This window comes from Neopsephotus bourkii, unplaced genomic scaffold, assembly GCF_033783945.1.
Source record: "Neopsephotus bourkii isolate Nb327-2 ecotype Australia unplaced genomic scaffold, CSIRO-AGI_Nbou_v1 NB_233, whole genome shotgun sequence".
In the NCBI taxonomy this organism is placed as follows: domain Eukaryota; kingdom Metazoa; phylum Chordata; class Aves; order Psittaciformes; family Psittacidae; genus Neopsephotus; species Neopsephotus bourkii.
Genome location: NW_026900743.1, coordinates 1,127,887 through 1,199,975, shown reverse-complemented (window position 1 = coordinate 1,199,975; position 72,089 = coordinate 1,127,887). Strand labels below are relative to the sequence as shown.

Here is a 72,089-nt window from a genome sequence, read left to right as displayed (position 1 = left end):
CCGCTCGGCATTTTCTCCCTCTGTCCTGCTAAGAAGGGGGAGTGATAAGAGTGGTTTGTTGGGAACCTGATGGCCAGCTAAGGTCAACGCACCACAAACAGGCAGTCAGGCCTGATACTTATTCCACAGTTTGGGGTGTAAGAAATTACAGATGGATTTATTATTATTATTTTTAAGAAAGAAGGTAAAATGGTGATAAATCTCAAAAGCAATTGTCAACAAAGACTTGTTTCCATATAACTATTCTTAGGAATACAGATGCAGACCTGTCACTTCCCAGGAAACACCTAGTCAAGAAGCCATTTTCTGTACTGGATGGCTGGGAGGAACAGCCCTTATGGAAGGCTGCATTGAAATGCTTAGGGCTTGCAAATGGAAGGGCTGGATATTCTGATTCTGTCTCACAGCCTGTGTTCTGTATCTTACATTTAATAGTGGTTGGAGAGGAGAATGTGGTTTTATGAATAGCCAGATTTGCAGTATGAATATTGTCCCAGAGGAAGAAAAGCTGTATCTCCTGCTTAATAAGTGCTCTAAGCTGTAGATGGTTATAGAACGTGATCTGCAAGTTCCAGATCCCATGTGTTAAAGGAAATGCAGAAATAGAGATTACGTTCCCTTTCTCTGGGTAAATATTATGCTTTTCTCAGTGCATCTAATGGTAAATTTAACACCATTTTCTGTAGGATATTATATACAGTGAAATATTTGCAGCATTATTTCAATGGAAAATAATACTAAAATATCACGAATAATAAATACAAATCTCAGTGTACCTCATATACATCTACAAGCAGAAGAAAGAGCTGTCTTTTTGAACATCCTTCTACTGCTTTTCAGTTTCTCTGAATGCTTCATCTGGCTGAACTTGGCCCTTTTTAGGCTCTTTATGCTATGATTATTTTTCCTTTAACTACTGTATTTTTTCCAAGCTTAACAATTGTCTTTATATAATTTAAACGCTGATAAACCTTTTCCTTTTGTACATATTTGATGTGTCAGTTTTCCCCTCAGGGCTGAAATACAGGGCTCTATGCAAGGTAGTCCTTTTGTTCAGTTAATCATCTACTTGCCTTTCCATACAGGACTCTACCCCACTTTCAACATCAGTATTTCAAAAGTCCTTTTCACCACTTTATTTTTGTTCCAATTCTGGTTGATTATCAGACTTACTGAATAGCTATAGTCAATGGCTTTGCAGTCAAAAAGTTCAATTACTCTAGTCACTGTCATGAATCTAGATAATTTGCAAAGATCTCACTTCCCAGTTAATTCACTTCCTTTTCAGCAGAACTCTCCCAAGTTCTGTGTACATATACCAGCTGTGATTTGCATGAATACCACATCTCCAGCGGGTTTGGGGGAAAAAGAAGTAAGAAAAAGGGCATTATATATGGCCCTTATTGAAAGAGTATTTCTGATTTATTACATATTCCATATTTGAATCTTGTTACATCTGTGCTAATTCAATTAAAAGTTGAAATTATGATTTTTGTTTATTTTCACAATACCATTTTTCTTATTCCAGGTTTTGCGTGGTTGTAAAGAAAGTAAGATTGCAGTCCTCTATTCAGAGAATTTTTTAACCATTTGGGTCAACTTTTTCTGTAATTCCCAGTGCAAAAAGCGTAGTTTGAGACCAAAGGGAGACATGGTTTGACAAGATGTAATTTGGAGTACAATGGAGAAAAAAAAGAGGAGAAAAAATGGGAAATAAGTTACCCCTTCCTGTGGGTAAGAGAAAGTAATGAAAAAACCCCAAACAACTGTGATTCGTAAGAACATTGGAATCATACTTTCTCCTAGAGCTATTCCTCAGTGGTACAGTTAACATGAAAACAATACCTGACTTTGCAAACTTGCCAGATGGAACTGTTGTAAAGCAAGGTTCTTCCTGCACTAATCGTGGTAATTTTATTAAGTTTTCCAATACAGTGTTTATTTAGTCCACCCTCACTTTCAGATATTCCTCCCCATCTCCTAAGCCTTTCTTTCATTTTGAAAACATTTATGGACTTTGCTTTGGAGGTTCTCAAAAACATCTACCAATAAATCAAAATTAATTTACTGGTTTGTATGCAGATACTTAGGAACTGTATGGCCAACTGCTCGTGTTTAGAATGTATAGCACACAATAAAATGTCTAATTGTGCAGCTGAATGCCTTGAATCCATGTCCAAAACTGTGTTTTCACATTCATAAAATAAGAACTGTGAGATGACATCACTCAGCTGGAGTTTTGGAAAGGTATATCTACATTAACAACTGTCAGGAGTGGAGACAATATAAGGTTATTGAAGACTAATTCAGAAGTTATTAAGAAGTAGTTTAAGGGGCATATGCAATCCAATGTGTCTGAGATTGAAGCATAATCCACAGAAAATATAGGAAATGTTTTAAATGTGTACATAAATTAATATATTCCTTGTTCAACCTGTATTTTTAAAACATATATTTTGAAACAGATATCCCATACTTGAAAACCCACAATAATGAGACTAGAACATGAAGTGCTTTTATTACTGATAAAAATTAAACCCCCAAGAATGGCAAAACAAATAAAGATAAAATTAATAACTCTTTAGCCTGTACTGACAGGCTAAAGAAGCAAAATTATAATTTTGAGTGGCCATTTCTCAACAGTCCAAGAGTAAACAGATATTTCAAATGATTTTCTTTAGATTATTTGTCCACCATACATTTTTTCTTTTAGATACTACAGCTATCGTATTACTATTTAAATATTTTTATCTGTCCCTGTTTGCTTGTGTTACAGTCAGAATTAAGGATTTTCATATTTTAAAATGACAGAAACTGTCTGGATACATATTTAGCCAGTAAACATCTTGCAATAATATATATTTAAAGTGTAAGATTTACCAGATCTTTTGCTATTCAGTCAGAATTAATTGATCTGTTCAGGGCACAATTAGCTGTCTTTCCAGATCTGTTGTTGCCTTTTGTACCAACTGTTCTGCAGAAGGCAGCTTACGCACAATATAAGGATTAGGAGAAGAGCTAGTGAAAGGAGCCAACAGAAACTTACAATACAATGAGGCATTGAGAAAAGGCTTTTTGCTGATCAGTAAAGAAGAATAGAGTTATGTGAAGTAAAAGATTTTAGACAGCCTAAAGAAAACAGTAAGAATGACAGTAAGAAACCAGGTCTTATTCAATGTTTTTGTTACACACATGCATAACAGGGCATGACATTAAGCATTTGCAGACTAATAATTTAGCCTTTTTGAATGATAGTGATTTTATCTGCAGTCTGAAAAGTTCTTAGTTTAGTAAAATTATAGAAAGTAAACATGTTTTTCTGTGTTCCCAGTAATTCTTTTAAAGGAAAACTACTATTAGCTGTTAATTTGCAATTAGTAGCTAATAAATTACGAGTTTTCTTCCCTGATGACATTAATTTTTTCAGTGAAATACTTACCCTTTGGGATTCAGACTTTTTTCTAGTAATGAGCAGTTTTCTCCCTGCAACTTTTCAACCTTCTCATTGTAAAATCTGACTCCTATTAGAACCAGTTTTTTAGCTCTGCAGATTATTCTTCAATTAAAGCTTCCTGTCGAGTACACTAGATTCCTTCAGGAGGGAAATGTTAAAAGTCAGTGAATTATGGAGCATCATAAAGCACACAAAAACCTAAAAGTTGTTCCTAAAGGCTAATAAATTAAAATACTTTCTTGTATAATAATTGGTTGTGATTTTAGTTGAATACTCTGTAAAGCAATACCGCAGTATAGTCCTCCTGATCATTGTGAAAGGCTGTAAGCAGCAATGAAGGAAAAGAAATGCCAAGAAGGATTTAGACTGAAGGAGGGAAGGAAAATAAAATTTATTTTGGACAAATTCAGTGTAATATATCCATGGGAAGATAATCCAAAGACATAGATAGTCAATAAATGAGAGATTTCTAGTAGTCAGGCATGCTGGAAGAGATCCAGAGATCAGATGGATCACAAATTAGATATGAGGTTGTAATATAATATGAAAAAAAAATAAATGTATTTTTGTCTGCAAAAGGCATTGGAGCAACAAAGTAAGTTTGCAGGCTTTACCATATCACACATCTATGTTGCTGCTGATTTCTCTGAGATGAGGATCAACTTATTTAAGAGCCTAGTCCACATTAAATTCTCTGAAATCAGTCCATACAATGATTTCTGAGATCTGTGAATGACTTTTTACCGTTATGGGCCCCTTCTCAGCAGAAAGGTATGATATGCTGCACATAAATTGAAGATAAGCTCCCATGCAGAATTACAGAGGCACTAAAAATGTATGTCTATGACTACATAAATAGAGCTGTTTAATTACAAAAATGACAATCAAGAGAAGAAGAATAAATTTTGATTATAAAGAGGAAAAATAGGTTTAAAGTTTGACTGCAATGTACAGCTATCAAGTGGAATAACCTTCTTACAAGGACATCTTGTGGCCCATGCACACTGAAACTTTGAATTAACAAAACAGAAAACTCATTAGGGAAAATGAGTGTAAACTGGCAGGAAAGTGGCCATGTCACAATTTCACTATTAGCACACTCACTGTTCTGAATTTCCATCCTCCTTCCGCCAGCAGGACTTTTAAGTGTCCTGATGGCAAGCAGGGATTCACTTGTGGAGATCAAGTGCAAATATGTTCTTGTGTGACTACCAAAACTGCACCTATTGCAGTCTGCTGAAGCTGCAAATTGCATCTCCTGCTATGAATTTGCAATCTCCAGGAGTGCAGCCAAAGCAGGAAATCATTAGTCTACATTCTAAACAACAGAGTGAAACACCTGAAGGAAAAGCTTTTTGCACTGTTCATTTTTCCCCTTTAAAACAAACTGTGTGCTAACTGGAAATGCCTCCATTACAGCTTTGGGTAAGAAGGGCTCTACATGGTGAGGAAGGGAGATGGTGAAAAAACACAGCTTCACATGTTTTGCCAATATTTACCTCCTCAAAACAGCTGTTAATTTCTGAACTCCTTTTCCTTTTTGCTGGCATGTCTAAAAGAGTTAACGTTAATGATGTTAAAACTTTTAACCAATCAATGCAAGGTAAACTCAGTTTAGTATATTTTAGAAATGGCAGTTCAGTCAATTTTCCTTTCCTTTTCCAGTGCCTCACTTCCAAATTTCCTTTAATCTGCTGAGAAACAAAATTATACTTGAATAGAACTGGCCCATGCAGAATCAGATTTAGTAACTTCAGTGTTAGTAGCTTGGACTAGGTTCAGGGTGTCTGACTTGAAGGAACAACCTGCTGCAGGCACCTTATTAATGGAAGTTGTTGGGGTTTTTTGTTTGGTTGTTTTTTTTAAGATAGGACACCAGACTCTGCATCTGGAGACATGGGGGCTATTTCTGTCTGAGCAACTGATTTGCTGTGTGTCTTTGGGAGTTGAAGAGTAGTGGTGAGAAATGCACACACTTAATAACAAGCTTGCTTCTTTCTGCATTTCAAATGACATCTTTTAGCAAGAGAAGAAATTCCAGTCTTCATTCCATCTTTCACACTTATAAAACATGTATCTGCTTGAAATGACTTAAATTATATTTAAAATTCAAGCCCTCAACACAATTCAAACTTCACATTTTAAAAGTATTTTGACTTTGGTATGAAGGTTTCAGCATGTTTTAAAAATGAATTTGGTCTCCTGATTATCGTTTTGCAACTATGTGGTCTATATGACCTGTGCACAGTTGGACTGATAACCCACCTCGATGTGAAGGCAACTCCCCCAGCCCAGTGGTGCTCAGATCAGATCAGCCAATTGTGTGTAGGAATGCCAGTCAATTTGGTCCTCTCTGCTCTTCCATTATGCAGAGTTTTCACAGAAAACTTTTTACAGCAGACAGTCCTGCCTGTAAAATAGAAACAGAAGCCTTGCCTTCAAGTGAACAGTGAGAAACAACTCGTTTTATTTTAAACCACCTGTGCATTTGCTCTCACCAGTTGGAATTCTTATTATGAAGTCAAACTATAGCCTTAGGCAGGTTATATAAAGTTATATATAAAGTACAGGACTACCAAATCATCTAAAGACACTTGTACAGCCTCCTTTCTAGAAGGTTTTTTTTTCTTTTTATATACACGATAATAGACGTAATAATGATTACTTGCTTTATACACAAAATCAAATGCTTAATAAGCTGAACAAGTTTCATCTAGATTTCTCCAATTGCCAACTTCAGTTTATTTTTTATTTACTAGCCTCCCTATGGAAAACAATACACAGCATTTCTAAAATCGCAATAAACCACAGGAAAATCTGCTTCCCTGTATTGTTTTTCAAAAATTTACTAGTAATGGCTTCTCAGTTTGTAGTGACTATGAAACATATATTCCAGAAAAGCAACAAGGAAAATATGGAGCTTAGTTTTCAGGTATATTAACTCCAGTATGCTGTCTCTCTTCATGTAGAGTTTAACATCGTCATCATCATCAAACACCTTTTGAATGGTAAATCTCAAGTGCTTATCATAAGAAATCAATCTGTTTGCCCTCATTTTGCAGCTAGGGGAGCAGAGGATATGAATTGAGATCTTTCAAAAAGTCAATATTAGAGCTAGGAACCATAGCCAGAGTCATAGTCTTTTTGAATCTTATTAACACATACACACTCTTTTGCAGGGACTTTCCATACTGAAGTTTCTTATTCAGAGGCATCCTGTGCTAGAAAAATAACAACAAAACCAAAGAAACAAACAAGCAAAATGGATAAAAAACATCTTCTGGGAAAGTAAGAGCTTGGATATACAATACAGTATTTGCCAAAATATTGTGAAATTCACAGCAGAAAACATGGGAATACAGGATATGGTTCATACATCCCAAGACATGGCTTCATGACAGCCAGCATGGCTTCACTAAGGGGAAATCCTGCCTGAGCAATTTGGTGGCCTTCTATGATGGGGCTACAGAACTGATAGACAGGGGTAGAGCAGTTGTTGTCATCTGCCTGGACTTGTGCAAAGCGTTTGACACTGTCCCACACAACATCCTTGTCTCTAAATTGGAGAGACATCAATTTGATAGGTGGACCACTCGGTGGATAAAGAACTGGCTGGATGGCCGCACAGAAAGAGTTGTGATCAATGGCTCAATGTCCAGCTGGAAACCAGTAATGACTGGTGTCCCTCAGGGATTGGTGTTTGGACCGGTCTTGTTCAAGATCTTTGCCACTGACACGGACAGTGGGATTGAGTGTGCCCTCAGCAAGATTGCCGATGACACCAAGCTGTGTGGTTTGGTTGATACGCTGGAGGGAAGGAATGCCATTCAGAGGGACCTTGACACTCTTGTGAGGTGGGCTGGTGCCAACCTCATGAAGTATAACCATGGCAAGTGCAAGGTCCTACACCTGGGTCAGAGCAATCACAGGCACAGCTACAGGTTGGGCAGAGAAGAGATTCAGAGCAGCCCTGCGGAGAAGGCCTTGGGGGCATTGGTCGATGAGAAAATGAACATGAGCCAGCAGTGTGCGTTTGCAGCCCAGAAAGCCAACCTGCATCCTGGGCTACATCAAAAGAAGCGTGAGCAGGAGGTCGAAAGAAGTGATCCTGCCCCTCTACTCTGCTCTGGTGAGACCTCACTTGGAGTATTGTGTGCAGTTCTGGTGTCCTCAACATAAAAAGACATGGAACTGTTGGAACAGGTGCAGAGGAGGGCCATGAGGCTGATCGGGGGGCTGGAGCACCTCCCATATGAAGATAGGCTGAGAAAGTTGGGGCTGTTCATCCTGGAGAAGAGAAGGCTGCGTGGAAACCTCATAGCAGCCTTCGAGTATCTGAAGGGGGCCTATAAGGATTCTGGGGATGGACTCTTCATTAGCGATTGTAGTGATAGGTAACGGGTTCAAATTTAAATAGGGGAAGTTTAGATTAGATATAAGGAAGAAGTTATTTTCTGTGAGGGTGGTGAGGCACTGGAATGGGTTGCCCGGGAAGTTGTGAATGCTCCATCCCTGATGGTGTTCAAGGCCAGGTTGGACAGAGTCTTGGGTGTTCATGTTTTAGTGTGAGGTGTCCCTGCCGATGGCAGGGGAGTTGGAACTAGGCGATCTTACGGTCCTTTCCAACCCTAACTATTCTATGATTCTATGGTAAATGGAAGGATATTCCAGACTGCTAGAAAAGTGTGCAGTATACACAGGAATAGACCTATCACATATGGATTTTTATAAATGTCAAGATTAAGAACTTGAGTGGGGTATGGATAAGAAAAAAATCCCAGGATCTTATATTTCCTGCTACAAAGGTTTTATTCTAATCTCGAAAGAAATGCGATTTGCTATAAAAAAATTCAGGAAGGAAATTAAAACCATTCTTTCCCAAATAACTATGTGGGAAGAAAAAAAAAACCAAGGAATAACTAAAAGGATTAAGGATAGGCTGTCTTTCAATGACCATTTTAGGTATGCACTGAATAGAGACAAGACATCTCTACTAGCATCTTTACACACAATTGTAACTGAGAAAATATTCCACTCAGGGACTGACTGATCTAGCTACAAATAAGAATCCCATGATTGTTGATTATTTTTATTCAGTTATTATGGCAAGGAAATTGGTTAACCAAAACCTAAAATAAGACAGTGCTTTGTAAATTATTTTAAAGAAGTAAATGAGAGGTACAATAGAAGATCATGACTGAGAAATACTGAATGATTACTTTAAAATCTAGAAATTAAAGGAAAAATTCATGATACTAATTAAAGTTTCATTAGATTTCCATTATAAGAAATAAAAGAAAAACCCTCTTTATTTCTCTAGAGACATCTTTAGCAATATGAAATGAAGAAAAAAGGCTTGGTACCAAATCATTTGTGTCTCTTTCCCTTACAAGCATATACTCAATGAATTGGATTGCATTTTATAAGGTAGAAGGACATTAACTAAATCACAGCAGATACTTAACTATTCATAGTTCCCCCTTAACAACAAAAGAGAGGGCTGATGGGCTTGGGCACATGAATTTCTGTGCCAGTGAAGACTGTAATCTTCTATACACTAACTAGAATGTTTATATTGAAAACTTGAAATTAAGAATTAAGAGATAAACTTTCAGATTATACTTTTAATTTCTTCTGAGTCAGTTCTTCTGGTTCACACCACTATATGTGATTTCAGACCCTGATAAAGAAAAAAAATCTTTTGCCCTCCACACTTGAGGAACTTCTTAAGTGATGAGAACAGTGTGTTTGCTTCAATATTTAGAAAATATGTCGTTCAGGCAGAGCACTGGCACTTTTTGACCCAAAATAAAATGTCTGCAATAAGCTTTTGGCAAGACTTATTTTTCCTATTTCATTACACATATTTTGTTTATACACCTACAGCCCATAAACTGCTGGTATACAAACTGAAAGTAGCTCGTCACTACTTATCTCACTAAGACTGACCTGGTTAATTATCAAAATTTAGATTAATAATCAGAGAAACAGGAAAAATAATAATTTAAATGAATTCAGCTTTGCATTTTTGAAGAAAAAAGTACTGCATACTTTAAGTCTTACAACTCTCAGATCTGCAGAGGGGTTTTTTGTGTGTGAATTTTTAGCAATCCTTGAAGATGTGACTGAACTGATCTTAAATAAAATGCAGGGCTCTCATTACAGTGCAAAATTAATAGCAAAACTGGCATGGTTCAGAATATACAAGTGCTTTACAGGCCTTATTTTCAAAAATGCCTAATTTTCAAAAAAGGCTTGGATCTCAGATTGGCTTTTCAGATATTAATTAAACAAAAAGTCTCAGGATATGGAAGCAAGAATTTCTAGTTTCAAAGCTCTTATCTGGAAAGAAATTTCCTGTTGGTGGATATGGTGACATGCTTTTAGATGCAAAGACTATTTTGCTTATACAATAGCACTAAAGGCTAGGTAGGTTTGGATTAGGATTTAATACACGAATGTTTAATTTTTAATACGTGTGGGTTTGAATGTTATGAAAAACAGGATTAAAATACATAGAAATGTACCATAAAAAGGGTATAAAAATTAAATATTAACTAAATAAATTTGATTTTTTTCTTATGAGCATAATAGGCTTAAACTCTGTTCTCACAGTTAGTTTTGTGACATTTCAAGTCCTCTGTACTTCATGATGAAATACACTAACTTTCATGGTGTTCTGTAAAAGAAGAACTTGCTTTCCTTCAGTAAAATGAAAAATAAAACTGTTCAATATAAATATATTATTGCAGTATTTTATATCTCCTCTTTTTGATTTTCTTGTCCATCAGCTTTTATTTATATGCTATGGTGAAACACCAGAACATATGAACGACCATGAAAGGTTATATACATCTCCGAATGCAGCTAGCTCAAAATGCTTGAGAGAAATTCAAAGTAGGTCTGAGGTAATCTGTAGAATAACTTCTATTCTCTTTGAACTGGAAGAATTACATTCCGAGTTAAAACATGAAGGAGACAATAGATACTGCTTTAAAAAATGCTAAAAAACATTAAGTAGTCTTCATTAGCAGATATTTCATGCTTTTTTTTTTTTGTTAAGTGATTAATTTTCATTAACAAAGTATTTTATGGCTTTGCTAATAGTATATGAAGAAGTGTTTGCTTTTTCAAATTCAGATTCTTTCAGTTCAAAGCTGAGTGTCTTTATTCTTAGATTATACCAGAAAAAACCCACAGGTTTTCAATTTAACATTGCTATTAATGTCATCTGCATCTAAACCAAGTTGTTATTTTATGATGATTCTTTCTGCTATTCATCTTCTTTTAAATGCAACTCTTCCAATTTTTCTAATCTTTAAAACTGATTTTTTACTTTGTTCTCATCATGCTTGTCACATCCTCTTTTAAAGTATACTTTTGTTATGGGTAGCATCCTGGAAAGGGATATTGATTTAAATAAACGTTACATTGTCCATTCTGTAATCATTCAAGTTGTTGTAACATACTGCAACGTGACATGTTTCTTTATATGATTGCAGTATCTAGCTTATACTGACCTCTGTTAAGAAACCTGTAGGATGGCTAGTGTTCCATTGGTTAATTTAGGTATGGTTAATTCAGAAAGCTGCATTGTGCACTGCATTTTTTCAAGTACTTCCCTCCAGCATGATCAGCAATGATTAATTTTGCTGTCATGCATTCATCCAGTTCACCTTTTCCCTCTGAAATTCTTCATGAGCCTGCTTATACCTGAATAATAGTTTTTTTCTTGCATATTTCAGATTTCAGTTTCATTGCCCACCCTTCCAGTTCACCAGTAAGAGTAAGTAAAACCATAATGAGAATGTTCAGTCAATCATTTTATAAATTTCTCCATAATGAAGGTAGCTCATATTATCCTACGCTTCCTTTGTTTTTTCTTTTAGGTGCTTTTTGATCCTGCCTTGTCTGCAGATAGGAAACTATTTAGTTTCCTTTCCTGAGGAAACAGAACTTCTAAAAGTGTAAATAAATTTTGTTGTATTACTTTTTTATTTTATCGACCATTTTATCATGTGACTAATGAAGGAAACTGAAAATAGGACAACTTCTATATTGTGAAATTTCTCATTTCTTCTTGTTATGTTTTTAATGATCCACTTCAGACAAGATTTTAAAACTAGACAAAAATTTAATGATCTCCAGTTTCATTTCTTTATATATGTGAGGTACTGCTTTTTTCCTCCTGCATTTGTGTGGAATAGTGAATAGTTATAGGGGAAAATCAGGGGGCTTGCAGTTTTGAGTTTTCTTACATCTTGTTTGTTATGCATGAAGCTACAGGAAAATTTCTGTAGCATGAAGGGCTTTAGTAACATCACATTGTTATATATCAGAAAACATCAGGTTTCACAGTAACCTTAAAAAATTTCTTGAGTGCAAATTAACGCAAAAAGTCATTTAACTTCTCAGCAGTATTCTTATCTTCCCTCACTGCTTTGTGGGGATTTAGAAGATTTGTTGGTTCTATTGCAGTTGTCTTCTTCCAAATGTATTTTCATGGCTTCTGGGTATTGATTTTAAAGCACTTTCTTTTTTTTTTTTTTTTTTTTTTTCTGCAATACCCATTTTTATCCTTTAAATTTCCCTCTTACTTCATTGCCATAATGTCTTTGGTTATCACCTTAGCTAGGGTCAGTCTTCTTAAATTCAGAGGATTTGCACAATTGAACCAAATTATTTCTAACCAGTCTTTTTCTCTGCACTTCAATATATCTCTTTTTGGCTTGCCATCTTCACCTGTGATGTCAAGTGACAATATTACCAGAAGACCCTAGTGACTGAGAGTCGGTGAAAGGAATGAAAAGTTTGAAGTATTTATGTCAGTATGGAGGTTTCTTGTCTTGACCAAACACAGTTAATTTTGTACTACACTGCCTAATGTTCCACTATACCTATGCCCATCTGATTCACAGCAACTTAGTACTGTGAGCAAAGTCTGGCTAACTAAGTGATGAATTCCTTTAAATAGTTAATATTTATCTAGCCAATGTTTGAAAATATTTACCCAGATGCTAACTCTAAAAGATTGCCAGTATTTTAGGAAAATTTGTCTACAAAATTGATTTTTAGGTTAAACAACATTATGCTTCTTATGAGATATTTCATAGAATCATAGTTTTGAGTTGGATCTAACTTTAAAGATTATCTAGTTCCAAACCCCCTGCCATGAACAGGGGCACCTTCCACTGAATTGAGGAAGGCAAACTGTGACAGATTGCTCAAAGCTTCATCCAGCCTAGTCTTGAACACTTCCAGGGATGGGGCATACACAGCTTCTCTGGGTAACCTGTTGCTATACACCATTATCTATTATTGTTAATAATCTTAAATGTCAGTCCAATTTAATTTTTTGAAGGCAGAAGATAAACTTAATTTTTAAGGTTGTATTGCATTCAACACTGTCTATCACTGATAAGTTCACAAGTAACAAATGTGAACATAACAAATTAGCATGAAAGTTTTATGTGGTTTCTGAGCAACAGTTGAGAGAATTAGTAGCCTAACAGGAAGTAGAAATAAGCTTCAGAAAAAGGATCTCCATGATGTAGGGCTCCTCTATTCTTAATGTCTCCAAACTATTATAATTAAAGAAAATCCTTCTCTACACATCATTTGCTGAAAAATCAAAATCAGAATAAAATGTCTTTTTCACCAGTTAAAGTTCATATGTCCATTGCCAATTAATACAGCTATTTTATTTCATTTTCTATGCCTCTCTACAATTTACATATTATTATTATCTGTAAAATCCCTGGTTTTAAGACAGCTGTCTTAGGTATAGTCTGAGACCAGTAAGTTAAGTAATCAAAAATTTTAAGATGAAAAGTTGCCATTTTTTAAACTTATTTTCTCCCAAAATTACAGAACAATTTTTTTTTTATTTTCTTTTTTGTTCTGAAGTTGGAATATGCTGTGAATTTACTGTAAAAGACTTAAGGAAATGTCTAGATACTGCAAGAATGAGTCAAGCTTATTCCTCAAGAATAATCAGATTATCATACTTCTCAGTTTTATGAGGTTTTGAAACAAACCTTAATCTGATTTTTCTTTTGGTGGTGTCCAATATCAACGGGAAAAGAATGAAGTAGATCAGATGAAGCTGTATCAAGACCAGCCAAAAAAAATCACGTGGTCCCAATTTAGTAAACTATATATATCTTTTGAAACTGTTCAAGTTAGAAACCACATTATATGCCTTTTGAAACCGTTCAATTTAGAAACTATACTTCAAATACTCTTGGTTTAACAAGATGGCTAAATTCATACTCATTAAAAGTTCTGCAGCACTTTTGGTAACCATTCTGGATCTTAAGTGTTTGCACTGTTTACAGCACTGGTCTGGTTCTCATTTTTTTCTTCACCTTCTTCTCTGCTATTGCATTCTGTGTAAAACCTTAATTTAATTCTTGATGCCCTCATTTCAACACCTAGAAAAGGAGCTGTTTGATATGAAGCAGTATTTAACTATGTAAGTTTCTCTGACACTATCTATAACCTGTTAATTTGCATTTAGTGAAGGGCTGACTATTTACAGAGACCTCAGATAGCATGCCTTGGAAACCCAGGAGAGAATATCTCTTTAAAGGGTGCAGCTGTGTACTGTGACAGTCCTGGAGGAGCCATTTCATAATGGCTTCCCTAATGACTACTTTCTTTTTGTTATTGAGGATTCTTAACTTTGTTGTTTGTTTATGTCTTGGTTTCTAAGTGTTAGTGATCATTACTATAACAGCTTGTTTATGATACTGAGAGCTCTAGAAATTCCTACATAAATATCAGCCTTATTTTTCCTTTCTGGTGTTAAGTGGGCTGGAAACAGCAAAGGAGTATTCTCTACCTTAGTATTTTACTTGTTATCAAAACCCAGAAGGTGAAGGAGTTAATTATTGGGAAAATATATTTAAAAATCATTTAAGAAGTTCTGACTGAAAAAAAGACTCAATTTAAGTTTAATATTAATATTATAATTGTTTCTTTGTCCAAAGTAGTTGCTATGTACTCAAGTGTTCTTGATCTGTCTGGGTACTCTTAAAGGAGATTATTTACAACCTGACAAAATAATAAACAAAAGCACCTAAGAAAATACAAGTATCAGCTCTTGGAATTCCATTCAAGAATTCCAACCGGGTAGGGACATTTCCTTCCTACTCAATAACTGCTTGCTCTTTACAAGGTTCCTATGATAAGCTCCCACATGTGATTTTATTTAATCAGAAGCTTTTTGAATGCCCAGTGTAGCCTTCCTCTGAAGGAAATCAGTAAGGTTACCAGTTTCCCATGACTTTGCCTGCCAGCAACTACTTTTACAACAGCTTGAATCTTCTAGGGCAAGTGTATGTAGTCAGTGTGTGTGTCGTTGAAGTTCACTTGTCAAATTATCAGAATACTTTAATTTTAAGAAGAAAAGGATCGTGGCTTTCACTGAGATGACCGAATTTTTTTTTTTCCCCATCAGTTGGTATTCAGTCTTTGTCTTCAGCACACTTGTTCAGACAGCTACATTTTGTTCTGTAATTGCAATATAAAGCAAACAAATACAGTCAAACAGGGTTATATGTCATTAACTGAGAGCCTGTAAAATATGGTTGAGTGTCACAAACACTGTTCAACATGTCCAGGGACTCTTTGTTTAGATCTACCCTATGGCAAATACACGTCTTCTCATATATCAATGTCAGCTAAAATTCATACTGCATATTGATCTTATTTATTAAAGGTGACTTGAAGTGAAAAAGTGGAAAAGAAGTAATAGAAGTAGAGGTATTAAGAAAAATCATGTTTGTCACTGCTGACCAGAGAGACAACATTTAAGATATGATTTTAAAAGTATTTTTTCTCTTAAATTGCTTTTCTGAATTTGTCATCTAACAGGTAACTGTGACCCTCCTCCTATGATCTTTCTGTAGCAGAATTTGATGCTCTGACTGAAGTTTGACCCAAAATCTGAAGGGTTTTACCTTCGTGTTGTGTAGACAATGTATGATACTTCATAGAAACCTTATGCCTTCCTTAGGTGTCTTTCACAGAAGTGTCCTAAAATTTTTTTGCAAATGTAATGAGCTATATTTTAGTGACTAACTCCTTTGACCAGTTATGGAGCTGACAGAGAGATGCAGAAGGCTGGATGCATAGCTTCAGAACGATTCCATGTCAGAATTCGGAAAAGAACCAGGAACCCTGGGTTTAAAATGCAAGTTTAATATTAATCCTGGGGCTGTCCCACTTTAGAAAACCATGGATAGACAGACTGTTTTAACAGCAGACATGCCTGCCCTTATTTTCTTTTATGTTCCCATCACATATACAACTATCCAGGTTGCCAATTAAGTATCAAGAAGTGGCCATTACTTAGAAAAAAATAAATCTCATTTTCACCTTTTACTCATAAATATAAATACTTCTCTAAGAGGGTTAAAGTACTAAGCTGTGACTTTCTTTATGCTGAAAATATTGAGCAGCAAACTATGGGGGTGATTCTGAAGGGTACTTGAACGGCTGTCTATGTCTGCTGTACTATGCAAGGGAAGGTTTTATAAATCAGTATTAAATGCTTTGTTGTTAGTATGTGGGAACAATAACTGTAATAGCCATAACTGAGTCCTTATAATCTTCCAAGTGACTACAACATTAATTAATCTGTGTAATATTCATATGAAGTAGACCTTATCCTTCTTTTAAGCAAAGAAACTGTTGCAGGAGCTCAGAAAGGTTAATAGCTGAATGTCCACTGACTTCAGAAATTTTGCTCACAGTGTGTGTTTCTAAATGCCTGGTTCCTGATTTGCTGTGGTACTAATGGTCTGTAACTCAGATCAAAGTCAGTGGGAAGTCAGTTACAATGTGTGAAAATGAGGTTGCAGGAATATAAAGCTGAGCACAGAAACGCTCCTGGATGGGAGGAAACTAGGCAATCAGATGTTAAAATGACATAACCAAAACCGAAAGGGAAGTTCAGAGGCATACAAAAGATTCAAGAATTGAGGATCTCCTGTTTGCAGTCCTTAGCTATTGTCTTACACTGCTCTATTACTAATTCTAAAACTAGATAACATTATGCAATCAATATTTGGCAGCCCTGGATGGTGTTTTCTGGTTGTGGTACCTTTTTATTATCAAGAGTTTGGGCTTGCAAAAAAGTGAAATCAAAACATGAAAACACAGAGTCATTTGCCAGAGATATCTGCATGCTTATACAACACAACGGTGTAAATTAAGTTCCCTACTTACTGGTTTGCAACATATAATAACAAATGCTGGTGGATGAAAATGCAAATACTTATAAAAGCCTAATGTTTCTGGTAATGTCCTTAATGTCCTTTTTGTTAATATTTTAGTAATACAAGAGCGATTTTCAAAAATATATATGTTAAATGGCAAAGGAAGCCCAAACAGCTCTTCTAAAATAATCCTCTGTGCATTATACTTCCAGTTAAGCAACTTATTGTCTGCAATGCAAGTGGGAAGAAATACAGCGGTTAATAGAATGCTCATAACAGCAGGCAGTTAGCATTCCCAGGAACTATCCTATACATGCTGGGGAGTTCATTTGGTTTAATTTATAGAGAAAATACCATCCTTTGGATTTCAAGCAGAGAAATGGCAAATGAACTGCCTGAAATTAATAAGGGCAGTGTATATGGTTGCTCAGAGAAAATTTTTAATCATGCCTCATTGGTATCAGGGCTGGAAGAGAGAACTAGAAATCTGTGACAGATTTGAATAGATTAAAGAATGAAAGTAAAACACGTTTATGATCACAGATGTCTGAATCGGGTACTAATTTTTTTCCCTGAAATACAGGAACCAAACTGAGTGAAAATTTAGGTTGTTACTTTTATGGAAAGTCCTGGCTTCTGAGGCCACAGAACAACATGATATGTGCACTATGGCACTGCTGAAAGATCAAGCATAAGCCAGAGCTCAGGGCAGCTTCAGATGACACAAGTAGACGTATTTTTTTTAAGTTCTTATGCTTGGAAATTGCAAGTATTTCCCACAGGATTATCTCCTGTTATTTTTCTCTCATTGTCTGGCATGAAGAAAAATGGAATCCTATTACATCTGTTGGCTAACTTACCTCTTCTCATCACTGTATTTGAATACTCTCAAAAGTAGGTTTCAAGCCTAAAAACTCTGCGGAAGTATAAGCAAAGGATCTGGCTTTCTTTCCTGCCTTACATTGTATTAATGAGGGTGTAACTCAGCTGGCTTCAGTGCAGTGTCTCCTGATTTATAACAGTGTCACTTGCATCAGGATTGTGCCCCCAGTCTCCATGTTGTAAAATCAGAATAGTCTGCTAAGTGTTTTAGTGGCAAGACAGGTCACTGAGGTTGTAATTATCTCTAACTGACACTTCACAAGCTGTAACATTCTTTATGTGCTGCTGAATGGCAACTCAGAAGGGTATGAATATCTTTTCTATCAAGCAGAAGAGTGGAAAAAAAAAAAAACCAAAGAACATATTTTAATTCTTGTCCTTTGAGCTGATCTTTCACACAGCTCAGTACAAATGGGAACAAGTGTACCAACACCTATGGGAAATGACTTTTGGAAAGTTATTTTTTATCTGTATAAGTGATAACTCATTATATTTTACCCTAACATAAAAGCTCTATAGCTACCAGCACACCCCAACATACTGCCTCTTAACAAATAAATTCATGTTCCATCTTCTTCCTGCAATGAACTGCCAAGTAACAAATGATACATCTTCTCCCTGACAGTACAAGAATGGCTGTGTCAATATTTACAGAAAAGACATGTTTCTCTATGAACATGAAATTCGCTTCAGATGCTTCTTCCAAAGTTGTTAAAAGAACATATTTAAAGGATTATACTGTTCCATTGGCACCTGAACAGTACAGGCTTTTCATATCATGTTCTAGTGCCTCTTCTGAGAAATCAGAAATTTTATTTTCATTTCATCAATCATAGCTTTGGGATATCTCTAGGTACAAAATATTTGCTTTTGTATTTACTCTAAATATGCTGTCCAGTGGAAAAAAACATTCTGTAAGTAATTTCAAGTAAAGAAAAATCTCAGTTATGCATAGACAATGAATTGTTGATTCAACTATTAAAGGCACTTTTCTCAAAAGTTTGTGATAAACATTAAATACTAAGGCTCAGTTCTTCAAAAAGAGATACTTGCCTGCCATTAAGTGGAAGGAGACCTCAGTTTCAAAGAGCAATATATATCATAGCTCAGATGACAAACCGTTTCAGCCATTACTTTGGAAATAGGCATTTTACTGTTTAAATATCACTGCAGCAATGTCCAGCTTGTGATTTTGCAAATAAACCATCTTTCTAATTTTTCTGAATAAGAAATATTTTAAATAAAGTATTTGCTGTTTTTATATAGGCAGCAAAAAAGCAATTCATACAAATAAAAGAATGCAGAAGATGTCATGTAGAATTTTCCAGTACACTTGATCTCTGATTTTAGGAAGAAAAATGTTCTATGTACACAACCATAGTTACCTCTTCAGTGATAGTGTAATAGACATTCACTGAAATGCATGGCTCATCTATTGTACAGGTAAACTGGAGTTCTTTCTAGGTTCCAGGTTTTAGTGCTTATTTTTGTTAACAACAAATATCTCTTGCTAATTTGGACATTTTTTTTCAAAAGGATACTAATACTTTCAGCTCTCATTGAGTTACATATTTTAATTGTCAAATTCTGAAGTGATCTTGACTGTTGAAATATTTAATCTGAAGTTTTAAATACACTTTTCTATACAACTATTTTATTTTTTTAGTGATGCTTAAATAGTTTTTTTAGTGATGCTTAAAGTGATGTTTTTAAATACACTTTTCTATACAACTATTTTAGTTTTAGTGATGCTTAAAAACAGCTTACAATGAAAATCAGCTTTCTTAGATGACATAATGATGAGGCATTTCACCATTCAGTAAATTTGCAGGAAAAACAGACTGTCACATGTACTGTTCAGAATTAAACCCATGCACAAAGAGAATTTCAAGAAGGAGGAGGACTATGTGCCACTGTGTGGAGCCATAAGCATTTGTGGCTTATTTCATATGTTGTCTTCAATGAATTGGAAGTATTACTATATAATGCCCCTTGTTAGGGGGTATTTTGAACTTTGTACTGTACACATTTTCTCACAATTTTTATTAAATTGTGAATTTGTTGTAGAATTTTGGGGGATCTTTTATTAAAAATTATTTTGTAATTTGGGCTAATGTTTTTAACTTCATCATATCAACACATAAAATGTGTTAAGATTTATTTCATTAAAACATTCAGTTAAAGCAGTAAGAAAATTTTCTGAATCACAAAAGAATTTGTCTACTTTAAAGAATGTTATTGAAATTATTTTCTTTTTGAAAATACTTCATTAATTTTTGTGTAATTTAATTATTTACATCACAAAAAAGACCTGAAATTAAGTTCTTAAAGTTTGGATTTTCTATATACTTCATTGTTTCTTCACCTTGTAATTTTGTCAGATAATGGAGTGTGTGTGATTCTTGCCACTATAAGACTGGGGTGCTGTACAATATACATAAATTTGTACCCATTCAGTATAATATAAATAAATGGTAGAATGTTCAATCTGCCTAAATTTCATTCTAAATCTCAGACCATACAGAAAGTGGTTCCTGCTTTGTCTTTGACAAGCTAAATGCATGTTGGATGCAAGTGTATCAGAAGAACAGCACATAACCACTGATTAGTCTTCAAGCAGAAAATCAGCTTGAAGAAAAGAGAGATCACATTTCAGTTTTCCTCTGTGGAAGATGTGTTGAGCTGATATGCATTGACTGTTGTGTGTGTATTCTCAGCTACTTTGATTGTTAAAGCATACACCCTTCCAATAAAAAATCAAGAAATGATTAAGTGAGTGAAAGAGAAGGAACAGCATAAGCCATGGGAACGAGAAATAAGTCCCAGAGATGTCCTGGAGATCTCTGAGATAGACTGTTATCATTCACTTTGCAAGATAATATGGAGGTATCAAATTGCTGTAGTTTGAGCAAGGGCAAGAGAGACCTGAAGTGCAGTCTCTACTTCAAAACTTTAATTATATAAAATACTTGATACTCTTTGAAGCAAGGTTTGAAACCTACATTTTCTTACATCCTAGTTGAGTGTGATAATGGAACCACCATCTCAGTGAAAACACTAGAGTGAAAATGGCATTACAGTCAACTGCATAGAGTTTTTCTTTGTAGCTTTTAGTACTGAGGTCATCACTGGGGAAAAACTCATGTACTTATATTTGTTTTAGTAGTAATAAAGAGCTAACAAAACAAAAAGCTAGGGAAAAACAGTTTATTACAAAGCTGAGACTTCTGATTTTGTAAAGCATGGGAGGACTTAAGGGAATATGATCAGAATACCCATTATAAGCAGCAATGTACTGTACATGAATACAGCCACATGTTTCAGTATTACTGATTATCAGGTATTCAGTGCCAGTAATAACTCAAATGCATATTTTGCACTAGTTAATTCTGAAATTAAGCTGGAAGTCGGAGTCCTTTCCCTGGTTAGCAATCACAGGAGTTTTCTTCTCTTTTGCTAGAGCACATGAGACAGCAATTTTTATCTCGAGTAATATCCTTTCTTAATCTTCTTTCAGAGGGACTATCTACCTCAAATTGAGGCCAGAGTGATTCAGAGTTAAAAGAATGTGTATAATAGAGATGTGAAATGTTTAAATCCACTCCTTAGGAACATAAAACTCTATTAAAGAGTACGGTCTAGCAGACAGTGTAGTAAAGGGCTGTGAGGGAATTCACTTCTAGCAAATTACCCTGAGCTTCATCAAGATGCAAAGTATAGTTTAATAGAAATATGGTGTAAAACCTTGTGAAGGGTAAAGTTTATTTGGGGTAGAAGATTTTTGCCTGGGCATGAGAAGGTGATATACTGTAAAGAAGAGACAAAACAAAAGTGGAAATAAGATTTTAAATATGACTCAGTGAAAAATATCTGATATGTTACATGGCTTTTTGTCCCCCTCAATTTTCAAGTATCAAGGGGAAAAAAAAAAAAAAAGGCAAAACAAACTATAAAGTTTAAAACAAACAAAAAAATATCTTTCAGTGAAAAATATGTTGTCAAAAGGCAACAAGGTCTGGCTCATGAAAAGCGTTACACACTTTCTTCCACCACCTTATTCCTTTGTCAGGTAATCCTCAAGTCTTCCCTAGCCTTTAGAAACAAACAGCAGCTTTAAACCTTTGCTGTGCCTGTTGAGAATCGGAATGACATGGTGATGCCAACTGCATAGGTTCCTTGTGCCACTCCTTCCCCTGGCTGTCTGGTCCTGCTTAGGCTGTACCCACCATAGCTAACTTCAGGACAAGTAGTTTGTCTCCATGCTGTCTATACCTCAAGCGATTCTCCAGCAGTTGGCTTCAACAGCTCTCAATAATGAAATTGTAGCACATTATGGGTGTAGTGGAGGTTTACAGTGTTTTCGCTCAAGCAGAATGGGGCAGCTGGAGTACAGTCTTGCTCTCTGCCAAGGAGCAGAGAAGTGAGAAGGAAGGCAGAAGACAGGACAGGGGCTTGAACTGTAGCCGAATGAAATGTGGCTGCATGGAGATTTTTTCACAATTTACACCTTGCTTATAATCTCCAGTGTTCTCATGTATATATTTTCTATGATTACTTAGACAAATCAGATTAATCAGTTATCAGTATTTCTTCAAAGGAGTTAAAACTCATGCAAAAAAAATGATTCTGAAGTAATGGTGATTTCAAAATCTTCTTCTCAAGTATAAGTAAATAACTGTACCATGAGTCTCTGAAGAAGGCTAAAAAAAGTAAGTCTGATAGGCTGAAGGAAAACTAAGAGAGTAGCCTTTTCTACATTTGCCAATAGAAGTTAAACTGTTAGCACATTGAAGATCTTTCTTGGTGAGCCAATTTTTTTTTCTGCTCCTATTTTTTTCTTCATTTGCACTTTATCATGAAAATAATTTTCACTGATACTGTATTAATAGAACTTATACGTAGCCGGCTGTATGCGACAACTAGTGTTTTAGACAGCTGAGATGGACTCCATTTTTTGCAAAATAACAATTGCAGTAAAATGCATATATTTAGGAGGGGGCTAACTATTGGTTAGCTGTATCAAAGCCCAGTTAAATTTCTTCACACAAAATTCCTCAGTATGCCAGTGGGAACAGGGCAGACCCCGCTATTCCAATATATGAAGCTGGGAATCAGGGTAGCTGAATCAGGTTTTGGCAGTTGATATAGTAGTAATTAAATTAAATTTTGTGGGTTTGGGGCAAGCATAAGAGCACATTATTTGAGCAGATTATTCTTCTCTTAAATCTGGAGTTCTGTGTGAAGGTTGTGTTTGAAAAGATTCGTAGTGGATCAAAACAAGACACATGCATATGCATATAGATATTTGTTTAATTGCTGATATTTATTAGGTGCTTAGGAATCAAATAAAGGCATACATGGAAGGAGAAAGGGTTCCTTTTATCAGAGATAGAAATTCCTATGCCACAGTGGTCCTTACCTGCCTTTCTGTAGGCATACAATCCTAAACTTTCAATGTACCTCTGAAGCTTTAAATCTGGAAACAGGGTTTGGTTATGTAAATATTTTGGCACAAGATTTCTGACCATCAGAAATTTTAAATTATAAATTCATTCCTGTAGTATTGCTCTCTGTTCCTAATTATCTTTGATTTTAGGGAGACTTTTGAAATCCCTTTAGGTATCAGTCGTTATTTTTAATCATTAAAATATTTCTTAAAAGCTGAAGAATTATTACAGTTGCAGTACTGAATGAAGCAATATATATTTGCATTAAAAAATGAATTTGTGGTTCTTAATTTCATGTTTACAAAACAGAATATTCTCTTATTCAGTGAAGTGTTGAAAACATACATTCATGATTATGAGACAGACTTTTATTATCACAAGCTTTGCATAAGGAATTAAACATGAAACATCAGGTTGACTTCCTAAGAAAATAACCTGAAGTGAGAACTTCAAAGTCCCCAGACTATTTGATTATGTTAGGGTGTATACACACTAACACTATGTTAGTGTTAGCATAAACATGACAGAACTCTAGAAAAGAGCTGTAAAATTTCCATTCAATATACTAGTTTAAATATTGAGAAGAGCTACTGTTCTTTAATCAAGTAGAAATTAGAACACAATTTTTGCACTTTTTATTTCTTCAAAACACATATACCTGCTATGATTTGGAAAATAATTTTCTGCTAAGAATAGCTTTTTCCCTCTTTTAGGACTCTTAATGGAGCATCTCCAGAAAAGGATCCAGCCCACTGCTCCCAAACAGTGTAGAATGCATGCACAGCAACCATGAACCTGTTACCTGTTGTACCACTTAATTGTCTGTTTGGCATTGCGGGAGCATTTCAAAAAGGAGCAAGGCAATTTCAGATCAGATATCAGACATAACTGATGGCGGCTTTTTCTCTCTCCACCTGGTATGTAGGTGTTGAGGACATGTGCAGTGCTGGAAGGCAAGAAGTAATTAAAAGTGAACAGAAGAATGAAATAGTCTCAGCATTATAATACTGGGAATCAAAATAATGCATTGTTTGAAAGATTAGACACTGATAGTGAAAGCAAATGTGCTCTGTGACAGCTGGATTCTTTTTTATTTTTTTTATTTTTTAGTAATAATACATTTTTTCGTATATTTGGCTTCTTTTCAACCAATCCAGAGCCTTGTACTTATAACTGAGCACATCTGCCTGCATCACTGTCTTAGCCACTCTGCTTTCCAAGAACACCCATATGATTTCAGCACAATCTCTGCAAAGGTTGATGGCTATTGCCTTCTATGGCTATGTTTTCACTGGTCTGTTGGTCTGCACATTGAGGATATTTGTTCTTTAATAATCTGAATTTAGAACCTGTGTTGCCAAGTTTAGTTTTCCATCCACAGCAGGGAATAATACAGTGGAGCAAATGCATGCTGGATCTCACGCTGCTATGGAGTCTGACTACTGTTCACACACTGCAGGCGTTTAAATTCTTCCCACAGGGCATTAGAAACAGCCATAAGGACTAGTTTTTATGGGCACCTTTGAAAAGACATTTATATACTATAAATTGTACATGTGATTTGGAGAGCACAGATCTGCAGCTTCCTCCCATGTATACTTAGCCCATGTTATTAACTACTTATGCAGTAAGCATGCATCACAAGGTAATGGGCTTAAGGGTGACAAAAGGCTTTCAATAACTTTGCCAAAACAGAAAGTACTGCAAGCTGTACATACACATCCCTCAGCAAGAACTGAATACTGCAGTTTCCAATGAAGTAACTCTTGTGGTTAATAGTGGCAATAAGACTATTTCAGAGCACTCTGTGCCCTACAATGTGTGAAACAACTCTTTCATAATACCACTGCTGCTTGAACATTTAGCTAACTTACTGATATTTGGCTCCTGCTACTTGTAGTCTGAGCTACCCAGTCAGTCTTTTCCAAAACTGAGTCCAGCCGCTACTTCTCCTGTCCAATCAAGTCATTCTTCCAGCTCTTGGACAAGAGACTGCAACAATATCTTCTCTAGCTTATCCCTCCTGCGGACACTATACTAGCCTAAATCTCAACTTGTCTTTCTTTCTTGGTTTTGAAGTGCTGACAGCCCTCTGGAGTTAAATGTTATCAAAGGCCTCACAACCCTTTCTCTTGGAAATAATAGGTCTCTTATGAGTAAAAAAATGTCACTCTACTTGATCTTCTGGTTGCTTTTTTTCCCTGGAAGTGTGAAATGAGGAAAGGACAGGGAATATCCCAGTAGAAGCTTCAAGCTGCATATGATGGTGCTGAAAACCTGTTTGTAGAGCTGATTAGCACTTTTCTGTGGAAAGAAACAAAAAGGTGGGCAGAAAAAAAAAGGGGGGGGATTTATACTATCTTAGAATGTTTCATTATTTATTGCAAGCATAAATAATAATTCAGATTTTCTATGCAGATCTTTCTCAATCAACTGATTGCAGGTATTCAAAATCTGGATTAGAGGTGGCAGCTTGGAGCTGCCGTATTTTCTTAAACAGTTTGAGTTTCCACTGAGTTTTATTTCTTCTAAAGAGTAAAATAAAACTAGATTATGCTTCCAAATGTTACTTTCCCTTTGCTACAAAACAAATCTTTAAAGCAAGTGGCATTTATTAATGGTTTTCTTGAAAATGAAAATAGGTTTCAACCTTCTTGTGGATATGTTCTGAAATTAAAAAGAACTACATGCTAAGGATCTATCAACACCAAAATTTGACGTTTTGTGAAAATAAGCCAAAAATAAATAGTGTTGATTCTTGTTTCTCTTGGAAGCGTTCCAAGCATTTAATCCTGCTAGTTCTCAGGTCATATTTTAGAATGTTAGATGACAGCTAATGAAGTTCATGTTTCCTAAGGAGAAAAAATGCTGAATGAAAAAGCACATTTCTTTTTCATTGATAAAGATTTATTTTAATTTTGAGTTTATAAAACTTTTCTCTCTTCCATAGAAAACTTCATTTGCTAGTGTGTTTCCCATTTTATGCACTATGGGAGAGAGAACCTTTACATTCAATAGAGATTGTCAAGTATTTTTCTATTGAAAATATAAACTCTTCAGAGAGAATAAAAGAAACTCATGCAGTTTTTAACAAAGCCCAAAGCATTTTCACTGAGATGCTAGATGGTTTATGTTGAATTTCCTCCAAAATGGTCTTTTTTTGTATCAAGGTTGAATTAGTCGAAGTTAAAATTTTGTTCTGAAAAACTTTTTAACCAGGTATTTTAATCTTATCTTTACTATTTGCCTGCTTCACCTAGATAGTCTATGCTAATTGTCTCAAAAGTAGATGGTACTCATATTTTGTTTAATTAATTTTGTATTCTCAGAATCATAGCTAATTTGGATTCTACACAGATATTCTTACACCTCATTCAAAGCCATACATCCAAGCTGCATCAAAAAGCTTTGACAGGAAGCCCAATAAAATGCATTTTAAATTGTAAAGGTAGCGGTAGTTAGTACATTTTTTTCCTCTGGGAGCATCTGCTAGGAGCCAAAATGTATAGCTTGTTCTCATAGTGCAGATCAAAGAAGTACAATGGTCAAGCAGCAAGTTTTTAAGACTTATAGTTTTCCAAAGGCTGGTGATAGTATCTTCTGTTATACCCTGGATACCCTGTTGCTGGATGCCTACAGATATCATGACAGAATCAAGGGAAGCTACGCCAATATTTTCAAAAAGAAATTGGATAAGACCCGCAACAGAATTGTCAGAACAGCAGAACTGCAGGTTTACTTATAGGAAGACAGAAAACACTGTAAGCACAGGATTCATTTGAATAGAAGCAATAGAATTACCAGGTCAAACTCATTTCTTTTGTCTCTCCTAAACAAAATTACATGTCAGAACATGTGAAGTGGTTTTGTCTTCCCCTAGGAACATGGTGTGAGCAGAAACTTTTAATATTTGTGTGTTTTTCCTTATGAAAATCCATGAACAAAGGATTTCACCACTCTAAAGGTTACATAGAATTTCAACAATAAGTTTAGTTGATTTGAATAGCCTCTTGGCATGTTGAATTATGCTATAAGAGTGGCCAAGGTTTTTAACAGTTTAAACAGGATAATGGGGTAGAGAAAGCATGCTGAGCAAAATGAATTCCATGATTTAAGGACTTAAAATGTCTGAATTAAACTAAACTGATGTACTCATTCTTAGCAGATTTACTGTAATTATATCTGGAAATTCTGAAACAAGACTGAGATCGCCTGCCAGCTGATCTGAGGGGATACTAGTTCCTGTTACAGGAACTACTTTTCATGCTGTTGGCCACATACCTAGAGATTAAGTGAATGGTGAAATATCTCAGTTAGTATAAAAGCATTTCAGAACTAAGGCCATTTCAGCTTTGACCAAACTTTGATAAAGATACAATTATATATATATATATATATATAAAGCAAAACCCCATATCACCATAAGTAACATAAAAATATGGTACTGAATTAATCTAGAATTGGTACAATAAGATGGTGTAATCATGCATTTATTGAGCTTGTTTGTATATGTTTCTATAATTAAGTCAGTCACTTAAATGTCTGAGGTCTCAGAATTCTGAGAGAAGAATTATTTCTTTACTGGATAAATTGATACGGCTATAAAAAATCAATTCATTTGTATTTTATCATGCATTTTATTGTCCTTACACTTATAACAATCTGTGAAGTTCAGTAAAGCTCAATTAAATCTGGGTTGCCCAGAGAGCTATTTCTCTTCATAGTATCATCTCAGGTCCTCTGTTATCATTATTCTTCTCCTCTGTTGTTTTCCGTTTCAAAGAAATGTGGTGATCTCCAAATTCTTTTTTCAGCAAACACCCCATAAGGATTTCAGATCTGGTGTAACAAGATGTTTCACTACTCTGTTGTGATGCACTGGGACTCGCTAACATTGATAATCCAGGGGTTAACCCAAAACACTGAGAAAGAACTTTCTTTAAGTAATGGGCTGGAATTTCTGCTGTTTCTCAATATGATGCATATTTGCATTTTTTTTCTTATGTATGACTCACAGGTGAGTCAAAGCTGTATGAACTATACGATAATCCTTGACATGCTACCTAAGCATGGATGGCTTCTCTCATCGCTAGTTCTCTTCTTATGATCCCTGGCTGTTTTAGTGGAAGCAGAGATCCATTAGCATTTAGCAGGCTTGATTTATTCTTCTGTAATCCTTACAGTTCTACTTCTAAATTGCTTCAGTTTTTGAGCATGTGAGCTGTATATTGCTAAGAGTTTGCATATGACACAGGATTTAGCAGTAAGGACATGGAAAAAGCTACTTATGTTTGACATTTCCAATATTAGACACCTAACTCCTCAGTGATATGAAATATATGGCCTGTTTGTTGAACAGCTGCTGTTCTATTTGACATCAGTTGACACTATGGGTGAAAAAGAGATTGAGATATTAGAATTTCTAAAAATAGAGGGGGGAATAACTGAAAGTGCATTTTTAGCTGGTATAAAATATTTTCATTAGGACTAGTAAAATAAAAAATGAACTTTTTTTTTTCAGTAATAAATTGGATTAATATCAGTCTGCATGGGGCTCTGAGCAACCAGGTCCAGTGCATGGTGCCCCTGCCTATGGCAGGGGGGTTGGTGCTACATGATCTTTAAGGTCCCTTCAAAGCCAAACCATTCCATGATTCTATGATTTTTAATTTAACGGATATTTCTATGAAGATACATCTCACCTGACTTTATTCTCTAAGCAAGCCTGGCTGACAGGACACATATATTAGGTTAATCTGCTATATGAAGACTTTGGTACTGTGCTGCCAATAGGAGAGATAAAGTTTTACAAATGATTAGTGATGTGCATGAACTCCAAATCCCCAAGATTTAAGGCATGAGTCTTGACAAGCCTGGAAACAGATGAACCCTCAAATTTTAAAATATCAGTAGTAAAATATCACTATGGAACCTCTTAGAAATTGCATGTTTCTATTTTCACAGCCTTTCTTTTTTTCTTTTTTTTTTTCTTTTTATATATGGGTGTAGGTATGACCTCCCTCATGGTATCCACAGTCTTGCATTTAACACAGCAGTTCCTCTTAACAAGCAAGGAAACCAGGACAGCTTCACTTGAAGCCTGCTATAGGGTCTGAGTGCTGCCCTGTTGGGGATACCAGCATTCCCTTCCAGGAGGGCCCCATTTCCCAGAAGATATTCCAAGTAGTACTCATCATGAGTCAGTATCCCACAGACTTGGAAGGCTTTGTTCTATGGATGAAGTATTTTATTTTGTTTATTCATGCAAGCAAGATAATAACATTTTGTTCAAGATGAATCTGAGTCACATATCTCTGCTTGCTGATAAAACATTAAGCATGTTCTAACAAACTCTCCTACTGGCCAATGTCAGAGACTAGTGTGGTTGCCCTCACCCTCTATGACTAAGTGATTAAGGAGGAAAGGTTGCACAAATCCATTAGGGCATGAATGAGCATCCTTGCAGGAAAGAACAAGTCCGATAACACTTCCCTGCAATCTCTGTTGCAAACTAATTTACTTGGGTAAGAAGCCATGGTTTATATTGTTGCCTCTTTGTCAGATATTTAGACCCCTAGAATGATGGATTCAAGATGGATTATAGCAGCTCCCTTTAGAAATTTCAGAGTACAGCAAGTGTGGTACCAGAGAAATTCAGCAGAGCTGAATGGCCAGTAGATTGCTATATATCTTTTAGCTCCATTGTGAACATATCTTCTAGTGCTCTGAAAGTTAAGAAGTATATCTATATGTGCATTTATATACCTAGTATATTTTTTTCCTTTTGCCATGACTGCATATGTCTTATTTAGAGAAATATTTTTTTCTTGTTTTGTGCTTTACCAGTTGCTACAAATACATACCATTTTTCTACTTCATGTTTCTGAATAGCAAGCAGAGCTGGAAAGGACTTCACACTGTGATGCACTTTCAAAACAATTTAGCTACTTCGAATGTAAATTTAATAAATGCAAGGAGTACTGACATAGCTGCCATACAGCTTGCAAAGCCTTAAGCAGGTGCAAATGAATTCACTTTGTCCTGAGAACTTACACCTGGTGGAGAACTCTTCTTGCAGCCAGCCTGTATGAGACAGAGAAGCTTCCTTGTAAGCTGAGACAAATGCTTGTGATGAGTTATTACAGCAAAGTTCTACTGCAGGACTCACTTAACTCTGATGAGCAAATGTAGATGTACTAACTGATGGGTTTAGAAATCTAAGTCTACTAAGGACAAGTTCTGTAACTTGAAAAATAATTATTTGCAGAAAAAATATATTGCAGTGAAAATTTTGCTGTATGTCTCTGATGTGTTAGAAATATGTATATTTTCATGATGTCATTTGATTTGCTAATACTGATGAATGCAAGGCAGTGCCATGAGTACTCATTCCAAATGGGGAAAACAAACAGCTTGAATTTTAAAAGTCCATACTTCTAGATATATTTGCCAACTAGCTCTCACTTAGTTTTAAACTTTCTTACTTTAAATGTGTTCTTTTCTACTGACAGGTTCCAAAGTCTCTTCCTATTTCCCCTCCTGTTTTCCATTTTCTTCATTTGCAAGTCACTGTTTACTGTGTTTCCCTCTAATATCTCCTTTATTCTTCTTTTTTTTTTTTTTTTTTTGGTGCCTATCTCTCACTCTTCACCTTCTCTAATGTGAGTTTCTTTATGCTTTCAAAGGAAAGCTTATGAACAGCTGCTCCTCCCTTAACACACACGCACACACACACCCACACAAGTACACAAGCACACACTCAAATCCACTGGGTACTAAGCTTGCTGTAGTTCCTCCACCGCTGTTCTTCTTTGTCTAATAGAATATTGGCTTCCTTTATTATTTTTCCCCCTACTCAGCTCCCTCTACAGAAATCAATGTTCTGCTACACTGACCGGAGTGACAGTAACGCAGGAGACGCCAGCCCAACAACTGGATGCACAATGAACTGTTCCCTAGAAATCCCTCTCTGCTAAAAAAAAAAGGAGGAGGAAGTCACACTGTTTCCTCTATGGACAAAGCAATTCCTTTTTTTTTTTTTTAATGGCTCCCCTGCCTCCTGTTCCCCCACGCACCCACCTCCTAAATCCAGAAGTGAACATCTCAGATTTACAGGATACTGGTTCAAACAGAAGGTTTTAAAACAGTTCCTTCTTTACTATACCATAATCTGATACAAGAGCCCCAAACATAAATGCTGTTGCTCTCTTAAAGGCAAAGAAAGGCTATTAGTGGGGCCAGCAAAGTCTTTTGGGGGATTAGTGGTTTTTTTTCCCAGATTAGGAGACATTAAAGAAAAATTTCTTGAATCCCTGACAGTATTTCCCTGAGTTAATCTCCTCTGGTAGCTGTTGGGATTTGCGGCGTCTAACAATGCCAGTCACTGCTGGCTATGCCACGCAATAGGATATGTTATAAAGCAACCCACACATTGATCATTCAGAAGAATAATATTATACTCCAGTGCTAGAAAAGGTGGATGAGAATGGACTTCATTTTTAGCTCATCAGAGCTGAGGGCTGACATACAGATGTTTAGTCTGCTTCATGTGAATTCAACATGTTTCTCTTCATAAAATAGTACCCGATTTGGGGGGATTTGGGTGGGTTTTTTTTGTGTTTCTTTTTTTTGTGTGTGTGTGTGTGTGTGTTTTGGGGTTTTTTTTGGGTGGGCTGGGGGTAATTTGTGGTGATTTTTTGTGGGATTTTGTTTTGTTGATTGGTTGGTTTGGTTTGTGGGTTGTTTTTTTTTGTTTGTTTGTTTGTTTGTTTGTTTTTTTCCAGGAAGGGAAGGGAGGTTCTGTCTTTTTTCAACCCATGATTTTCTGCCCTACACCCACCTCCCCCCATCCAGTAAATAAATAAAAAAAATCTGTTTCTGGACTGTTTGTATTGATACTGAAAATCTGAGATTCTTTTGATTCATTTTTTCATGCTGAAATATCATTGGTTTTGTTTCCTGGTGGGGTGAATGTTAACTAGTAGGCTCAGACTCAGTGCTGGAATGAGTAGTTGACATTCCACCGAGGAAACCAGTCAGGAGCCTCTTTAAACAATTACACACTTTGACCTGCAAACTCAAGTTAATCAGAGCCTACTGGATTTCCAAATGGGTTTTGTTAGAAAATTGGCTATTACATGGGGATGGGTAAAGGGAAATTTTGTTTGCTTACTGAAGTGGTTCAAATAATCCTACGCAAAACTAGTGTTTCACACGTGGCTTTTTCTCTCCCAGCTTTTCCACAAATACATTTGATTTGGGATAATGAAAAATAGAGGAAAAAGCAGACACTATTAAAGGCTTAAAGGCAAATCATTTAAGTCACAGGAAGGTTAGACAGCTACCTGGGTTGCATTTTTGCTAATATGACTCACTGAACTATTTAAAAGTGATCTGTTCCATGGAAATATGATCTGAAAATACTTATCAGTGTTTCACTTTTTCTTGGAATTATATTTGCTGGATTAGTACTTCACTATGGACAAGTAGAGTTTCACTTGTACCAGGAAAAGTATAGAAATTAATGATGATTTTAGAATTATTATATATTGTTTGTGACTGAAAATGTAATTTTCAAAGCTTGAATATTTTGGGTATTTCCCCAATCTTATTCTTGTGTTTGAAAAACACTTAGTGTAACAACGCTAAGCAATACAAGCACTTTTCATTTTCAAGGCATTAAACAGGGAATGGCTAATTACATTAGCTGTTTGGCACCAGCACAATACAGACTTCATCCTTCATTCAATTAGAGCTTGCTTTGAATTCGGTGAGGTCAGATTGCATCCCAGTTAAGTGTTATGAGTCAGATTGTGTCCTACCCATATTTCTACAATTACTGAAGTAACACTAAGAACTTTTGACAAATGAGGTACGTTTCATTAGGTCTGTTTAGCAGACAGGGAAAGACAAAATTAAGTAACTTCAAAGTAAGTGGTAAAATCGATTGTTAGTCCCTATGAAGCTTGAATTTGTAAGCCTTTTGGTATGGGGCAAACAAAAATTGAAAGAAAGGATTTCAGCTCCCTTGTTCAAGTACATTCCTTGTCTCACGTGAAGGGAGGAGGTACCACAAACTTATGTACCCTAATTTGGCAAACGTGACATAAGCATGACACTGGACATTCACATGGGAGCACTTTCTTATTCTCTGCTCACAGAGGCACACATGGATGTACATACTTTCCATACCTGTGGAAAACTCCAGAGGATAACACAAGGAACAGATATCCTCATCTTAGCAGAGGGCTAGTAATTTATTTAGTGATGCCAACAAAAGCAATCTCATAAAGACCTACTTCCTATAGTTCATTTATGATGAGTCCCACTTCAACACTTTACCCAGTTCTCGCAGTCAGCCCATCTATTTATCCCAGTTCTGGTATCTCATGCATTTAACCTACACGAGTCTGCCTGATGGTATAAGGACTTTCAGGTTCCAGTCAGAAATGAGCCTACCTGAAATCAAGATCCAAAATTTCTTTTTCTGCTCAGATTCAGAACTCTGAATGTGCAGGTGGTAACAGTCCTGGATGCAGGTGGCCTCATGTCTAGTCTTTCTGTTGGCTGTGCCAGTGGAGAGGGCAGCAGGGATAAAATGAACAATATTGTAGTGTAGCAATCAGTGTGCTAAAAGTTATTAATCTGTAAACGGGATCTAGCTTTTACGCTTGGAGCGTGTGCAAGCTTTTAATGCCTAAGGAGCTACAGCGTCTGTGCCAACACTCATTGCCTATGGGGACCGCGAGGAGCTGAGGAAGGCGCAGAAGTCGCTGCGGGACGCTGTCAGCTGCTTGCCGCGATGCCGCTGCCCACCCACCGGAGGGGACGGGGAGGCCGGAGGGGATGGCCGCCGGCCGCTTTCCCCTCCCCCCTTAGTTATGTCCCCATTCCCCCGCGCGATGGCAGCATTTCTGAGCAATCCCTTCGGCGCGAGTGAGGAAGCAGGGCTCCAGGAGCGGGACGAGGCCTGGGCGGCAGCGGACAGTGAACGGAGACCCCCGGGGATCCAGTGGAGCTCGGTGCGCTGCCCCGCTACCCGGCGGCGCCTTGCTTGGGTGGGGAACGTGAAAAGCAGCGGCGACGCGGGTCCTCGCTCAAGGACAAGATGCTTGACTCTTCCCAGCCGTGGCAGCCCACCGGGAGGGAGGTTTGCCTTCTGGGGTTTTTCTGGCATGGGAAGCTTAACACGAGTATACCCCGGTATTTCCCGAGAACCGCCATAGTGCACAACTGTGCTGCTGCAGTCCCTGTCTGAAGCGTCTGGTGCCTGAGGAAAGGGCGGAGGGTCCGGCTCAGCCTTTCTGAAATTGGCCTGTTCCCAAACATAACTTCTCACTGTCAAAGATGGCAGTTGAAGAGTCAAAGTGGGAGCACAGAGTGGTGCAGGGTGGTGACCTTCCCAGAACTGCTGTAGGACCTGCAAATGCAAGTTAAATTTGAGAGAGGTGTGTGGTTTTTCTGGCCTATTCAGCATCTCTAGGCTTCTGGTTCTCTGAGGACACTTTCAGAGCTCCAGTTATGAAGAGGAGAACCTGAAGTACCTCTGTCAGTGATCGCTTCCCCATTAGTCTGTCACTTCTTTTCAAATCAGAAATGCACAGATATTTTTTAAGAAGTGATCTATGGTTTTTTTCAATTTTTTTTCTCCCCAAGTTTGCAAGACCGAATTTATTTTTACTGGGTTGGTGCACAGGGCTTTTATGATACTGAAGTAATTTATGAAGATGGAACTGGACTAAGGTCTTTTATACAAGTCTTGAAGAGTGGTGTAACTGTCTTGTGCTGGAATACAGTTTATGACATGCTGTAAAATACTCCATAACTTATGTGATAGAGTGGAAAAATAAATCTTCTTCAGCATCACCTTTGTGTTGCCACAATGTGCCTTTCCGTATGTTATCTTATTTCTTATGCCTCACAGTCAGCAAGGGACTACTTTTATGCAGCTCTACTGGTACTTTCAACATGGTTGAAGCAACAGGTTGCAAGTAGTAAATTAATGTTATAAAGGCTAAGCTTAGAAAACACCAGGGAAGCTAGATATCTTGCAAAAAGAACTTATGTTTGTCTAAAAGTAACCTCCATGAAGAAAATTGGCTATCTGAAAAAGAAAAAAATGGTTTTAGGGACATGCATAGCAGCTTTTGCCTAGAGGTTTGATTTGGAAACTTAAATTTTAAAATAAAGTTCAAAACAGTAGAAACAAAGGCTTGCACAGGCAGGAGTTACACAATGGATTCAGATAGTCCAAATCTTGTTTTTCAATGAAACACTGAAGTTTTCAACTCATCCTTAATGGGAATGAATACTGTGGAAACATGTCAGCAAGAAGTAGTGAGTTATTCTGCCTTTTGTACCACACCATGTCTGGTTTTTATATACGTATTCGCCAATGGAAAGATTGGAACCAGGGCATGAGTACCAGAACCACTAATCTGTTGTCATTCGTTTATTTTTATTTTAACAAATAAAAAGGCCAGATGAGTATTTTGGACCACCATAGCAAACAATACATTTTGTAGTCCTTTGTCTCTTCAGAAGAGAGGCAATTAAAAAGAGAAAGTGAATCATGTGAGTGTGGGGATGGCACATCAAAATATAAAATAAGCTATAAAAATGATGTCCCTCTAGTCTAATCATCTATTTGTCTTAAGGTTGGTCATAAGCACACACTTCATATATAACCTGTAAAGGTCTTTGTTACAGGAAAACATTTCAATTCTCCACTCTTCAAAGCAATCTGTTAAGGCCTATCTTTTTAGCCTACCCAAGCACTGCAAGGGGTTATAAGGATGTATGAATTGTACTTCATAGCAGCAGGACTGAGCTTTTAAAAGCAATGGGGTTTGACAAGCTGCAAAGGTGGCCTTAACAGTAGCTGTGCAAAGCGCTACCATGCGCTAGATTATTTAGAATTTATTATTTTGAGCAGGTTCCAGGTGTATGTGTCCTGCTTCAGAATGGAGCTGCAAGCTGTGTCTAAGTTGAGTGACATTAGCTATTGCTTGTGAGCTAAAGAGGATTCTGAGCTAGGAAATGGCAGTCTTAAGGTGTAGTATGTTGTCAAGGCCATCCAGGGTTTGAACTTGTTCGGTGTCACTTTGGTGTGCTGCGGAGTTGAAAGGCAGAACAGCATCTGCTGTTACATGAAGGAGCTTTAGTTTGCCCATAAATCTTAAACGAATACCAATTTTAGTCCTTGGAGCAGCAGAATCCTTTTGAACTTCTGTTGGATACAGGGATTGCAGGGATCAATCAGACTACTGCAGGCAGGATGTGTTCATTCAGTAGCAGCAGCTTTGGCACGAAAAGAGGATTGTTAGAGCCTATTTTCCCTTTAGCAGCAGGAGTAAGTACTGTAAAGAAACAGGACTCAGTGAGATTGCATGATGCATAAACAGTGTGTAATCCTCTGAATGTGCAGGGAATTATATACGAATGAGGAGCAAGAACAAAAATCCAGTTGTCATTGTTGCACATGCCTGGTGTTGAATATCCAAGTTTGAATTGTCTGTCAGGGATGCCTTTGTCTGCAGAAGGGAACCCTGGTACCATATAGCACTTTCTAGTTCCTCCTTTGGGATTTCATCAGAGAAGTCCAGAAGGCAAATGGAGCTGTATTCAGTGGTTTCAGCTCCACAGGTTTCTATTTTGTAAATCGGATAAAATGCCTTCCTTTTAACATTAACAGAATCGTCTCAGGGAAAAAGTATTTATTGAATAGGTTTCTGTAAGCAATCACGGAATAAAACCTTTGGCTAGAAGGGCAAGAGAATGGAAACAAAAATCTGATATGCACTTTCCTGGAAGCTACAGTATCGAATATCAAATGGTGTGCAATCAGAAAATGGTAAGCAATCAGATCTATTGCAGAGACCTGATTATAACAATATTCTCTTTTTGCCCTCCTTCCATAGGGGTGATGGTATATTCACAAAGAAAACAAACAGGTTTTGTAAAATATCAAGGATCATATGCATAATTTTTTTTCTAGATTTTTTTTTGTTCTTATTTTCATGGAGGTGCTTTTGGCAAAATAATCAAAGGCTATAATAAAGGGATTAAAAGATGTCTGCATACTAGCATGCATGCATACACATACATGCATGCATCCTACCTTGGGTTGCAAATTTCCATTAATTATTTTGAGGAAATAAATTAAACATAGAAACAGAAACTGAAAGATCAGTAGCAGAAGGGTTTTGACAAACATAATACCTGCAGCTGCATTTCTGTTCCTATGAGAGATTTGATTTGACATCTGCTCATGTTAGCATTTGGAAGAGAATAAGGCTTGGCATATGCTACTATGTATTTTCCTCCTACCGAGGACAGAAGAGGCAGGCACCCTGCTATACCTTTTAAGTTGTTCCCTTATTGCACAAGTCAAAAGAGAAATACTTAAACATACTTCAGAGGTTAATTTAGAACAATTAGTTTCTCACTTTAAAGACACAGTTGTTTCCTATTTTTTGAAATCTATAAAAATACAAATTGCAGGAGACCAGTAAACCTGTCTAATTTCCTTAAAAAAAAAACAAAACACAAAAACAAACCAAACCAAAAAGTGTCCAGTGCCTAGGAAAGTACATCATATCTCTGTGCCTTTTCTTTCTCAGGAAATCAGAGATGGAACTACCTCAGCTACATGTTAAAACATAAACTTCAACATGCAATAATTGTTGAAAATCAAAGTTTTATTCCAGTTATTATCCCTCAATGTATAAGATGCTGATGGCCTCAACTGCAGAAGCTGTTTAGGTTATACAGACATATTAAGTGGATGGCAATGACATTGTCTAGCAGCAAGCAGCAGAGCAAGACTCAGCAGCTGAGGCTGGACAGACTCGATCAGAAAATGGGGTGTGCTTTTCTAACAGCAAGGGGCAGGTTTTTGTCAGCCATGCAGAGCTATGCAGAGGTCCCCATCACTGAGCTCCAAACCATGCCTGCTTATCTCTTGAAATAATGCTTTCTAGCTCAGCAAGAGATTTTAGAGCTTAGTACACGATTGATGTAGGGATTCCTGTGGTCTTTGTTACAGGTCAGATGAGCTTATATAACTGTCATGTCTTGTCCTTCGCCCCACGAATCTTTTTATCGGCTAAACACAGGGTTTAGTATATACATCCAACAAAGATTTCCTCACATTCTCCTTTCTGCAATTCAAAGTTGTACTCCAGTGTATCAGTATTTGGTCATGTGAAACAGGAATGTATGTCACCTGGCTTTTAAGCAGCAACAAATGCAGCACATGAGAAGATGGCATGCTTTCCATTGGTAGTTAAACTTAGCTGTGAAAAGTTGTGTTAAACCTCAGTCAATGTAAAACAAGCTACTGTATTACAGTGGCTAAGTAGTCTGAACCACTTTATCAGGGCAGCCACAGTTCATCAGTACTCACCTGGATGAGTGACTCCAGATTTGCTGCGGCCTTATTCTGCCTGCAGAATTCTTAGACAAAAATTCTCACTCTGAGTGCAGGAACCAATTCATGTGTTTTGGGGAAAGAAGAGCATAATGTTTTGGAATATATTATGAGTTCTTTCCTACAAAAGAGTATACTGAGTTTGAATTATGTAATACACTATTATTTTCATTATATAAAAAATACGCTTTATCCAGCACAACAGTGACACTATAAAGAACAATAAGCTGCGTATAAATAAAATTGAGGAATCTGATTTTAAAGCTGTTTGAAAATTCCCATGTGGACTGCAAGGAACTTCGGATCTGCATAATTTGATTTTTGAGCATTTAGTGTAATTTGACCAGTCGAAGAATGCCAGCATGGAATATATGAGGAAAGAATGCAAAAAATTTCAGAGAGTTGACCACTCAAATCACCTGAGATAATGACTAGAGGATTGTAACAGACCAAGCAAGGAACAGTCAAATGCTCATGGAAATGTGCAGAATATTTTGCAAAAGTCTGGGTGCCTCCACAAATGAGAAGAAAGAGGCAACAGTAATTGACTATATGTCAGGCATTTAACATGCGGAGTCATGGAGCTAAGCATTTCTGTAATGAGCTCAGCTGTCACTAGTGATGGAAAACACTGTGTAGACAGAGAGAGGAAAATATTTAGAGGTGTAACAGTCCTGTTACCATACTAAGTACTCAAGCTTACTCATGCTCAGGCTTGAAGACTCAGATATTAGAATTTATTTTTCTACTGTGGTGGTTTAAAACCTGTCGGCAAGTCAGCCACGCAGTCTACTTCCCAACCCCCTCTTTTTTCCCTTCCCTTCCCTTCCCTTCCCTTCCCTTCCCTTCCCTTCCCTTCCCTTCCCTTCCCTTCCCTTCCCTTCCCTTCCCTTCCCTTCCCTTCCCTTCCCTTCCCTTTCCCTTCCCTTCCCTTCCCTTCCCTTCCCTTCCCTTCCCTTCCCTCCCTTCCCTTCCCTTCCCTTCCCTTCCCTTCCCTTCCCTCCCCTTCCCTTCCCCCCCCCCCCCCGACTCCTGGAGAAACCGCTATAGACTCCTGGATTTGTCATTGTCATGGTTTAAAACCAGCCAGACAGCTTGTGCACTCACTCCCCCCCTTCTTTTCCTCCCCCTACTCCCAGAGGGATGTAGAGGAGAATCGAAAAGAATGCAACTCCCACGGGTTGAGATAAGAACAGTTTAGTAACTAAGGTATAACACAAATCACTACTGCTACCACCAATAATAGTAATGATAAAGGAAATAACAAGGGAAGAGAATACGATACCACCCGCCAAAATGAGCCCGACCAAGCAGTGAGTGCCCCTCCAGGTAACTCTCAGTTACATCCTGGGCATGACGTGCTGTGGTATGGAATACCTCTTTGGTCAGTTTGGGTCAGGTGTCCTGTTTCTGCTTCCTTCCAGCCTCCCCGCTCCCTGGCAGAGCATGAGACTCACAAAGTCCTTGGTCAGGGTAAAACATTGGTGTTATCAGTGCTGCTCCCAGGCCGAAAGTCAAAACCACAGAGCTGCACCAGCTACTAAGAAGGAGAAAAAAATGACTGCTACTGCTGAACCCAGGATATCTACAAAGATTTAATCTGTTTTCACTGAGACCAGGCATTTATCATTAATATTGTTTGACCTAGGAAATTATCTGCACTCTTAAGTTTCCCTCTCTGGTTGGACACTAGTTTTGCCACTTTTACTCCATTCAGAATCACCAGTAACTTGTGTTTTCCAGCTCTTAATGTGACAGGTAACAAGGACAATGGAAAGCACTCAGTGACAGATGCAACCTTGTTGCATCTGGAGGTGCAAACGTGTTTTCAGTTTAGCATGCTAAAGGGCATCAGTTCAGAGCCTTAGGTGGTTTGGAGCATATGTTGCTGCTGAAAATGAGAAATAAAGTGTATTTTGAAGACAGTTGTCCAGGCATGTGTGTGTGGAGCATTTAACTCTCTGAACACTGGGAAGAAATGTCTAGACTGAGTCAAACTAATGAAATGCCTCTGATGGTAAAAATAAGCCTGCTAGAAGTCCTCTTGTGAGCAAAATGAATTAGTGCTCTTGTACACTGCTACAGCACTTAATGTTTTCTGTTACAGTTTCCTTAGAAGAAAATTGCCCTTGATACCACAATGATATTTCAACAATTTTTTATACCCAGATCCCTATTATTAAGCATTTTTTCTTTATTAATAGTTGATGCCTCTGTTTAAGGCTTCAATTCGAAAATATCTTTCAAATCTACTTTATTAGATTTTGAGTAAATGTTCCCCAAATCTCTTTAGCATTTTGTTAAAAATGAATGTCATATATCTTTTGATAAAACCTACAGAGTTAACTGCCTAATAAAATACTACATGACTAAAATGATTATTAATATTTTAGCATTATGCTGAAGTATGAGTGTTCTCCCAGCAAAGGTATGAATCACTGGTTTTTCATTTCTTTAATTCTTTATTAATTGGTACTTGAGGCAATAAACCATAGCATATAACTTTGGCTTCAGATAAGGTTTAATGAGTGCCTGACCTTTGCTTGGATAATTCTGTCAGTGAACCGATTCAAGATAACCCTTTGAAGCTTGAATTCCTGTATTGAATGCTACTTGCTTTTCACTGTCCTTGATTTAAATGGACAGTACTGAAAGTTGGCTTTTTATCTGAAAAAAAAAAGGCTTCCATAAGAAAGCTTTCTTTTAAATGACTCATTTAATGGAAATTTAATTTTGTGTGTCTCTTTAATTATTCTGCAATATAACAGAAGTCTGGTTATAGCTGAAACCAAGGACCACCTATCCTAACTGAGTTATACAGCCTACTAAGCTATAATAATCAGCATGATGGCCCTTCCACCTAAATGTACATCATGCATATGGATTTGCAGTAAAAATCCAGCAGAGTAAGTCCTAATTCTTTTAGTGTCCCACAGAGTACACCTGGAGAAATCAGAAAGTTACTGCATAAATGAAATTGTATATTAAGTGGGGGACCTGAAGAGGTTTGATACCTTTCAGGTAATTCTTAAAAAATTCAGATAGTCAGTCTCAAAACTTGTCTTAAGTCTCTTGAGAACAGGCTCCCCCAAGGGGATCTCCAGTACTTTCTAGTTGTGGCTGGATTTGAAATAGCATGAGAGCAGTCACTCATGCTTTAAATTGGGATTTATGTTTTCTATTGCTCTCTGAATCCCAATGTGCAGTTAGGCATGAGGAAATGTGAAAATGTCCCACCTCATTCTGACTCTAAAAATATTTAATGATTTTAGACACTGCTGAAAGATGTAGACAGTGTATTCTGTACCTTAAGATATCTTTTTTTCTGGGGGAGTTTCTGACTACCATACCTAGTGGTAGTATCAAAGTATCAAAACATTTGTTGCTGGAAGAAAGTAGAACCTGATTTTTATATTAAAAAAAAAAAAAAAAAAGCAGCCCACATAAAAAGCACACAAATCTGTTAGCAGAAATAGCCCTCTTATTTGACACTAAACATACACGAGGAAGTCTAGATTAAATACTTTCTCTGATCTTTGGCAAGTATGTAAGTTAAGGCCAGACACATCTTACAAGAGTACCTTACACAGTGGCTAGCATGACCAGTGTGTACATTATATTCTCTATTGAAAAACTGTTTCTGTGAATATAAAATAAGTAATATTTATTGAAGCAGGGTTTGGAACTTGAATCTGATGCTTTTGAGCCATTTTAACCCTCAACAATGAATAGCTAATGATTGAGTGCAAAATATAACAGCTTCACTTCAAAATGCCTTTGTTTTAGCAGTGTTTAAAATACATTCAAGGGTTCAACTCCAGTTTTTAATCAGAAAACCTGAAACTAACTGTCAGGGATACACAGACAGGGGAGACTTTATCCCTGTCCTTTTATGAAGGGAGATAATTAACACATTTTAAAAAATAGTAGCACATCTGTATAGTATCAGATCAGGTCAGTAAATCTAGCTTGAAAATCATATTATTTCCATTTGTTGGATTCTAAACAACTTTTGGGTTTTGTTTTGTTTTGGTTTTGTTTGTTTGTTTGCTTTGCTTTTTAAAAATTCTACACTTAGTACCATTTGTTGCAAATAATTCACATTCCTGGGCATTCACAAGTAGTTTAATGAATTACAATTGCATTCTTCAATAAAATGCTGAAAAGAAAATAGCTAGTCCTAGTTACATGCTTAAATAAACGTGTTTCAATGCTTTGATAAAAGTTTTGCCCTAGGCATTGGTCTTATCATTTGCATACGTTGATTCAAAAAATTTGAGAATTTTTACCTGCAAAATCTGCCAGTTTCCCAGTGGAATCACACTCAGTTCTGTATGGAGATTTGGACTCATTTTTCACACTGAACGTGCCATTTGCAAAGGCAAGACATCAGGGCTAACAGAAACAACCTAGAAAGGGGAAATAGATCTAGCTGCTTACAGCTAACAGCATAAAACTGTGGAAACAAGCTGCCTCACTATGGTTAAGAGACTCCACTCCAGTGAACAGAATTAATTAAGTTCGTTTCCACGCAGGACTGCCCTTGGTCCACAGAGAGTCAAAGGGCAGTTGAAAAGTATAATTACTTGTGTTAAAGAGAAAATGGCAATGGGAGTTAGCCCAGCCTCACAATGTGATTTAAGAGAACAGCATGCCTTCGTTGTATTTTTAGTTTGATGTGGGTGAATTACAATGCAGGGGGAAAAAAGCTCTATGTGAAACAGTACTTACCAGATATAAATGGAAACACTCATTCAAATTCTTCATTCAAAGTATTAACGAAGGAGAAAAAAGAAAAAAAAGCTAGCCGCTCCTATAATATGTCCAGCAGAAGGAATGAATGGCATTAATTACAGTTTGCTTGAGATTGACATGAGAATAAAAAACAACTGCCAAATAAGGACTACTAATTTTCAACCTTCTTAGAAAATATTAGCTGTTGTGTCCACTCATTCCTTTTGATCCAGTATGCACTAAACATTTGTCCATTTCCACCTACTCTGACCTGCACCATTCACCAGAGTGTCACAGGCATTTTAACAGCCTAACTTGGACTATAGACACTGTACCTCTCCAGGCCTTTTCCAAAGCTTATATAGGAACATATACTTTTTTGTTGACACCTGCCAGGTGATTGGCAAGTTTCTGTGACACCTATTTTTTAATTTTTTCTCTACTTACAATGGTATTTGGAATAATTTAGTACAATTTTGGATTGCATTTTTCCCTTAACCAACTGCTATAAATATAGTGAGAGTCAGTTCTGAAAATTTTCCAATATGGGGACAGTAAACAAGAGCCATATTATTTTCTCCTGGACACTGAGGTTTCTCTGTTACTTTCACCTTTTTTTTTGTATAGTATATCTGAATATTTTTAATGGAATAATATCCAATTGCAATTTAAGCCTCCTCAAAGGATATTGGTCAGCTTGAAAATACAGGCAGAGTTGCTGAAGGAATCATGTGTTTTTTTAGTTGTGTTAGCACTGTCTCTGCTTCTGTTAACATCAGCAAGTTGTCCCGTAGAAACAAGCATTTTAACAGCTGTCCCAAACATTTAACTGGATCTCTGTTAGCTTGTTACTCTTGTTTCTTTTGTTTATGACCTACAAAGACACTCAAAATTCAAATTCAGGACCTTTTATTTCAGAATAAGTCTCACCTAAATTACTTCCTCTATTAATTTTATAAAATACTGTGTAATTACATCAGGAACTCCCTGAAGTACCTTCTTTCCTTCCCTACTCTTCCATGAGATGTTTTAGATTCAATGATGATGATGTTGCTCAATGAAAATGTGCTGGCAAAGCTAATTGATAGTATAAAATAAGAAATCAGCTAAAAGACCAAGGCCATCAGGATTATACGCAAAACCGAATTCCAGTTCGTTGAGCCACAGATGTTAAAAGTAAAAAATATACACACAAAAAAGGTCAAGATGTAATTTCAGGACTAAGTAAAAAAAAAAAAAAGAAACTCAGTATTACTTTGAGTAGAAGTTGCTGTGCTAGCTGACTTGGACTGAACTTCTTGTGCTATTTCAGTTGTAAATGGTTCAACATGAAAGCTAAAACTGTGGAAGCAATGTTAATTGCTGAATCAGCTGTGTAGTGAAAAATCAGAGAGCTCAGAGCAGCCTTCAAAAAACTCACAGTGGTTTCAAAAATATTGAAAGGAGGAGATAGAGAAATAAATGAAACATGAAACTTGCACTTCAAAATGCACAGATGCATAAGAAAAAGGGTAGCAACAACATAATGATATGTAATTATGTGACAATATTCATAAGACTAGAGCAGTATAAAACAAAATTGATGAGACAACTCACATACATAAAATACAGCTATTCTGTTTATTTGGACTAGGTCCTCTGTAGAGAGAAGGGAAGGAAGGAATTTGAAAGGATTTGTATGATTGGAAAAGACAGGGTTGTTTGTCCAGTTCCTCATACAGTACTAGATAAAGGTAAAGTGCTTGTGTGATTTAGCATATCTGGATAGCAGATGCTAAGAAATATGATTAGAACTTCCCATGTGTAGGAAAGACTTACAGGCTTCAATGACAGCATTGCAGTTTAATAGGCTTCGGCATTTGATCTTGTTTCATCAGGAGTGGCAAAGGGCAGTTCAGCAATACTGGAAATAAGCAGAGGAAAACTTCCTGCACTTCAGACCAGGTTTTAGTTCTTTGCAGTGAACCTGGTTATGTTTATAATAACAGCAGTGAAGGAGAAACTGCTATATACTCCTGAATTTGTCATTGTCATGGTTTAAAAAACCAGTCAGGTAGCTCGTTCACTCACTCCCCCCCTTCTTTCCCTCCCCCTACTCCCGGAGGGATGGAGAGGAGAATCAAAAAGAATGTAACTCCCACAGATTGAGATAAGAACAGTTTAGTAACTAAGGTATAACACAAATCACTGCTGCTACCACCAATAATAGTAATGATAAAGGAAATAACAAGGGAAGAGAATACAACACCCCATCACCAGGTGACCGATAACTCGCCCCCACCGAGCCCGACCAAGCACTGACCGATACCTAGTCTAACCCTAGAGTCCCTAGCCCTTCTGGGTAACTCCCAGTTACATCCAGGGCATGACGTGCTGTGGTATGGAATACCTCTTTGGTCAGTTTGGGTCAGGTGTTCTGTCTCTGCTTCCTACCGGCTTTCCCTCCTCCCTGGCAGAGCATTAGGCTCAGAAAGTCCTTGGCCAGACCAAACATTTGAGCAGTAACTAAAGATATCAGTGCTATCGGCACCGTTCCGAGGCCGAAAGTCAAAACCGCGGCACTGCACCAGCTACCAAGAAGAAAAAAATAACTGCTACTGCTGAACCCAGGAGAGTCATACCTACCAGATTTGTCATTTAGGAACACAGTTAATAATGGTGCCTGATAATATCAGCAGCGAAAGATCTGGAGGAATCTCCAGACAAATAAAATATATTTTATGGGCCAGATAATCCTCTACAGGAGCCTATTTTCATTGTCTGTCCAGAGAAGCCATGGATAGCTGGAGTTCTGATTCTGATGGCTCAAGACAGATGACATTAGTCTCACTCATACTGAATAAATGTAGTATTAACATAGAGCTTTCTACAGTGCATGAAAGCTACATATTAAAGAAAAAAACCCTCTCCATTTAGAAATGTTAGGTAACCCATAGCACGCATTTTCTTAGTGTGAAATTCTATATACTGCTTAACCACTCTGTTTCAGTTCCTCAGTTTAGGACATGTTCTGGCAGCATGTGCCCATGTGAAAAGTCCTGTTGTTCTGACTTGCTGCTGGGAAAATCTATTATTCAGACCTGGTTGGAAGAAGTTGGGTTGAGCCCTTGCCAGTGTCAAGACAAGGTAGACCTGTCTGTTCCTAGCAGGAACAGGCTTTCAGCATGGTTATGCGAACTATGATTTTCTCATGTATCTTCACTGCCCTTTTAATATCAGTGGAAGTGATGACTTCCACCACCATGACGACCTTCTTAGGAGGGTTCACATTGCCACCTGACATGCTTAGGGAGCTACTTTCCCAGGGCTCTACACATAGCAAATGGAAAAAGCTTTCAGAAATATATTCAGAGCAGATGCAGTTTAAGGGCTCAAGTTTCCTCCTAGAGGCTATAGAGAAATCACAGAGAGAGTAGCTTTCTAGTTTAGGCCCAAAAGTATTCATTTTCAAGAAGCAGAGACAACACAGTCATATTCTAACCTGGTATCTAAACTATGTGAATTCTCCCATAGAATTGTCATAATCTATTTTATATTTTGAAGTCTGTAGAAATGTTAACAGGCAGCTAATCATCAACAATACAACTAATTTGAATTTAATAAGTTACAAAGCCAAAAAGACAACTGAAATTCATTTCTAGTAGTCAGAAACATCATACATTTCAGTCCACTAAGGTGAGTCCTCTGTTGCCATCTTAGTACAATGTATTACCAGGTAAGTATTGAGAGCATAGCTGTAGGAGTGAGGAATATCAGCATATACAGATGGATACCAAAAGTGGCTAAACTGCATCTTGTAGTTTAGTTTCATCTGGAAGGAATATAGTTCCCACGGAATCAGGTAAGGTATTTGGAATCCTTCAAAAGCTCATATTAGGTTCAAATGCCAACGGTGCAGGGTTAAAAAGCACCTCCTGCCTGTCAGGCCTCCAGACAACCTTCTTTTATTAGCCCCAGTTTTCTCTCTCAGTGTTTTTGTATCTGGCAGGTCATTCATTCTGTCCCACAGAGGTAGGGTATTAATATGATTTGCTGTTCTCCACAAGATGCAGCACATTTAATCCATGTGACAGCCATTTTGTAGAATGAGCAGATGTATTTATTAATCACTTGCTATGAGTTTCTAAGTTTTATTACCTCCACTTTGGGATCAATATTCTTAATTGTTCCTTGCTGTGGCTGCTGCATGTGATAATATGTTAGTAACTTCAGACTAGAAAAGAAATACTGATGTAACATCTACGATTTCTTAAATTATGAATGAACAAATTTTTTAGGGTTGGAATCCTGGAGAGAAATAGATACACAAAGAAAGGTAGTTTATGTTCATCTTTTCAGTTTGATTATCTAGCTATGTCAAGATGAGTTTTGCTATAGATTTCTAGTTTCTCCTTTGATAGTAGCAGTATCACCTATTTCCATCTGAGAGTTTCTTCAGGATCAAGTCTGTTGTGGGAAATGGCACAATATTTCTGTATTATCACTATCTGAACAAGATGCCTTTTCAACCTAGTTCCTAATCTTAAAGATACCAGGAACCACAGATCCATTTTACATCTCAAACCCCCTAAACGCTTATATCATGTATATGAAGTTCAGAACTGAAACTTTACAGTTTGCGATAAGAGACATTTTGCCTAGAAGGTGTGTCAGCTCAGTGCAAGTTTTCACATACCTGATTTGTCTTTGTCTCAGAAAATGGTTCAGATTCATCTTCCTGGAGGCTGATGAGCTATTCACTGCTATTTCCATCAGGATTTCAGACTATATCCTGAAATGTCTGTTGAAAAAAAAAATATAATCCCTGGTGATTACAACTCATTTTCTGAAATTGGGTCGTTCTGTCTTCCCATGCCTTGGGATAACCAATTAAAAGAAGGAAAGCTAAAGAACCAGAAGAAATGCCCCAAACTCTGAGATCTTCAGCCTCTCATCAGTCTTCAGGAGCATCAATTTAATTTTTCATGGTAAAAACTTAGTGTCTTGGGACCCTTCATAATAGACTTGACACAGTTTATAAAATCAACAGCTCTAGCTGCTTACTGTATATTTAACGATATGGTGATTGTCACCAGAAGACCCTACAACAGCTGTAGAAAAAGACATTACGATCAAAAAAGATCACATATTTACCACAAAAATTATGGCAGAATGTAACTGAGTTTCATAATTTAGTCCTAGATGTCTTAAAGTATTATGATGGAAATATGTTTGAATCTGATGAAAATATTTTCAAAGAAGGGTGTTCTTTTGTTGAAGTTCATACAAAGATTGGAAATTGCTTTTCAAAACATCATTTTAGTAAAAAGTGATAAATATTATTTTGCACACAATCTAACAATGTACTGTTTTAACCATTTCCTAGTTTAGCATTTCAAGATGATGGCGTCCTAGCTTGTATTTAATATTAAATTATTTTTGTTGTTACAGTATAGTAATATAAAAGGGAATATGAGAACTGCAATGCTTTTGTTTGATGAAATGGAAGGTTTGTACCAACAACTATAGCATTCAAGCAAGGGTGGTAAAAGAACTAGTTTGAAAGAGGTTTTATCTTAATTATCTTGAAAATTGTGTATATTAATTTCCACTAGATCTCGGAAAAGCAGAACTCCAGAAGACTAAGAGAGGTTTGAGATGGTGCCAGTATACAAAGGAATTTGGATAAGCACACAGCAGTTGGTCTGACATGAGTTGTAGCAAAATAATGGACAAGGTGGCAAGGGATTCAGTTTTTAAAGGACTAAAGTATAGATATATATTAATGTAAGTCAACATGATGTCTAGTACTCATATTTAGAAGCTAAAATGGGGATGGACACATGTATTGTAGGGAGGTATTAGGAAGAAGCATGAATGCTGGAAGTAATTGTGTATAATATAATTGTGTATAATTGTGCATGCAAAGGTTATGTGTACCTGCATTGTCAAACTGGACTTTACTGGGCCAGTAATTTGCAAGTGCAATTAACTTCAGGCTCAGTTTAGCTAATTTAAATATCTAAGTAGCAATTGTGTATTTGTACCAGATCCCTTGACATCTAAATTGGGATGCAAATAATTGTAGAAGAAAAAAATCTGCCTGTGATTTACAAAAATCAAAGCTGTAGAAAATCAATACCCTCCAACAAACCATATGTCCCTTATCTTTAGATAATGATGATAAAACTTTCCTCACAAATGTTTTGCTGTATCCATATACATTTTCCTATATCTTGCACTGTCAATCTGAAAGTAATTCTCTTGCGCCCTCTGAAAGGTAAGCTGTTTTTCAAACATAGCTTACCTTACGCATCAACAAACTTCAAGCATTTTTGTCTGTATCAGTTTGTCAACATTTGAAGCTATTTAACTGGGCTGCATATATAATTGGTTAGGTACAGAAAATACTAACCACAATCATTAGCTTAATTCCTTATTCTAAATTGTTCTTAGCTAATAACAAGATGAAAGGCAGAGAAAAATCTCCCCAAAACCAACAAAATAAAACTAGAGACAAAAGCCCAGAGAGGATCTCTGAGTTTTTGCCACTAACCCATAACCTCAAATTCTGTTTGCATAATATTCTTAGGGTCATGTTTGTCAGTTATTTGATAGAGGATCCATGTGACAGAAGAATGAGGTTTAGAAAAATAATTCTGTCTGGAGTTTGATACTTAAAAATACTTAATGATCTGCATTTGCCATACAGGACATTATTTAATCCTTTTCCCCTCTTTTTCAACACCTTGAGAATTCTCACAGCAAACACTGACCAAAGAGTACCTCAACTTAGTTAGCTCGGAAACTCATAGAACATGAGAATGATGATTTATATGAATCATAGAATCATAGAATAGTTAGGGTTGGAAAGGACCTTAAGATCATCAAGTTCCAACCCCCCTGCCATGGGCAGGGACACCTTGCTCTAAACCATATTACCCAAGGCCTCGTCCAACCTGGCCTTGAACACTGCCACGGATGGAGCATTCACAACCTCCCTGGGCAACCCATTCCAGTGCCTCACTACCCTAACAGGAAAGAACTTCGTCCTTATATCCAATGTAAAATTCCCCTGTTTAAGTTTTAACCCATTACCCCTTGTCCTACCATTACAGTCCCTGATGAAGAGTCCATCCCCAGCATCCCTATAGGCCCCCTTCAGATACTGGAAGGCTGCTATGAGGTCTCCACGCAGCCTTCTCTCCTCCAGGCTGAACAACCCCAACTTTCTCATCTGATCTTCATATGGGAGGTGCTCCAGTGCCCTGATCATTCTTGTGGCCCTCCTCTGCACTTGTTCCAACATATCCATGTCCTTTTTATGTTGAGGACACCAGAACTCTACACAATACTCCAAGTGAGGTCTCACAAGAGCAGAATAAAGGGGCAGGATCACCTCTTCGACCTGCTGGTCTCGCTCCTTTTGATGCAGCCCAGGATACAGTTGGCTTTCTGGGCTGCAAGCGCACACTGCTGGCTCATGTTCATTTTCTCATTGACCAGCACCACCAAGTCCTTCTCTGCAGGGCTGCTCTGAATCACTTCTCTGCCCAACCTGTAGCTGTGTCTGGGATTGCTCCGACCCAGGTGTAGGACCTTGCACTTGTCATGGTTAAACTTCATGAGGTTGGCATCATCCCACCTCACAAGCGTGCCAAGGCCCCTCTGGATGGCATTCCTTCCCTCCAGCATATCAACCAAACCACACAGCTTGGTGTCATCAGCAGTCTTGCTGAGGGTGCACTCAATCCCACTGTCCATGTCAGCGACAAAGATGTTAAACAAGACCGCTCCCAACACAGATCCCTGAGGGACACCACTCGTTACTGGCCTCTAGCCGGACATTGAGCCATTGGCCACAGCTCTTTGTGTGGGGCCATCCAGCCAGTTCTTTATCCACCGATTGGTCCATTCATCAAATTGATGTCTCTCCAATTTAGAGAGAAGGATGTCGTGTGGGACAGTGTCGAACACTTTACACAAATCCAGGTAGATGACATCAACTGCTTTACCACTGTCCACCAGTTCCATAGCCCCATCATAGAAGGCCACCAAATTGGTCAGGCAGGATTTCCCCTTAGTGAAGGCATGCTGGCTGTCACCAAGCATCTTGTTGTTTTTCATATGCCTTAGCATGCCTTCCAGGAGAATCTGCTCGAAGATTATGCCAGGCACAGAGGTGAGACTGACTGGTCTGTAATTCCCCGGGTCACCCATTTTCCCCTTCTTGAAAATGTGGGTTATATTTCCGTTTTTCCAGTCATCAGGAACTTCACCTGACTGCCATGATTTTTTAAATATGATGGTCAGCGGCTTAGAAACTTCATTCGCCAGCTGCTTCAGGACCCATGGATGGATTTCATCAGGACCCATGGACTTGTGCACGTTCAGATTTTTAAGATGGTCTCGAACCAATTCCTCTCCTACAGTGGGCCCAAGGTCTTCATTCTCACAGTCCCTGCGTCTGCCTTCCAAGACTTGAGTGGTGCAGTCAGAGCCTTTGCTAGAGAAGTCCGAGGCAAAGAAGTCATTCAGAACCTCAGCCTTCTCCAAATCCTGTGTAGCTAGTTCACCCGAGAGGTTCCTGAGGGGGCCTACGTTCTCCCTAATCTGTTTTTTATTTGCTATGTACCTGTAGAATTCCTTCCTGTTATCCTTAATATCCCTAGCCAAGTTTAATTCTAACTGGGCCTTAGCTTTCCTAACCTGGTCCCTAGCTTCCTGGACAACATCCCTGTACTCTTCCCAGGCCGCCTGTCCTTGCTTCCACTTTCTATAAAGCTCTTTTTTCATTTGAATTTTCCTCAGGAGCTCCTTATCCATTCAAGGAGGTCTCCTGGCCCTCCTGCTGCACTTCCTTCTAGTTGGGATGAAATGAGAACAAGGGCCTGTGAGCGTGAGGCTTTTCCTATCTGCCTATAGAGTGCTTCATCCGCAGATTCCTCTTGATCAGGTGGTCTATAACGTATGCCCACAGTAATGTCTCCCATCGATGTTTTCCCTTTAACCCTGGCCCACAAGCTCTCTGTTAACTGCTCAGTTAATAGGGTTTTTGAATGAGTTTTGTTACAGTACAATGTATTAAAGGTGTAATTGTATTTATTGTATTCATATTTAGGTAGGGTAGGAATAACATATTTGTCAAGATTTGGATGTGGATGTGATTCATTTCTCCCCATGGCCCCCTAAAATTAATAAAAAATTATACAGTTATAGGAAACATGAATTAGATGAATTAAAAAATACCTAACAAAAAGAAAGATCTAGAAACATCTATGGTAGTGCCAATAGATAAAGGAAATCTCCTCCTCCCTTCTTGCCCCCTTTCCTTTGTTCCTTTTACCAGTAGTTTCTATGACTTCTTTCCTTGTCCATCCGTTTAATTTTACAACGTCTTGTGTGGCTGCAATTTTGAGCAATAAGGACATTTTTTCAGTAGTTTTTGTTTAATTGTTTTGGGGGTTTGGGGTATTTGAGGTTTGGTATTTTTTAATGGCATTTAAAAGGCATTTAAAAACAAGTGACCAGGAGATGCAAAAAAATCCTCTCCTTAGTTCTGGTAACTTGTTTCTGTGCAAATCATTAAGAAAGTTCCTTTGCAAACATTTTTGTAGGCTAAGTTCAGAGGGGTTAAACCAAATCAAGATAAAAGTGATTTAATTTTTAAGTACATGTAATTAACTAACAATTAGTGAACTATGCATTCAGGATCAATACCAGCAATTCAACAGATAAATCACAACACTAGACACTTACTAAATGCTATACCCAAACATTCCTGAACAGCTTTCTATGGTTCATCCTAGAAAACTGTAATTGCATCCATCTCACCCGACCTCCTCAGGTTGAATGCACCTCACCCCAGAAGAAATGTGAATCACAAGCACCACCCTTCCAAGCTGCACACTCCTCCTGTGGGAAGTTTTACGTGCAACTATGCTGCTCCCCTCAACTGATAACACAAAGTAGGTTCATACTTGCACAACCATGCAGGTCCTTGGGCATTGCTCCACATACTGTCATCCACCCCACGGGTTGCTCATAGCCTCTAACAGGGAAGCTCCTCTGGCCAGCCTTGTGAGTGGTAGTGTTACCCTGGAACAATTTGTGGCAATGGCAAGCTTGGCATTAACTGCTGCTTTTTCCACTGAAAAGTTTCTGTGCACTGCTATAAATACTTGCACTTCTTTTGTACTTCTTTCAAGCTGATTCCTCTGTTAAAAAAAACTCTTTTCAGTTCCAAGGTTTAATCTGGCTGGTGGCCATCTTCCTCTTCAACTTGATAAGTTTTGGACAAACACCCTTTTAGACAGTTTTGGGTTGTTCCATCCAGATGTACAGTGCACACTCAGGTTCCTATCCCAGAGGCTGTGGCTGTCCAGGCCCTTGGAAGAAGGAAGAAAAAGAAACTAACTGGGAAAATGTTCAAAGATCAGCAAAGCTGGTTACGAGTCTAGAGAACAAGTCTTATGAGGAACATCTGAGGGAACTGGGGTTGTTTAATCTGGAGAAAAGGAGGTTGAGGAGACCTTATTACTCTCTACAGCTATCTGAGATTTGTAGCAAGGTGGGTGTCAGTCTCTTTTCCCAAATAATAAGTGATAGGATGAGAGGAAATGTCCCCAAGTTACACTTAGGGAGGTTTAGATTGGCTATTAGGAAAAATTCATTCACTAAAATGGTTATAAAGTGGTATTGATTCTGAGTTGGAGTTAATCTTCCTTATAGAAGCCCTTATAGTTCTGTTTTGTATTGTAGCTAGAAAGGTGTTGATAACATACGTTTTGGCTATTGCTGAGCAGTGCTTACACAACATCAAGACTGTCTTTCCAAGATTCCCTTTTCACCAGAAGGCTGGAGGTGGGCAAGATCTTGGGAGGGGACATAGTCAGGACAGCTGACAAAATCTGCCAACAGGATATTCCATACCATATGTCATCTGCTCAGCAATAAAAGCTAAGAGAAAAAAGAAGAAGGGGTGGCATTTGTTATTATGTTTGTCCTCCATAGCAACCACTACATGTACTGAAGCCCTGCTTCCTGGGAAATGGCTGAGCATTGCCTGCTGATGGGAAGTAGAGAGTAAATCTTTTGTTTGCTTTGCTTCCATGCATAGACTTTGTTTTTTATTAAAATGCCTTTATCTTGACCCACAAGAATTTTCCATCTTATTTTCTCCCTCCCTGTCCTACTGAGGAGAAGAGTCATAGACTGGCTTGGTGGACCAGCCAAGGTCAATGTACCACAGAAGCACTGGAACGGGCTGCCCAGGGAATGGTTGCATCACTATTCCTGGTATTTTAAAAATGTATAAAAGAAGTGATGCTTAGGGACATAGTTTCGTGGAGGACTTGGCAGTGTTAGGTTTACAATTGGACTTGGTGACCTTAAGGATCTTTTCCAACCTAAATGATTCTAAAATATATGAGAAATGCTTCCAAGAAGTGCCAAGGTGATACTGCAGGACTTGCTGCTTTCCATATCCACTTACTGCTTTTCAGTGCCATTTCTCCAACCTTAAAATTTCATTGCCAGCTGTTGCTTTGAATCTACCTATTTTTTCCATTGACCGTCCTAATTGAGTGAGTTATTGTAATTACCCTCCACCAGAATCTCCAAATAAAACTACCAAGATAAAAATGTTAGGATCTTAGTTTTGATCATTCATTGTCTTTGGTTTTGTAGTTTGCTGACAGTCCAGCAAAACAAGGCATCTCTTGACTAAATTGATGTTACTGTGGAAACCAGCTACCCTAGCAAATTTTTTCACAAAAAGATCACCCCTGTTACTGTTCCCTAGCTTTGAAGAAATATTGAAAGATGTGTTACTATAGTCATGATTTGGTTATCACAGTAAGTAGTTGGGTTTAGTACTTAAAGGAAAAATGAATGAAGAATTAAAAGTATAAGAATACACTGTACACCTGAACCCAGAATTAATTTTAACTGTGCACATTCCCTTAGAACAGATGGAGATAATGATCTTTATCTCACTTTGTTGCAGGTGGAACTAAAGCTTTGAGGCAACAAGACTAGGTTGTGGATGGCTAGGCTCAATGATTAAGAGTCAAGTGTGGGGAACAGAGATAGTGACTATGGTCAGGGAAAGCCAAAAACAAGAATTAAAGTTACACCTGGTGCAGAATGAAGGATTTGAAAAACGATGGGGCTGAAGAATGAACAAAACTGATGGGTGGAAGAGAAATATGGTCAGATGTTGTTCAAAACTTCTAAGGAAACTGTGTTCATCTTGGAGAGTATCCAAACAAGGAAGAGATTTTTTTCAATCCTAGATAGAAATGGTTTCTTTTGGCCTACTGAAATTGAAAATAAAATTCAAAGAAACACAAATTTTAAAGTAAATAGTATCCCATAGGAATGAAATATTTTTGGAGCACTTGATGGATAAGCAAAGTGAAGGTTGGAGTAAATATATAAACAATTGGTGGAGATAATGTTATTCTTTTATCTAGGGAAAGCCCAAAGTTTAGTAAGGAATCTAAACTCATTTTTTTTTCCCATTTGAAGGCATTTGAAACTACATAGCCAGAGTACAGTATGGTACTATATATCCTGAGGGAACTGAAATGGCTTCTTGCTGATGAAGGTATTACCATTTTCTCTAAGTAAACATGAGAACACAGGAAGCTACACAAGCTCACAAAACCACTATTTTCCCATTTGATAAAAAAGGTTTGCTCACCTCAAACACTATTCCAGTTTCCTGAACTATTTATGCATTGAGTCAGAAGGAAACAGATTGTGAGTGGTAACTGACAAGTTTAGCACATGGGTCATGCCAACATGTGACCTAGAAAAAGGCTGCAAGCCAGAAAGATTGTTCTTTGGTGCTTGCTTGTTGCTAAATTGGCCATTAATGAGGGTGACACGAGTGGCAAATAGTGACTTCGTTTAGAACAGCTATTTATTTGATCCTTTGGAAACCAGACCATTCCTTTTTTATAAAAAATAGTAATTTTAAATAAAAAATATTCTTTGAAGTGGAAAACCTGGGATTTCTGGAATAGAACATGTCATGTAAAAATACTGGACAAGTTTATTTTTACGATTTTCAGTTATGATCTTGGCTAGACATTTTCAGGTTTTGTTTTGTTTTTTTGTTGTTGTTGTTTTGTTTGTTTGTTTGTTTTCTCAAAAATCATAGAATCATAGAATGGTTTGGGTTGGAAGAGATCTTAAAGATCATCTAATTCCAGTCCTCTGCCACAGGCAGGGGCACTTTCCACTAGACAGGATTGCTCAAGCCCCATCCAACCAGGTCTTATGAATCCATATGGATTCATATGAAGCATTCCCTACAGTGGTTGCAGTAGCAAAGGGAAGGATTTGGTTTCCTGCAACCATTGCTGGATAAGGATGGATGTAAAGACAAGGGTGCTTGCCCCAGGAAATTAAGTGCGTGGGAATGAATGGGAATTGGAAAGGTGAAGGTAAGTTTTTGAACACATAGAGGAAGAGTTACATACCTCGTTTAAAGAGAATATTCTGTGTAGATAGAAAAAAGAATTTAAAAAAGTGATTAGGTATTCAACAGACAGTTGATATTCAACAAGTGTATCAAATTAATTCCTCTCCATCAATGATATCTGGGCTAGCTGTTTTCAGGACACCTTTTTTATATTTGCATTTAATACTGATAAAGATGGGCCCTTTTTTGGCTATAGGCACACTGACAAGCAATTCCATTAATTTACTTCAGTGATGTTAAGTATAATTGCATTTAACATGTGACATAAAATGCAGAAAAAATCACAAAGTATTCTAAGAATATGGGAACTTCAGAGAGAAAATAATATTTCATAGTTTCTCTTTATCCCAGTCTCTTATAGAAGTAACCCTGATTCTATCCCTAAATTAAAAAATGTGAGAATATTGTACAACAGGTTTTGTTCATGGTTATCTTTAGGAAGAAAATTTTTAAAGAATATTTTATTAAAAATTTTTTAATGATATTTTTAGATTTAGATTTTAGATATTTATATATTATAGAAATGATAGAAGATTGTCTGTTGATTGTAAACCCAGTAACTGTGGCTTAAAGGATTTTGGAATGGCCCTGGTATATGTGCAGTAGCTGAAATTTGCACATGCAAATGAGCTGCATTCTTAATTTTTTAATTAGCTGTTGATTTAGAAGCTGCTGACCGAGATATTCCCTGATTCAGTCTACTTTGACATTTACTAACTCATTACACTAAGGAAGACACTGACGCAAAATGACAAAGAAGTTTCTTAAGGCCTAGATGAAATAAAACTTTGGTTCTTAGGACAACTTTAACACATTAACAAATGCCTTGTTTATGACAACAGCAAATGCAGTTTAAACTCTCTTAAACAAGATTTTTTATTTTAAAAGAGGTTATTACCTGAATTTGTAATTCTTTCTGTTCTCTGTTTATCAGTTTGTTTTGTAAACATCTTGAGGTAGGTGGGTTGACATCTGCTGTAACACACAAAAGACATAAACCAGTGGGTTTTGTGTTGTTTTGTTGGGGTTTTTAATAATATTATCATATTTTATAAGGACTAGTTTAAAAAAAAGCATCATTACAGAGCATAACTGATCTAAGTGTCTTGATGGGCAACATGGAAGTTTAAACCTTTGGCAAAAAAAGCTTTGCAGTTTGACCAGAATAATGTGAGGCAGACAGGCTTCTGTATGAACATTTCACTTGTGACCTGTGTCCTTAAAAGAAAATGTTATTGGTTTAGAATCTAATCTTTAATCCAAATTTTGAGTAAAATGCTGTTTTGAGTTGAATCACTGTGTAGTAAACCATAAAGAAGCGATAAGCATCTGCTGGTGGAAAATGAACAACTGAACCATAAGAAGCTGTTTCCCTGTGTGCGTGTCTCACTGAATGTGTGGCTGGATGTGTGACTTTTAACTTTCCACTAGATTTTCTTTTATTACATTTTAGCTAGTTTTATTATATTTTAGCTAGAGTTAGATCTTTCTGCAGCTGAGAACTTTTGATCGATCTGCAATTTTAAGTTTCTAATCTGAAAATTACTAAAAGGGGTAGGCTCCATTTGCCTATGGTACACCTCAGCAAATCCCTATATTGACAGTTTATCACTGAATAGGGGTGCACCAAACTGCTGATCTTGTAGGAAGAATCTGCTAATAGTCAGCTACCTTTGTCAGGACATGTCATCTAATCTTTTCAACTTCATACCAGTCTCTTAAATCTAAACAAAAATTCAATGTTTATTTCTTGCTTTTTACTACTTAGATTATTTTAAAGATTATACAAGGGTACCATGTCCAATATCTTACAGTTCGAGTGCTTGCATGCATAAAAACCTGTTGAGTTTATTTCCAAAAGATGCCAGAGAAAAACTTTCTCAAGTATCTCCACCACCCATATCAAAATAGCTTTCAGGTCTAAAAGATCATACATGCATATAGCTCGTTTTCAACCAGTTTAGTATTCCTATGTAGTTCAGATACTGTTTCCTTCAGCTCCATTTCTTCAGCATTTCAACAGCAGCTGGAAAAGCTGCCAAAGCAAATAGTCTCTATTGCTCTCCTTTACAGATACTTTTTTTTTGTTGTTTTTGCTGAGCAATGGCAAAGAGTCAGCAGTATTGCACAGCCTTCTTTTAAAACAGCCTTGCTGGCACTTCATTTTCTCCCCATGAATAAAAAAAATCTCGTATTATGCACTGACCTCCTCCTTTTGCTCTTCTAATTAGCTCTACATAAATATTAGTTTTTCTCTTGACCTCTCAGGTGTGTACCATTTCAGTGCTTAAGGCTCCCTGAGACAGCAAGCGAGCTGGGGTTCTGCTGTGGAATGACACTTAGGCACTGTCTCCTCATGTTTCCTCTCCATCACAAACACTTTCAGCATCTGTGAAACTTGTATTTTTCGAAAATAAATAGAACTACAGTGTCACAACAGACTGCAGGTGTTGTATATGGTAAAGATTAGCATCTTAGGAGGGTCTGGGAACATCAGTTTTCCCATCAAGACAAATAGAAATCCTTTGGAAGACATTCTATACTGTGATTTTGTCAAGACTATGGTGCCTGATAACACAACATGGAATTTGTCCCTTCCTCGGAAGCAATGTGGGTGGGTTAGGCAATGCACAAATTATTTGTCATTTTTGTTGAGCTCTTTGAAATGTTGACACAGAAATCCTTCCTTAACTGAAGAACAAGGGAACAGACACTAATTAGACCCTGATGTAAGCCAAAAAAATACGAAAAAAAAAAATCAAACCCCCAAAAACTCCCAAGCCCAAACCCCCCAAAAACCAAATGGTTGCAGGGCTCTTTGTATAGGTTTGAAACCTAATATGACACAAGTCTCAAGGTCATGATGAGGGGAAAACAGAGAAACAGATCACTGCATCAGCAATAAGAAAAATTTTGAATTAACTGTCTATATAACCTGTTTGCTTTGCAACTGTTTATAAACTTACAAAACCCCCCCATTTATTTAAATATAAATATATGTTTGGAGCAGTCCTCTGGGTTTGTTTATCACACCTTAGCTATTATCAATGCTCTCCCTTCGCTTCCCTTTCCCTCTCTTCCCCTCCCCTTTTCCATTACCCCTTTTCCCTTCTCTCTGTTCCCTAATTATAATATAGAATATATAAATAATACATTTTTCATTATTACATTATTATAAAATTGTCATACTACCAAGGCACAATGTATCTTTCTCTTTTTGGTAATTTACACTGATGCACTGTGGGAAACACTATTATTTTGATTTGGTCACAGTTCCTATCTGTGAGACACAGGTGTGATCAGCTGCAGCAATGTGAGACAATGATGAATGGGACCTTTAGCTTTATTTACATTTCAAGAAACAGCAGAAGAGATTAAACGAGATGGAAACTAGATATGTGGCATAGAGCTTGTCTTTCAGGAAGCAAGAACACCAATCCCACATACAGACACTTGGTTCAAGAACCCTAAGAGGATTCTAGAGAATACAAAGCAACTCAACTCATAGTTTAGCCGTAAGGCAATAGGTGAATTTGATGTTCAAGATGGGGGAACATAAGGTTTGTGCTGTAAAACACGTCACAGGTGTCTCAATAATCTCATTTCACTATTTACACTTATGTTCAAGGGCTTGATTTCCTCTTCAATGAAGAATGGTTTTCCCTAAAGATTTACAGGTAAACAGAACAGTTTTTTAGAGGACAAATAATTGGAAGTTAGTTACAATACAGCACCTTAATCACACTTACACAGACATCTCCTGGATGGGCTTAAGTCCACAGGCTCCCATACTTAAACCTCTGGTCCAGTTCTTCTTAATCCACTTCCTTCTTATACATAATTTTTTTGAAAAAGTAGGTTATGCAGAAAGTTTGAATCGCCCCTCCCCCAACTCAATATCAAAGACTACAGAAGGACATTTAATATGAAAAGATTATGCATCAAGTATACAAATTGCAATGGACAAACTGTGGTGTTGTGTTGTAATCCAAAATTTCAATCAAAAGTCATTCTACGTGCAGTACTGCTAAGGCTGGTATTAAAAAAGGATTTGCTAAATACTGAATAGAGAATCCATCAAACATTTTATTGCAAAATGTCTTCTTAAGTAGAGCTTTTTCTAAAACACTAGATATTTTTTATATTTTTTGTTTTCTGTTTCCTTTTATATGCTACAGACATCATTTAAATATCATTGTGCTAAACAGAGAAAAATACCTTAACTTTGAAGCTTCAGCTGGAAGTTAAATTGTATTTGTAAATGCTTCACTGAACAAAATTTTTCAAATATAATTCAAGTATAGTAATCACGTTTAAAATACAATTTTTCATAGTTATGCCCCATCTGCTCAATACTGATAAGGAGTTCAAAAGCCAAGCTATAAAAATCAATGGCACTAAATGTTTATTAATTATCTAGAAACTTGCTTAGCTTACTGAGCACATTTAATAACATAATGTATATTCCATGGTATAGTTGCAAATTTTAGAAGATACGTTTTAAATATAGTTAGACTGCAGAAAGTTTATAAGCACCGTACTTATTTTATTTAATCTGATTCTACACCGAGAGGATCATTTCACTGCAGGTAGAGCACATAATTTCTGCCTGGGAAAAAAAAAAGGCATTGCATAGTAAAAGCCAGTGGAGCATAACGGGTAAAGCTTCATACAACCTACCTTCCATCACTTTTGAAAAATTATCAGCAAATTTAGGACTTATGTCTAATTTTCTCTGATATTATTTTTAACTCCAGTAGCATCATGAACTGATTTAAGCAGCTGGTGGTGCATGATGCACTCAGGTCAATTAGACTGGCACAAGACTGTTTCATGTTTTTTCTCAGATCCAGTCTCACAAAAGACACTGGAGAGAGATAAACTGCATTAATGGTGATTTTTTTGATATGGATATGCATGGCTGCAGGAAAAGTCATCAACAAAAACGAAGCTTACAATATTAAACCAGCAAGCCATATACTAGTGAAAGTGTCAGAATAGGAATGACTTAATTAGAGGCTTTATGAACACCTTACTGGAAGGTGCGTGTATAGTTTTTATTACTGTAAATCATGTTCTGGCAGAAACAGGCACACTTGAGAATAAAAGCAGTCAGTACCACAGACAATTAAAAATGGGAGACCATGAATTTATCTCTTCCTTCAGAAGCACAGCCAGAACTCTATCCTGTCACCACAGACTAATAATAAATTTTTGTGTATGTCTGTACCACAAAGCACTGCCACTTTCCACAGCAGTTCTGTGAGAGGTATGCTCTGTCTTCTGCCTCCTTCCTTTTCATTTTGCCATTTCCAAATGAGGAAATGTGTGGGAGAAGTGTTTTGTCATAAGCTGTTGAAAGCATACAAATGCCTTTGCCTGCAATACAGAGGGAAGATAAGTGAACTTTATCCTCAGGACTGTTTTCAAACATGGTAGGCCTAGGCCATATTTCCTACTAATCTATGTAGCTTGATGTCATGGTTTAAACAAAGTCAGCCATAAATCACGCAGTCGCTCTCTCACTCCCCCCCTTTTTGCCCTCCCCCTGCTCCTGGAGGGATGGGAAGAAGAATCAAAAGAATGCAACTCCCACAGGTTGAGATAAGAACAGTTTAGTAACTAAGGTATAACACAAATCACTACTGCTACCACCAGTAATAGTAATGATAAAGGAGATAACAAGGGAAGAGAATACAACACCTCAGCACCTGCCAACCAATAACTTGCCCCACCCCGTCTGACCAAGCACGGACCGACACCTTGTCCAACCACGCAGTCCCTAGCCCTTCTGGGTGACTGTCCCCAGTTCATATAGTGGGCATGACGTGCTGTGGTATGGAATACCTCTTTGGTTAGTTTGGGTCAGGTGTCCTGTCTCTGTTTTCTCCCGGCTTTCCCTCCTCCCTGGCAGAGCATGAGGCTCACAAAGTCCTTAGTCGAAGTAAACATTTGAGTAGTAACTAAAAACATCGGTGTTATCAGCTCTATTCCCAGGCCGAAAATCAAAACCACAGCGCTGCACCAGCTACTAAGAAGGAGAAAAATGACTGCTACTGCTGAACCCAGGACATTTGAGACCAAGCAAAATTTCATCAGTACAACTATGAACAGAAAGGTTTCACTCTATTCAAAGCTATACAAGGTTTTTCTAACCTTTGAAAAATACCCTGCTCAAAATAGCCAGATTGGTTCCTCCTTATAGTAGATTCCATTCACAAAAATCCACTGAGTTTCTTTTCATTTCTGCATTTTTTTTTAGTGAACACCATGCTTTTTAATAGTTCTGTTGTTGTTGTTGTATTTTTTTGTATTTTTTTTTTTGTGAAACGTTTTCTATTACATTGCCATTTTTATGGATAAGTCTTCTGCTACCAATACAGGAATGAATACCGTTAGCCATGGTTTAGAGCAATGCAGTGTATTCCGCTACCTACCCTGCAGTAATACAGATTGGCACTGTTTAATGAATACAAAAGAAAACCCTTATGGAACACAGAATTTTTTTAAAAACAAAATAAAGTAGGCTTAGAAGGTTCTTTAGGTCATTTGTGTCATACATTTATGAACCATCAGTGACCTACTGAGATTTGCTGACTGTCTGTAAGAGGCAGAGGCTACATATCAGCCTTATTTAAAGCTGCGATGTTACATGACACTAGGATAATAGCGCCTGACCAGATGAGTGTTTGGTTTTCCATTTAAACATTTCTGGGAAGTACCATAATATAGCTAAACTTCCTTTATATGCAAATGAACAATGTCTTTCTGGTTGTATTTGCTCAAATATAAAAATCCATCTTGATTTCAAAATGTCAGTACAACCCTTAATAAAGGATTCACCTGGCTTAGTTAAGACTGTGCAATTTACAGCTAACCTAAATTCCAAGCAACTTTCAAATTCCAGTCTTTAATTCTGAAGACTTTTTCTTATAGGCTCACATATTCCCCAAGTTGAAACATTTTGTTTCTTTTATAGATGTTTATGAAAATGCCATGCAATTGTGATAGTTTGGTAGTGATTCTCAAAAGTTCTGTAAAGGGAAAATAAAGTCCAGGTTATGTAGCAAAAGAGAAGAATGGAAGAGCAGAGTTCACATATATAATTTTTTATTACGTAAGCTTGTACTGTCTTACAGTGTTCTCAGTACCATATCCTTAAGTACCACTTCTGATTATTTTTTTATTTTAGAGTTTTGTGGCTACCACTTCCTGTTCTGTAGCAAAAAAAAGGATTAGATTCCTTACTTTTGTCACCAAGGCAAGAACAGCCCTATTTTAGCCATAGTGAATTCAACCAGATAATTTAAAATAACACACACATAACAGACACAAAAATATGATACGTCTCATTATCCTTAGAGACAAAATTTTAAGATGTGTGCTTTTGGTGATCCACAGGAAAACTGGAACACTTAAGACTTGATCTTAATATCCTTTCCAACCCTAGCTATTCTATGATTCTAGTCCCAAATCTAACTTAGAATTGTTAATTGGAAGACAAATAGAAAACAGATAATGAACTTAATCTGTTAATTCAGATTCAGTCTGTTGACAATTTCAGATAAACGCTTAATTAAGACTTAGCATCATAAAATAATACAGGTCTTCCCAAACCATTTCTTCTCCAGGCTGAACAAGCCCAGCTTCTTCAGATTCTCCTCACAGGGCTAGTGTTCCTGCTCCTGATCATCTTGATGGCCCTCCCTTGTACTTGCTTAGGTTTATTGATCTCTTTCTTGTATTGAGGGGCTAAAAACTGGACACAGCATTCAGCTATGTTAATACTAACATTTTGGAGGCATCAAGAGTAAATTGCTGATGGGGTATTTGAAACTCAAAAATAAACTTTTCCTAATGCATCTTTCTATTTAACGTTTTTCTACTTGTATTCTATGCTTCCCTTTTTGTCTTCACATCTTCTCAGTTGACCATATTTATGGTTATGAATTTTTTTTTGATCTTACATTTTAGTGATTTTGGAATTCTGTTTGTCCTGGTTCCCACAGGTATCCAGAAAATTCTGAACTTGCATTTGTAAAATTAATATTCTTAAAGCATTTTTCGCTTCTCTTTAACATTGGCTTTCAGATTGAGTTCCTTCATCACTAATGGTACAGTCTTCATGGAATCAGCCTAGATTCACATCCAGATTTTCTCTTGGAAGGAAATATGGTCTGATGGTTTTGGAAGGAAATATATGGTCTGGTGTGATTAAAGTTCATATTGCTGAGAACTCTCTGTTGCTCATGATGAAATAATGCTTAAAATTAACAAAATAAAATATTTTAATATTTAAAAATGACAGTTTCATGATTTTTCTTTTTCTTCTCTTTTTTTTTTTTTTTTTTTTGGTAGTGTCTTGGGTTTCTATTAACCCTGAAACGTAAAATAGATTTTCAAATTCTGAAATTAACAGGTTTCCAGCCACATTTACTGAACATGTTAATTATGCTGAATCCTTTTCATCAGGTTTCTTTTCTTAGCAGGGAAAACCTGCTATTGTATTGAGAGGCCTGGACAGAAGCATATGTAGAATTGAGTACTTAGTACAGTCCTTGAATCTTTGGAGTAGTAGGCAGAATCTCAACTTGCTTCTAGATTCTTGGCTAAGAGAAAAGGTTTGGAAACATGGACTGTGTGGAAAAAATGCACTGATGTTGCCTAAGACTTCACAAATTATGAAGTTATTTGAATATTAAAAGTATTATATAATCTATTTTTTTCCCAGCTGTAACTGCCTCCTATTAACTGGTTTGCATTATAGCATTCTCCTACAACTGCATAAATTAATAGTTAATGAACATAATAGTATATTCCTGTTTATAAATAAGAGGATTTAAAAATCATACCTCTATTACTTAATTCATTATTGCATGTTTTAATTATAAAAAAGTATGTTTCTCACAAGTAATTTATGTATTCTTCTTCCACACTTTTGACACAATTAGATAGAAAAATTAGACAAGAAAAATACCATTGCAGTATTTACACATTTCTAGAGTTTTATGGAGAATGTACTAAGATCCAGATTAAGATTTTTAAAGGTCAGGGCAATATATAAACTCAGAAAACTTTCTGGTACTCACTTTTTCCCTTTCCTTTAAAGAACAATTGCCTCATTTAAGAATAATTGGTATTCACAAAGGAAATGCACATGTTCTGAAACCTAGTAATTTCCAATTGCCAAGATACCTAATGAGTTGTCTTAACAAGATTACCAAACATATAAAAGGAACTAATTGCATTGCATTTAATTCTGAAATCACAACTAGATGCAAAATAGGTTTTGCAGCTGGCATTTTGCTGGCAATGCAAGACACAAATGAGGAGGTAGCTAGAGATCAAGGGATCATCCTGCTCAGTTTTCAGGAAGAGTCACTCCTTCCTCCCCAAATATACACTAAAATTATATCCCATTATTGCTTGAAGAGAGAAACATTTTAACAATCATCTGTGACATGACAAAGGATTGGCCAAACATATCCATTCTCCAGAAATGTTTTTAATTAACTGCTTTTAATTGATTTATCCACATTGTGATCTACTATTCAAGTACAAACAGGCAGGTATTATTTCATAACATAATTTCGGCATTACATTTTCCATCCACCTTTTCATTTATGAGTTATCATACTCTTTGCACATTTAAAGATACAGACTGTTGCTTATAATCCCCAATATTCAGTGATCAAAACTCTTAATTATTGATGAAATGAATAAATTCATTATTCCTTTCAAATATGAATATACTGTTTCACTGTTCTCCTAAACAGGCAAGAAAGATTATTATCCTTACTGATACATTCATCGTGCTCTGACATGATTTCTAGAATTAGATTCCTGTTGTATTTTCTGAGAACATTATCCGCCCTGACATGAAATAATGGATCATTTTTCTTTTCTTTACTATGCATTAAAGTAATTATCAATCTTCCTATTTTCAATGTGTTTCATAGTTTTATGCAATAAATAAACCCACAAGAAATATATTCTGATTTTCTATTTTGATTTTCAAATTACTGTAAATTCTGTTCATGACTTTGGAGTTTTGAGGTTCGCTTTAAAACCTTCAGAAACCTTGTATAGTCTGGTTAGTTTTAAACCTTCCTGAAAAAATTATTTGCTTAAAATTATTTTCAGTTTGAGGAAAATGCCTGCAATAAATGTTTTTAACTGATTGTATTTTCTTATTATTTAATGAACATTTGACCCTTGTCATTTTTTAAGTTCTAGATGGTCATAATGGACCATGTGTTTTAACTGATGTCAGCCAGTGATAGGCTCAGTTTCATGCAATAATAAGAGAGCAACAGTAAGACAAAAGCTCAAGACTGAGGAATAGGAAGTGCTGTGATTAAATTCCCTTCCCATTTCTTTGAATTTTTTTTTATTTATGTCCATATTGAGTCTTGTAAAAATTTTGTGTGAGGGTTCATCATGCTTTTTTGCTGAACTTGGTCTGGAACATTTGAAATAGCCTTTACAGATGATTTCCATAATGTGGTCATCCTCCATAATCTATGTATGAAGCAGTTATGTCCTTCTTCAAAAATATTAATTGTTAATGATCACTTACAAGAGACTAAGTAAGTTATTTGGAGGTACTTATATTTTTTTAGCTGAGCATTCCTCTGGTCAGTGTTTATTAGTGTCTCATGGTTATCTACCTGGATTGCAAAGCATTCCTTCTATTTCTTATTGTTTGACAAATAACTGTCACATGTCCAATTTGGGAAAAAATAACTACATCTGGTTATTGTATCTTCAACTAAAAGACCTAGGAACATCAAATAAAGCTAGTAGAAATCGGGCTCTGAGAAAAAACAGAAGAATGGGGTTCTTTAGCCTTCATAGGCTGGCCTGTGAAATTCTCTGTGAAAGGAAGTGTTGCATGCCGGAAGTTAAAGAGACAAGTCCTGAATCTGTCTGGATCTTGAAAAGTCTAGAAAAAACACACTATTCACAAAATATATGACCCCAAAATGGTTAGAGTGCAAAGAGTATTATACAAAAGTATTATCTATGTTTGGTTCATTTTTATGTTTCCCCAGATATATGCTTATGGTTAAAGAAAGGCTACTGGGATAGAGTGACCTTGGTCTCACACAGCATGGCCCTTTTATTTTCCAGTGATGCCAGTGAAATCTTAGAGTCCAGAAACATTTTCACCAGTGTATTGTATGTACATCTCCAGTCATTCAAATCATTCAGGGCATGACCACAGGAGTCACAGGAAATCTAACTCAGCCCTTTTACTCACAAATGAGATTTCTGCTATTCAGCCAGCTCTTAGTGCTTCTATTGTTAAGGGCATATATCAATTTCACTTTCAATTTCTGTTCCAAATAGGTACTAGGAGAAAATAATGTTGCAGAGGAATAACCAACAGCAGAATTTAACCTGATAATATCTTACTTTATCTCATATTCTTATTAAAAGGTATTCCATCAGAATGACCTTAAATGCTGTAGCTGTTGTGAGCTGATGGGCAAATTGTGAAGTCCATACATAATTCTTCTTCAAGCAAAACAGAAAGCATTTTTATACCCCTTGACAAGATGTGTGCCGTATTTTCTGTAAATACAGAAGACTTTTCTTCATCTAAAAACTGCAAAACTAAAATGAATCATGCTTGTAAAATTTTACTACCATATTATTGCTCTGCACAGCTGTTTGAGACTGCTGTGATTGACTGAAAAGCTTGAGTAAAAATAGGAAAACAGACACAGCTGCAAGTAAAAGTGAAAAAAAAAAGAAGCAAACAGTAAATGACAAATGATGTGATGTACAAACTGCTGTTTCTTCCTCTATCTCACCTTTGCATTCTTTAATTTATGTACTGGGTTTTTATATTTCAACAGTATTTCCCCTAATCACTAATCATTGTGATTTTTTTCCTTCTTTGTTGGACTAGCTGACTACCCGATTGTAGCATATGACAAAGGGGGAATGTTGCAGAGGCCCTGAACTAAAGAGAATTCCCTTTACCTTGAAAGACTTTCTGAAAACAGAATATTTATTCCCTAATCCTTTTAAGGTAGTTAGAAGAGCTACTTTACTCTCTTCCATATGTTGCCATTTCTACCTCTGCTTCTTTAAACATGACTTGTTCATTTTAGACAATGCTAGTAATCATGCCTAGATATTGTCTCAACAATATAAAAATACTTAACAAAGGAAAGACAGAAGCAACTCTTCCACACATCTTCCCTCTAAGGGGTTTTTCAGTTCAACAGTAATCTTGGCAGAGGAAGACACACAAGTACTCAAGTACTGATAGGAAGAGGTCTTTAGGAGTGCTGTTCTCCAGAGCTGGAACAGAGGACAGAAAAAAAAAAAGGGGGCATTTTTTAAAGTGTTAGTCAGAGAGTTTTATGTCATTGCCTTATTTTTAAACTTGTGTGCACTGAGTCTAAGGAGGCATAACTTGATCCCTTTTCCAGAGCGGTGAAGCAGCTGCATGCTTTCTGCTGTCCTGAAAGTGCCTGAGTGACAGACTATTGACAAACGAAGCTGTGAGGTTCACCTGAACAGTGTAACTAACAGTAGAAAAACTTTAAAATTATGGATAGTACTTTATGCTTATAGAAATTGAAAAGATACAAGAATATATGATGGAACACTCTTACAATTAAAACTATCTCCAAACAACACATTTATATGACCAATACATTGGCACGGTCTCTTTCAAGCACAAGAAAACTGTTGAGCTATTATTTTTTTATTTTATGCTCATATTTTTTGTTCTTAGCCTTTGCAGAACCCCAATAAAAGAATGTCATAAAACTGCAAAACTAAAGGTACCGCAGAATTTCTGGAAGAAAGAAAGCTTTTGACTTGTCAGTCAACCTCCAGCGCATAGAATTGCCATAAGCAAAAGAGTGCTTGATAAAATGACATCTACACCTACAGTCATGTGCAGGAGAAAATGTGATAATATACACTCCTACAAATTTCTAGACTGAACAATTAGGAAACATCCAATAAAAATTATTGTAATGCATCCCCTGAGATCCCACTATTGTATATCTGGCTATAAAACTAGGTAAAAAAAATAAATGTCTCATTAAAAAGGACATGGAACTGTCGGAACAAGTCCAGAGAAGGGCCAAGAGGATGATCAGGGGACTGGAGCACCTCCCGTATGAAGATAGGCTGAGAAAGGTGGGACTGCTCAGCCTGGAGAAGGGAAGGCTACGTGGAGACCTCATAGCAGCCTTCCAGTATCTGAAGGGGGCCTATAAGAATGATGGGGAGGGACTCTTCATTAGGGACTGTAGTGATAGGACAAGGAGTAATGGGTTAAAACTGAAACAGGGGAAGTTTAAATTGGATATAAGGAAGAAATTCTTTCCTGTTAGGGTGGTGAGGCACTGGAATGGGTTGCCCAGTGAAGCTGTGAATGCTCCATCCCTGGCGGTGTTCAAGGCCAGGTTGGACAGAGCCTTGGGTGACATGGTTTAGTGTAAGGTGTCCCCGCCCATGGCAGGGGGTTGGAACTAGGTGATTTTAAGGTCCTTTCCAACCCTAACTCTTCTATGATTCTATCATTCATCTGCCAGTGAACATCTTGGCGGCAATGGCAGGCACAGTCATCATGTACAATGGGTTACCATTTATTTCTATGTTCAGTTGTTCCCAAGCACTAGCAAAATTATGCACATGTTAAATTGCTAGTTTTAACTCCTCAAATTAAATCCCAGTTCCCTCCCTGTCTCAGAGAGTCACTGATAGCTTTATAACAAGCCAGCTGATGATGTTATAGGTAAAATTCTTGGGCTGAGAGGCAGGTTTCCAAGCTTTCCCAATGTTACAGGCCTTTCTCCTTTTATCAGCTTTTTTTTTTTTTGCAGTGCCTCTTAAACGAGATTTAAACAATTCTGTCATTCATGCATTTCCATGGAACACTACAAGGCAGATTTTGGGCAAGTGTTTGCTTCTGCATCTTGGGTGACATGGTTTAGTGTAAGGTGTCCCTGTCCATGGCAGGAGGGTTGGAACTAGGTGATCTTAAGGTCCTTTCCAACCCTAACTATTCTATGATTCTATGATTCTATGATCTCTTTTCTGTACTGGGAAAGAAAGCAAATGCAAACATGTTTAACGTAACCATGCAAAAGAGCCACTGCGTACTTTTCATATGAACACTCCCACAGTGTACACTGTCAAATGGTTAATGGGAAGATGGTGAGACAATGAAAGGAGTAAAGCAAAACATTTCATTTTTCTCTTTTCTGGCTGGATAGAGAAAACATTTTCTGCAAGGCCACAAGACTGTAATTACAATGCCACAGTATTAATAACACTGTAAAAAGACAGATTTTTCTCTCTGTGTCACTTGATGAGAACAAGTCTGCAATCATTATCTCCAGGAAAAATTAAAAGAGGATAAAACATCCAAATAAATTAACCAGCAGATATATATAATCATATATGGTAATTTTAAGTCATTTATAACATTTGTGAGAAGACAAAACATGAACATGAGTTACTTGTAGTGTTAAATGCTCAAAGAAAAAAATCTCTTTCATATGGAATTTTTAGTTGCCATCTTATTACATGGCTAAGGGTGCAATGATGTCTTACTAGCATTTTCTTCAAAGCCTTTTCAATTATAATCAGTATGAATGCTAATGAACTGAGCTTTTACCTATTAAAATGGTCATCCTCTTTTAGATGTTTTCTTGTTATTAATTGAATTATTTTATTCTAAGCATCTTTTTCTAGTAACTCTATGCTTTGAATATGGTAAAAATTCAGTTAATTTTCCAATTCATGGTACAGGCTGGAGGGTGATGTGATTGATTAGATATGGGTTAAATGTTGCTACAAAGTATTTGTGAATATTTGAATACAATCATGAATTTGTCTTGGAGCAGTTTAGTCCTGAAGCACCCTAAATAATTTCCCTCTCCCCCCAAAAAACAAGCGGTTGAAATGAAAATATCCATACTGAAAATCTCTTGTGGGATATCTACCAGCTTGGCTAGAAAACCAAGGGTGACTTCTAGTTACTAGTTTGCTAACCTGCACTGAACTTCAATTTCTATATCTCAGGACTGCAATAATGTGTTTTGTGAGTCATCTATAGAGGAAAATACTAAAGACTTAAAAAAAACAACACTATATTGCTTATTTTAGAAGAAAATAAACTAGTCTTGAGCATGTGAGCTTATAATGCACTTAATGTGGCTACCATTGCTGGCATTCTAGTAATATTTATGTACATAAACATGAATAGACATAGACAAGCTGTGGTAAACAAGTTCACACCATGTGACATTTAACAAAAAGGATAGTAAGTCATATATCTAAGTGAGTTTACAATTGAGTACAGGCTCGTACTGTCCACATCACCTCTGAGTAAATTTTATTCCCCTCCCTCAGATATTGGGACTTTTGCTGTAACTTCTACAGTTTACTGCAGTAAGCTACAGATGACTGT

General features: G+C 36.9%; 1 long non-coding RNA gene across 1 annotated transcript; it reads right to left on the bottom strand.

Annotated features, from left to right (window-relative positions):
• Positions 1-35,488: 35,488 nt before the first annotated feature.
• LOC133207621 (uncharacterized) lies at positions 35,489-48,527 on the bottom strand. The gene is made up of 3 exons (XR_009724094.1): positions 47,846-48,527; positions 42,726-42,845; positions 35,489-36,654 (listed from the first exon to the last, which is right to left on the bottom strand). It is a non-coding gene; the product is annotated as an uncharacterized LOC133207621 (long non-coding RNA).
• Between the last annotated feature and the right edge of the window lie 23,562 nt (positions 48,528-72,089).